Here is a 72,089-nt window from a genome sequence, read left to right as displayed (position 1 = left end):
ACCATGATGAACAAAATAACACAAAATTATGAAGCACAAGAGAAAATGTGTATTCAGGAGACAAGTTAGACATGAGATGCATGAGTCTGCTGCCAGTGTAATACAGTATAATATTTTACAGTTAATATTTTTTAAATCAGTAGAAGGAATACATTCTAAAGTAATGAGAAATAGTATAATACACAATCCAGTAACATAGTCATTTATTATCATTATCAAGTATTATGTACTGTATATGATTGTATATGCTATACTTTTATATGATTGTCAGCACAGTATGATTGTTTACACCGGCATCACCACAAACATGAGAATAATGTTTTGAGCTATGATGTTACAATGGCTATAATGTCACTAGGCAATAGGAATTGTTAGCTCCATTATAATCTCATGGGATTACCATCACATATTGGATCCATCTTTGACTGAAATGTCATTACATGGTACATGACTATATATATTTACAAAGCTACTCATTCAAGAGGTAGCAAAAATATATGAGAATATGCTGTTATTCCTTCCCTTTATCAATCCTTTTCTTACCAGTGGTCTTATATTTTTCTAATATCAATTTGTTTATATGTCAGGAAAGAGAGAGAGGATAAAAATTGCAAAATAAGAAATAGCAGATGTAAATTCTCTGTGATCTTGTAATCAGAATGACAACGATGTTTACATCTAAGGGTAAAGAGCAGTGTACAAGAAATCCCGTCATCCCCTCAGCATGGCCATATTGCCAAATTGAAGCTGTTAAAGAATTTCAAAGTAAAATCTTTTATCTATTGCCAGGGGAAACGACAAAAAAGGAAAATGATGAAAAACGTGTTGATTTTTTTTGTTGTTTTGATTGGTTTTTGGTACTCTCTCCTTATGAGTAAAGCTATTCTAGGAAAGGAGATATATTTCATATATATCTTAAATTCAGTTTAATATAGAAGTTTAAATATTTCAAAATCAGTGGCCTAGGGCAGAAAAATAATTATCAATTTTCTATGACCATTGTCAACCAAAATTTTTCATTGCGAAGAGTAGATATAAATTTTTCTGATATATAGATCTTTATATAATTTTTATATAAATTTTTATATATTTATATCTTTATACAATTTATATATATTTGTATATATCATTTATATATGATATATCAGAAAAATTTACATCTTTATAGAATTTATATATATTTTATAATATTTATAAAATTTATATATACAATTTGGTTAAAAATAAAATGCACAATATGAATTTTCAAGTATTTATGACAATCTCTAAAGTAAGCAATTTGCTGGCTTTTCCAGAAAATTTATTCTTCTGTAAATTTTGCAAGGGCTAGGATACTATAGACACTACTCTGATAATTTTGAGTTAGTACTCAAAAATTATATATGTATATGTAAATAAATATATGTAAATATATTTACATATTTTATATATTTAATTATCTGATGAAAAAATTCATTCCCAATTAATAGCAATGTTTCCACTTCAATTTAGTTATAAATTACTCAGTAAAATACTTAAATATGGCCAGACATGGTGGCTCATGCCTGTAATCCCAGCACTTTGGGGGTCCAAGGAGGGTGGATCACAAGGTCAGGAGATTGAGACCATCCTGGCTAACACGGTGAAACCCCTACTACTAAAAATACAGAAAATTAGCTGAGCGTGGTGGCATGCACCTGTAGTCCCAGCTACTCAAGAGGCTGAGGCAGGAGAATGGCATGAACCTGGGATGGGGAGCTTCAGTGAGCCGAGATCACACCACTGCACTCCAGCCTGGGTGAAAGAGCGAGACTGTGTGGCAAAGAAAAAAAAAAGAAAAACAAAAAGCAGAAAACAAAAAACTTAAATATATTGACAAACTTTCAAATTAAATTAGTTAAATATATTACTTGCAAAATTTCAATTTTCTTTGGTACAGAGTTAGGAATCCAGAGAAGATTAGCGTTTACAGAATTTCTTTTATGTAAAAACCAGGTTTGTCTGGAGCACATATTCAATGGAATGGTTTTATGTATCAGTAGAATATATAATAATATAAGATTCTGTGGTAGAAGCGTGATCTCTTCTACTAGATGGAAACTAGTGTAATATGCATGGAGAGAACAATGTTTTCAAAGTAAAGATAACTACAATAATGGAGAATTAAATGGATACATGATAGAAAGATAAATTGAAAGATAAATATAAAGATTTATACATATATATGGGTCACAAGTCTTCATGAAATACTACATATCTTACAGTACTAAATTACTGTTGCAAAGATTCTTAAGTCTAGTCAGTGAAATAGAACAAGTCAGGCAAAGCAGATTAATTACTTGCATATAGATAGGCAGCAAGAATAAACAGAATCAGAAGGAACATGATAAGCCAGCCTCCGAGGCTCAGGAAAGTTGCCCTGGGAGGATGGAGTTTCATCACTGTGCCCCATGTCACAGCCCAGCTGAGGAACCTGAAGGCATTCTTCCCTGGGTTTTATAATCTGGTTGTCACTTATACTGTTGAGTTCAAGCATTGCAGAACTTCTTGTTCTAGGAGAAAACAGCATAGAGCCTGGGCTGTTCTGGATGGTTCTTCCTCATCTCAGGACATTGCATTCTTGGTACCTTGTACAGTTATTCTGAGAACTACAAATGGGAAAAGGGAGGGCTGGGTCAGCAGAGACTACCTGGGACCTTTCCTTCTACAATCCATCACCCAGTCCAACTATCTCCCCCTTAGCAGAACTGTACCATTTCATATGCCCACTGAGGTTTGTCTCCCCAGATTTGGAGGCAGAAGTTTGTCTCCTCACAGCAATGTCATACCTTGCCTGACATATCTCAGTGTACCATCCTTGATCCATAGCTATTTCATGATACCCAGGAGGACTATTGCTGTAAGCAGGATGACCAGGCCTGCCTGGAGCAGTGACCTAGCTTAGGATCCCAGTGATCTAGGTATAAAATTGGTGAAGAGCTCAAAGAATGATCGCTCCTTCAGGTCCACTGGGTGGAGCAAATGGGCCTGCTTCTGGATCTCTTCCACTTGTTTCTCTGTAATACTTGAGATGTTTATCTAGGTACATCAGGTATTGTTGGCAATAACACAAATGCCAGCCCATTCTGCTAGATAATTGAGGGTCCTTGGTTACCAGTGAGTAACTCCTGGCCAGTGAGTTCAGTAAATCTTGTTGGTGCTGAATAGCTAGTTGTAGCATCAGCTATCATCATCATGGTCAAGGTACAATTTGCATCCCATTTTTTTCCAGGGCATGCACACCTATGCCAGGTATGAGGACACTGACAGCAGAATGGAACCAGCTGTCAGTTTGTCTTGCTGACAAGGTGTTTTGGGCAACCCTCTGGTGTATTATTAATGTGGAACCCTTTCAGTTTAGAGTGCCATTTTTCACAAACAGCTGAGCACCCACAATTCCCAAAGAGCATGCCCCATCTGAGAGTCAGAAGTACTCCATAGCTCAGTATGCCTCACAATAGAACGACATATGATCTGGGGGAAACACATGTCATTCCAGTCAGAAAGAAGTCACTATAAGAGTTACAAGTTGGATTGTACAAAGCCTGTGTCTATTTTAGCCATGAGTTAGACGGCAGGGTAAAGTTGCAGGTGTATGGACCTTCTCATTTCATCAATGATGTTTAAAGTTTGTCTCGTGATTTTATGTCAATGTTCTTCATCCATGGGTTATTAGGTACTCTGCTGAGCTGAACCTGCACTGAGGGTATTACTCTAGTCAGAACTGTTGATGGCCTTTGGGACTCCTCTTTGATTAGCAATAGGCCATGGACTATTTGCACCTGAGAGTATGCTCTGCATACATGGGTAGCAGATTGAGCACTACTTCACATTGCCACCTGCTGCTCCTGACCTGCTGATCTTCACCTGTATGTTGTCATTCCAGGTACAAATGGATATTCTGAAGGCAGAAGGGTGGAGAAGATTAGTTTCCCAAACCCTGCCAAATTCCCATATTTACTGTGGTCAGGGGTGTTTCTCCTTATTAGTTGGGGTGCCAACTGTCCATGTATTACAACCCAGGCTGTCTGTCCCAGTCCTGAGGCTACTACTTCTATAGGTACCCATTGCCCTTGTTGCTTGACTCAGGCCTTCCAGCCTTGATGTCCAGTCCAGGAAGGGAGGTCACATTCTACAAAATCCTGCCATGTCTCATAACATTGCCCACCCATCTAGAGGGATCAGATGTCTCTGGTGCTACTGGAGGGACTCTAGCATCTTTATACTCCTTAGTCCCACTCCCAACCTCTGAGGGATTTCACAGAAAGGAGGCACAGTCATCACCATTGCATGTAGTTTGGTCCATTGGGTGGAATGTCTGTACTCAGTCTCAGTCCAAAGATAACCATCCACTGACCAGATGGTGACTGTTGTCCAGTGGAGTTCTTCTTTTCATTTTGTGGAGCCATAAATAACCATGCCTAAGTGTCAGTAGGGATGTCTCTGAATCATGAGTCCCAGACAGTCACAGCCGGGGCCAAAGTATCCTCCAAGAGTCACTCAGTCACTTCTGATAAAGTAGCAGTTTGTTCGTGGAACCTGCTAGTCCCTTGGGGTCCCAGCTAGGGACCATTTCTGTTTGATAATTGAGCTCTGGTGAGCATGCCCAGTTTTACTGGTAGGATTTGTAAGCACCCAAATAAGACTGAACAGTTTAGGTTTCAACATCACACATGGCACTTTGGGTGTAAGGTGGTCAGTGTGTACCAGTGCCCACCAGCAAGCAAGTTGTCATTCAAAAGGGGTATATCTGGCAGTTGCCTCAGGAAATTTATTTGTCCAAAAATCTGAGAATCCAGTACAATCCAGTGGAAATTTCCTATTGCTGGAGACTCCATTCAGCAAGCAAGGAGGTTATGGACACTTGGAAATTCCATCAGCCTAGCAGGCTCTAAAATATTCCAAAGGCAGTGCCTGGGACACTGCTTGTTGAACAGCTTCCAAGACCTAAATCTGCATAGAGACTCATTCAAAGTTGGAATCTCGTGGGTCATTTTGACTAAGGAGGGCAAAAGCACACCCTGGTGGTGTATTTGCTGTCTCCAGTACCCAAAGAGGCCTACCAATTGTTGGACCTTCTTTTTATTAGTGGATGCCTTTCAGGCCAACAGTTTTTGCTTGACCATATCCCAAGGGATGCATAGGAATTATTCCTATAGTGCTAGACCCTGGGCTTTAATTCAAATTGATAATCCAACCAGCACTAGTCAGGCTGTCAATAGCTAAGCCCAGTACATCCTCCACCTATTTTTCAGTGGGCCCTACTGTCAAGGTGTCATCAATATAATAAATCACTAAAACTTTTGTGAGGATTTCGGCTTGTAGCCACTGATGGCATATTTCAGGGGGAATTGAAGTGTCCCTGAGAAAACACAGTGAAAGTATACTGTAAGCCATTCCATGTGAAAACAAATTGGTCTTGATCTTCATTCCCCAATGGAATTGCAAATAAGGCACTAGTCAAGTCACTTAGAACATACCAATCTCTGCTACGGGTTGCAAATGTCTCAGTGGAGGTGATAATATCTGGTACCTCAGGGGCCAAGGGTGGAACCTTAGCATTCACAATGTGGTAGTCTATTGTCAGACTCAATGGGCAGAGACCTTTTCGACCAACCAAACTGGGCTGCTACATGGTGACAGGGTGGTTTGTAACATTTCTATATGTAGTAAGTTCTGAATTAGGAAAGTAATTCCTTTTCTCAATTTAGTATGCAGTATTGCTTTTGTTGAATAACCCAATAGGGCTTGGGTAGTTTAAGTGGCAGGCAGAAATTGATAAGCCCCACTCTGATGACTCTCATTTTCTAAGGCAGTGGTAATATTCTGTGCCACAAACAGCCAAAATGTCAATGCCTATAATTTGCTTAACAGTGGGAGCCACAGTCCCTGTTTAGTGCATGCACTTGGATCATAGGGATTCACTGTTCATTACAGCAAGCCATTAAACATCAGACACAGCAAAGCCATCTGTCCCTTCGGATCTCTTTTTACCAGAAAATTTGATGGTAGAAGTCATATACTTACAGAAAAATCTACAGTTACTAGGGAATATTAAGTTCATGAGATAGAAACACACAAATCCAAGACATTTATTCATTCATTCCACATACATACATGTATCACAGGCTACCGCCATGCACTGGGAGTTCAGTTATAAACAAAATAAACAAGTGCCCCTACCCTGAAGGGGCATCTGGAGGAGGGAGACTACAAACAGGTTAAATTCATAAAATATATTGTTTTAAAAATAGTTTTTAAGAGAAGTTTAAGTCTATGTTAAGTCTATGGCAAATTGAACAGATGGTACGAAGATTTCTCATATATCCCTGTCCTCACATATGCATAGCCTCCTTCCAGTTTGTTGCTGTATTTCATCCTAGAAGGGTTCTTTATAGTTGAAATTAAATAGTTGTCTTACTTCAAAAGAATAGGTCCTAAAATAGAGTGCATATGTGCCAATATGTTTCTAAAATCCCATTTACAAAATATTACATACCAGTCAGAATTCCACTGCCTTCTGTTTCCCAAAATGAGTCAATGTCTATAACAGTCTTTTTATGTTACCAATTTATTAAAATATTCACAGATTCATAATAGAATACACATTAAGTAGAAATGTCTAACTCACTGTGTTAGTTTGTAGTTACTACGTTTAGAAGTCTTTTTTTTTTTTTTTTTTTTTTTTTGTCATGCTAGGTTGCCTCTGTGCATCAATCTAAACTGATGATTTTGGTTTCCTTGGAAAACTTTCTTCCTTTATCTGTGAAACACTACTCTTGTGTGCTTTTTCTCAGTTTAGTCTTACAAATTATTTTAATTATTTTCCCCCATTTTCTTTTCTACGAACAGTTAAACATATGTAGTGTTTATTTCTTTCCCAAGCAACTTGTACTCATGAATATTTTCCTTCCTTAGCCTGTTTTTTTTAATCTATCCATCATCCATAGATCCATCTATCCACTATTATTAACACCCATCCATCCATTAGCAAATATTCATTCAGAAGCTATGTGCCAGGCACTAAGTTAGGTATCAAGGATATTGACAGAAGACAGACGTAGTTCCTTCCTAATTCTAGATAAGTGAAACATATGAACAAAAATGAAGTCTATAAAATATTTATGATAGCCTGTGGCAGAAAACAGTGTATGGAGGGTGAAGGACACTAAGAAAGAAATGATTCTCCCAGAAAGGTAAAGCATTAAGATACATAAAGAAAATGTTGTGATTCTTAACACAGGGCTTAACATAGTACACATTTGCTGAATGAATAAATAAGTAAATTTACCAAGTTTGAGGTTCAAAACTGACATTTTCTTATTTAAAATTGGGAAGGAATAATGTTAAGGTAAAAAATATTAGGGTAAAAGAGACATCACCAAAAGGACGTACTTACTAAATGAAAAATTGTTTTGCTCTAGCTGAAATTATTGGCATATATTTTATCAAGTGACCTAAATTTTTGTAAAATCTGAAATGTGTTAACTACATAGGAAATAAAAATAATATGCATTTCACAGGGAAACTTTATTCAAAGGAAACATAGAAATTATTTCTTAAATAATGACATCTCTTTTAAGGAACTCAGAATAACATAAACTAACAAAAAAAAAATTGTGTGGGAAAATGTTATTGGACTAAAAATAAACCCCTAGTTTTTTTTTTTCACTTTTTGTGAACTAGCCTCACATAAACCAACCTTGAATTTTAAATAGGGTATTAAGCATTTAAACTTGCCCAAGATCTACTATCCCGTACACAAATGCACAATTATTTTTGTCACTCTTCTATAGAGCTAGCATTCTGGACAAATTTAACAGGAATGTTTTTGAGAAGAAAAAAAAAAAAGGATAAATGTCATTCAAAGTGTAAGAAAAAGATGAAGAAAATGTTACTAATTCAAAGAAGAGTGTAAACTTGTTACTTTTAAGACAAAATTTTAAAATATTTTTGGTGATTAAGAAAATCATTGATGAATGTAAATAGGGGCAAATATGAAGTAGAAAGAGTTTTAAAAATCACTCTTTATACTCAATTTCCTTCTTTCAAATGTTCATTTATTATTCTTGATCTGTTATAACAGTTTCTTGACCAGCAGCTACTTAAGCCCAGTGTTTGATTTTCCCCATTAACCCTAAAATATTTATTGATTATCTACTTAACAATGGTTTTCCAGGGTATAAATGCTATAAACAAAAATTTAGCAATCAAAACCTTTTCTGAAATGCTAGCAACTAACATTTTAACATTTCCATAATATACAATGTATCAATTAGGGCTAGATTCTATCAAAGAAGAGGCCCAAAATAACAGTGGCTGAAAGAAGACAAATGCATCTATCTTTTATGTACAATTATTATTATTATTTTTTGAGAGGGAGTCTCGCTCTGTCACCCAGACTGGAGTGCAGTGGCACCGTCTCGACTCACTGCAAGCTCAGCCTCCCGGGTTCATGCCATTCTCCTGCCTCAGCCTCCCGAGTAGCTGGGACTACAGGCTCCCGCCACCTCGCCCGGCTAGTTTTTTGTATTTTTTAGTAGAGACGGGGTTTCACCGTGTTAGCCAGGATGGTCTCGATCTCCTGACCTCGTGATCCGCCTGTCTCGGCCTCCCAAAGTGCTGGGATTACGTGTACAATTCTTAAGGCGAGTGATCAGGTGCTGGCATAGCAGCTTTGCTACATAAAGCCCATGGATACCTGACCCCTTTCCACTTCTATGCTTTGCCATCCCTGTACGTGAACTCCAATTGTCATAGACTGAAATGAAGCTCCAGTGTTGACAGTTATGTTCCAAGTAAATTTTATGGGGGAAGAAGGAAAGAAGAAGAAAAGAAAACCTGCCGCCACACAGCATTTCTGCTTCTGTCTCTTTAGCTAGGTCTCAGGCATAAGGACATACCTAATTTAAATGAAATTGAAGAATTCAGTCTCCATCCAAGTGTACATGGGCCAAGCTAAATGCAATGACTGTTAAAGAAAGAGAATGATACTGTAGTAAGAAATACAAAACTCTTCCACGCCATATCGTGTCCAAAATGTTCTCTTGATTCCATCTCTATGTATCTTAATTCCTTTAGGTATAGAGAGTTTTCCTGGAGGGCAGCAAAGATAATGCCAAGTATGACAGCGCCAAGTTACCAATCTTGCTGTAATCCAAAGATATTCTTAAAAATTAACTTATTCCTGGTCCAGAGATCCTTCCAACTATCAAAATTGCCTGGTAGACTAGATAAGACCAAGTGATTTTGAAAACACTTGGTTAAATTACACTGCTCTCAAGCATATCTGCAAGAAATAGAAGATACTTACAGTACCTAGAATGTTCTCCAGAGTTCAGTATTTGTCCATGCTTCTATTTACTCTGCAATGATTCCCCACATGATTTCATTGATGTTCTCCATTTAAGTCTCTCAGAAACTCCACCTGAGAACTCTCACTCAGGTGGAGTTAGCAGAAATGAATATTGCTGTAGTCTCTTCCTAATTAGTAGTTTCTTCATTTTCATGTGGCTGTTATTAACATGAAATGAGGCTCTTGAATTCCAACTGAGATCTTACCTCACTTTGGATTACAAGAATAAAAACAGTTGGCAACCTATTTCTCCTTACTGTGTTTAGATCTCCTAATGTCCTTCCGAATGCTGTAGAATGCTGTGATTTGGCACACTGTGTTCCTACCAACATAAGAAATAGCATATGAACCCATTATATTGCTATACGTTAATAAACTTTGTAAAAAATGTATCTTAGGTACTCATTGCTTATTAATGTACTACAATAATGTAATCTATCATTACATATTTCCCTTCTGATCATTTTTACCAAATATAGTACAGTCATTTTGTTCCTGCTCAATCCAAATATGTTCTATATTTACTTTTCTTATTGTCCTTGCACTAGTGAGGTAGTAAAGCTGTTAAGTAAGGCAACGTAGCAAGAGTTCCTACATTCCCTCATACTCTGAGGACTTTACATAAGTTACCAAAACCTTTTTGTGTTGTGGTTTCCTCATCTGTAAAACAGAGTTTAGTAGTAGCTACATGATAGTGTCGTTATGAAGCTTAAATAAGTTGTTAAAACAGAAATACTTGATAAATCTTAGCTATTATGCACTTTACCTAGAATTATCTTGCCCTAATGGACTGATCATATATATCTTCATTTAGTTTTAATTTCTCTCCTCCCTAGTCTCATGTCATGTTTTGACAAAGCTTTGTTAAGGGACTTAGAGTGTATTTTTCATCCGGGTGGATATATATGTATCTGTTGTCTTGATGAACTTGTGAGCTCTTACAGAATAGACTTTATCTTCTTCATCTATGATTTACCAGTAATGTCTTACATTCATGATAGTTATTTAATATGTTTGTTTAATTATATTTAACATTTTAGGAAAAAGGTGTAAAAATGTAACACCTACACTATTGTTTAACTTTTTAATTCTTTCCCTAGAATCAGTCATTTGGTATGTAATATAAGAAATGATGTTTTAATAGCAAAAGCAATTACTGATATTCTCTATTGGTAGTTTTTGCCTTCTTTGCAATCGCAAATTTTTAGATACCTGTTGATTGATCAATTTATGAATATTTCATTTTAAATTATCCCAAATGTTCTGCAGCCTTTGGACAACACTTATTATTGTACAGACAGCTTGAATGTGCCTTCTCTGGAGCCTTTCCTTACTAGCCCCCAGTGAATATATTGCTTTATTCTTAGTGTTTTCAGAATGTTTTTGTCATATTTCTACCAGGATTTGTGGCACAATATTGTAGTGACATATTTACATGTTTGTCTTTTCAAAATGTGTGTTTTCAAAATGTGTCTACATTTTTATTTCATGTTCTATCATCCTATATGTTATATCTGAAAGTTTATTGATTGCATAATTGTGTGTTTAATATCCTATATTTTATTTTTCCACATTTATTCAATTATATGATGATAATTCATTGCTGACATGATGATCTCAAATACTTCATGAGTATCATGGTAGTTAAATAGAATTAAACAGTTTGTTGACTTATTATCGCAGTAAATAAATACTTGAGAGAGATGTTTAGTGAGACTTAGAGGCAGTGGAATTCTTGTGTTTCGGAGGTCAATCTCTAGAATCAGATTGTCTTTATACACTTTCTGCCCCTGACTTTAACTGACCTTGGACAGCTTACTAATTTCTCTGTGTCTTGTTAGAGATAATTGCCCATAATTCATAGAGTTGTTGATAGGATCGAATGAGTTAATCAAGGAAAAGCCCTGAGAGTTTTATGTCTGACATAGAGTAAGCACTGTTCAAGTGTTTTTCATAGGATACTAACAAGACCATTCAATAAATTGTGGCACCCCATTTTCTGAGCATTTGATTTCATGAATATTTAACCATACAGAGTTGTTTCCCTGTATTTTCTGTGTTGGTTAGAATGCATCGTTGGCACTAAAGAGAGAATTTTAATAAATATTGAGGTCATTGGAAAGAATGGATGAGGAGAGTGAGCCCAAGGATAAAAATGTGGGTCATCAGAAGAGTTGGATCTGCGGGACAAAAACTGTCTTATACACAACTACCCAGATCTGGGAGGGAATCAAAGCCAGGTGGCAGCTAATGTGGTGTTTGGAATGTGACAACAGAACTCAGTTGCAGTTGACTAGTCTCTTCCTCTTAAATAACATCATGCATTTTAATGGTTTATACTGAATGTTTAATGGCACGTTTTATAAGTTTAAACTGCCATCTTCTCAATTTCATTTGTCATTTGGATGCCAGAAGCCCAAAACTTCCTTTCATTTAATTCTCCTGAGAAGTCAACCTCATTGAAAAATACTTGTTTCTATCTTTTCACGTGAATTCACACATTAAAATTCAAAGGAATAGTTTTCTTTGCCTTCATATTAACAAGTTCCACCCCTATGTTTTCAACAACTGGATTTCATGTTAGATTTGATATTTTACTATTTCCAGATCCTAAATTTGAAAGCCTTCTTACCAATCCTGTTTTGATCACTAAGAATTTCTACTGCATTAAAATTAAAATTAAATTAAAGAAAAACTAATTGTATATTTGTTACCCAATCACATGTATTTATAGTGCTCCATAACATAAATGTTTCAGGAGATGATTGCTCTTCTTTTGCCTCTTGGTTTTCCATGCCTCAGAGAAAAGTCCTCTGCCACTTGACAATTTTGTAGTTCTTGTCAATATTTACTTGACATGAGTCTAACTCCCCTGTTGCCTACTCTACTAGCTAAGCTAGAAGATACCAGCGGCTGAACATGACTTCAACATAAAATGAGAAACATTGGAAAGTCAGTTCATCTTTATTACTCTAAAAAATATATAGATCCTCTGTTTTCTGTTCTGAAAAGTAGAGTACAAGTAGTCTAGATTATTCTGAGGATTTTATGAGCATCTTCTGTAAGAGAGCCTCATATAACATAAGTTTATAAAAATAAAATTTAGCTAGTCTACTTCGGCCTGGACTCGATGACAGAATGAATGATAAATTAACCCCTTATTTAATTCGTACTGCTGTGCCCTCCCTAAAGGAAATTCCTTGGGTTCAGGCATCCAGAGGTAACCTCTACTTTGGATGACGTGTTTAGTGGTTTGAAAGTCCTCAGGCACGTTCTGTAGGAGTCCCAGATTCTGTTTGCCTGGGGTCTTCTTGCCAGCTCAGTAGTCCTCTTGGCCACATACTGTCAAGCTGGCCTTAGCCATCGTCTACTATATCCGGTTGGCTCACAGGAAATCATGCAGCCTTGCTGAGCCAAAAGAGGGGAAAACTGGCTGCCTCACCATAGAACTGTTCTCTCAGTCTAAATCCCTCTTTTACTTCTCTTTTATTCCATTTCTTCCTGCTTAAATACAACAGAGGGTAAAACAGCAATATCTAACTATAAAATGAGATAAACAATGCCAAACTTTCTTTACAGTAGGTAGTCCCAATTTCTACAAGAGCTTCCTGTGGATTCTCTTTCCTTCAGGTTTCCTACCATCTGGTGTTTAGCTCATCTCCTTTTGCTGTGTCTTCTCCATCACGTTGGTATTTCCAAGATCTCAAAAGAAAGAAAGTGAAGTTCTTAGGACTCACTGTCCATGAATATCCAAAAATTCCTTCAATTTTCCTAGGTGACTGCTCACATAGGCTTTGGGGATGAGTGTGTTGATGTCTGCACAGTGAATTGGGTCACCTCTTAACAAACCCCGAAAGGGGTGCCTTTCTTTCCTTCCTCTTTCAAATGTGAGAATGTACTTAGCAGCTATTGTTTTCAACTTAGAAGACCAGAGCTGAATTTCTGAGATGTCAGAAAACGTTCCTTCAATATTTTGTTGCTATTTCTGAAGGAATTTCCCGCAAGAACATACATTAGAACAGAGAAATGTGTGATAATACCTCATGAAGTCTTCTGGAAAAAGTGGCAACTCTGCTAATGGGTGAGAGTGACCCTGGCCGTGACTCACACATGCAAATAATTATAATACTACTAACTATAAAGAAGATGATGATGATACCTCACATTTACAGGTCTCATTATTTTCCAGTAACTCTTCTAAGAACTTTGAAGCTGCTAACACGTTCAATCCCCACAGTAACCCTAAAAGAAAGTACCATTTAACTTATTTGAAAGTTGAAGAAACTGAAACACAGAGAAGTTAAATAACTTCCTTAAAATATCACAGATGAGAAGCAGTAGAACCAGTCTTTGAACCTGTGAAGTCTCGTTTCAAAGCCTCCCATATTAGCTAATACCTCTTCCTAAATAAAATATAATTAAATCATGATATTTTATATTGACTAATATGTTCACCTTTAAATGAAATAATAACTATTATTTATCATGGATAAAAGTATATTTTTTCCAGGTATTTATTTTAGTTAAAATATTTAGATAATATTTGATAGTTTTCTTTAAAACTCTATATACCATGACCTCACAAAATTAAATCTTAATAATGGAAAATGGTTGATAAGCTGTTGCAGCATTTTAGGCAAACTTCAATAATGGTTATTAAAAATATTAATTTCAGTGTGAATATTTTAAAATTATAAGATTAAGTGTACAGATTTCATCCTCTTTTGACGTTTGTCATGTATATTTATTTAATTCTGTTACTAATGTTGGTCCTGTACCCTGCTAATACAGTTTATTCTTTTGTTTCCATTCAATAATTTTAAAAGTCTCATATTATTTTCAGTATATTTTCAGATGGCAAATCCTTAACACAAAAACACTTTTTAATTTATTCCACAGTTTATTTTTGCACTCTAATATTCTTATCCAGAAATACAGTGTATGCACAATCAATCACTGTGGTAGCAAGTGGAAGGTTAATCACTGGGAAATTCTTTGAAATAAATATTTCATTGAATACAAATATTCTAGATTAATAAAGCTAATAGTATCCCCTAGCCCCAAAATGTCCTTAAAGAAATACATATCTATATTGAAATACAGTTAATCCTTTATTATATTTTCTTTAGGTATTCAATTTTATTTAAAATCATAATTTATTATAGAAGATTAAGAAAAATCATCTAAAAAAGAGAAATTTATTAAAATGTTTCCTGAGATGGAAACAATATATTTTTTAGCTTTCTTTTTTTTTTTTTAAAGACTTCAGCAGGTAAATGCAAAGTAATTTTCCTAGCTGGTAAAATTCATCCCCTAGGAATATTTACTAGCGTAAATGTCAATATTGCATGGTTCATTTATTGAAAGCCAAACTACTTGAGTGACTTTGGATGTGTTATTACAGTTAATGATTCTTATTAAAAACAACAAAAGAATGCATCAATCAGGAGGTATAAAGAAAGGAAAAATAACTTTGAAACACTGGTTTTCTTCATAAATCAGATCTGTTGAAATCTGAGGAGTCTTATGCTAACATCATCTTGGTTATCTATTGCTTTGTAACACACTACCCTGAAAGCACCTCGCTTAACCATTTCATTTCACTAACGACTTTATGTGTCATAAACTTGGGATGGACTTGGTTGTTAGGCTGGATGCGTAGCCTCTGATGGATGTAGCTTCAGTTGGGGTGTCTAACAGAGGATCTAGTGGCCAGTCTGGCTCCTCCATGGTCTTGGTTTTTTATTTCATTTTCTGCAAAGCAAATCATCTGCTTAGGCTTTTCTTGTGGTTTAGGCTTCTCAGAGTTTGGCAACCTCAGGATATTTAGACTTCTTACAAGGTGGATCATGGTCCCCAGACATCCAGGTGAAATCTGCCAATCCTTTGAATTCCTAAATGCAGAGATGGCATCATATCCCTTCTATCACATTCTATTTGTCAAAGCAGTCCAAATTCAGCACAGATTCATGAGGAGGAGAGAAAAAAATAGACCCCTACCTCTTCGTGACAATAAAATCAAGTGATTTGTGGCAATCTTTAATTTGGATATGTATTTGTTAAAAAGACACTCTTGAAATATTCTTTTACTTCCTAGTTTTGCTTGCTCTATTTCAAACCAGTGCTGCATTAGTTAACATGTGGCTCACCATACACTTTCTAATGAGAAGGCTTCAAAAAGCTCAATCCCCAAATGCCAGTACAAACACTAGCCTGGCAAAAAGTCACCTGAATTCCTCCCTCCAATATACAGAACCCGAGCTGCATGGACTTGTTTTCCCAACACAGAAAACATTATAGTAAACAAGGGATTTGAGTTTAGATATTTACCCAGCTTCTCTGCATCCTGAGCTCTTTTTTTTTGCCTGGATCCTCTGCCAGGAGATCGGCTGCTTTTCTTACACTTTGGCTCTTCACCTCCCCTAAGCTAATATGCACTCCCTGGCAAATTATAAGCATTCAGAACTGGAGCAGAGACTGTGTCTTGAGGGTAAAATTAACTCTACCAACTGAATAGTTTCCCTTGTTCATCGAAATGTTGAGTTGGAGGCTTTAAAAAATGTCTATGTGCATCAACGTGGTTACTAGTTGAAAGCAGAAATAAATGCTAGATAAAAAGTTTTTACATGTGAGAGACCTGAAACACGCTATAATTTTATGCACCACTTCGTGTGTGGTCATTTCCTGCTTTGTTCTTTTGTTGCAGTATTTAACATGCTTTATCTCTCATTTTTTAGTTCATATATGTTGGAAATACTTACTGAGGGTTATTATAAACTATGATGTTCTTTTATTGTTGAAGTATACCCTCCTTTAGAATCGATGGGTTTCACTCAAGATCCATGATCCACCTAAGATTTATAGTAAAATGATAAAGTGTACAAATGAATATCATAACATGTCATCCTTCAGCTGGTTCTTGAAAGCTACAAGAGACAGAATATGGTTATAAATACATGTAAATATATAATCTCCATTGTTTTTATATATAATGATACTATACATTACAATATTCTGAAGAAAATGGCATTCTTCACGATTTAATTCACTTAACCAGTGAATGCTTTTCTATCCTTTGGCGTTGGAGTGCTGTGCCTTTCATGGATGTTGTCAGCCTATGCTAATTGAAATGTTTATAAAATGCTGATTCTGAAATATTGCAGCTTAACAGTTCAATAGTTCTTTAATGGGCCCTCTGTTTTATTAATGAAATGATTTATAGAAATATTTAATCTCACTGATTTACCATTAGCATTAATGAGTCTAGTTATTAAGCACTGTATTTCCAAAGGCTATGAAAACAGCCCTGGCAAATGTGTAGTATTTTGCGATGAGTTATTTGTGCTGAGATAGAATCAATGCTGTGGGAAGCTTATTCCTCAAGTAGAACAGCATTATTTATGAACATGTAACTTGATGACTCTTTTTATAATTTTCATACCATTGCTTTTTTATTTATAAGAAATTTAATATCAATTATGAAAACCATCCCACAGCATTTTAAAGACATTTAGATGATATATAAATATATTTTTCATATTAATTAAACTATGCTATGACAGTAAACCATTTAAAAATACTTAAACTGATCCTTGAGGAATACAGAAGTTTATTCTTTGGAGAAACCACATTTGTATTTCCTATTGTCTCCGGTACATATTTAAGATAACTATTATTATTTATCTAGAGAATCTTCTTTAAATAACAAACTGAATCCCACAAATTATTTGTGTCCACTTATGACAATATTTTATTTTTATATATTTAAAGATTTCACATTTTATGGACAGAATTTAGTTATATATCTTAAGTGTATTTACGTGACAAATTTTCAACATGTGATGTCACACTTTAGGGTCCCTCTCCTCCCCTTCTTTCCCCTCCCTTCCTCTCTTTTTTTGTCTTTTAAAGGAAATAAATATAGTGGTTCAGAGGATGGGTTTTAGAGGTAAAGTAGCTTGAATTTGGATACTTACACTTTGCTAGCTACGTGACTTTAGGCAAGTCCTTTTGGATTTCTGAATCTCTGCTTCTTCTACAGACAAAAAAAAAAAAGGGGGGGGGATAAAAGCAAAATTGTGTACCTTGTAGGTTTTATATAAAAACAATAAAATATTGCATGAAGAGAATTTAGAGCACTGCCAAGTTTATAAATACATTTAATAAACATTAGCTATCATCATAATAAATAAGTATGGTCTAAAATCAAAACAGGAGGGGAGAACTAAGAAAAAGATCATTTTAATGTATCCAGAATGAATGGAAATGTAATGCTGGATAACCCCTAAAACTTTTTTCTAAAGTAGATATTTCTATGATTACATTCTGAAACAAAGTTCTAACCTCTCTTCTATATTTTAACCTGTGGTAATCATGCTTAAAACTTTAAATATGTCTTAAATTAGCTCATTTTGGGAGGCATAAAGATGATGACCTATAAACTATCGAGTAGGATTGAAAGTTGTAGAGCATTCAGAACACTATAATGGTTTCCAGTACACCCACTCCAAAGGTCACAGATTCCCCAATCTCTGGCTGTCTTTAAACTACCTTGTACTGAAAGCAACTGATTCTTGTAACGACTTGTCACAACTCTCAGTGAGAAACCATCAAGTGAGAATTAAAAGAAACCAATCTCTTGCTGACTAATTTATTCATGGATATTTCGAACCTAGAAGGACCATATAGAATTAGATAATGTAGTACAAACACTACTTTATAAAAGGGGGAGTAAAAACCTAAGAAGCTAATTTATTTGCCAAATATGGCAAAGGAAATATGTAGCAGAAATAGCTTTAATACTAGTTTTCTAAGCTAGTTTTCTACCCTTTCCATAGTAAAACTTACAGTGTATTATTTTTATGAAATTGACTGTTCCATATGAACAGGAAGACAAAGTGGCATTACAAGAATAAAATAAGTGTTATTATCTGCTATTTTGGACAATTCTTTATTGTAGCTCTTATGATAGCATGCACCTTTGCATATAAACATACTTCAGCAGCTGGAACCCAGAAGCAATGCTTCAAATGGAAGCATTTTACATTTGGTCTCTTGCTTTATGTCTCAGTCTGCTTTTATCAATCAAAAGATAAAAATAATTTATAAGAGAAAAAACACTACATTAACATCAAAATGTCAATTCTTTGGGAATGAAATGAACTATATGTAAATTTTTAAAATACTGAACTAATAAAAATAGCTAAGCTAAGACACTTAGTATTAGGATGAAAAATGTCAAATTCATATTTTTTGTTGGAGAAGATATATTTATTTGTGGTTATTTCATAATTTCATTATTTATTTGTGGTAACTTTGCATATAAATAGGACTTTAAAATAGATATATCCGTTTGTTGGTTGGTGAATTTCAAGGAAGATATAATGTATATGCATACAACACAATTGTCAAGACAATTCCAGACTTTATTTTTTTCTATAACATTAAGGTCAACTTGAGATTCTTACTGCATTTGAGCTTTTAAAACATTTTTTGATTGCCTTGTTAGTGGTCAGAAGACTCCAGAGAAACACAAGAGTCAGACTCTTTAGAATTATATCTGTTATTCTAATTTCTTGCTGTGAGACCTTGAGCAAGTTAACTAATTCACCTAAACCTCAGTCTTCTCATTTCTAAAATGGGAATTATATGGAATCTACCCTTAGAATTGTGGAGATCAAATATGACAGTGTATAAAAATGTAAGTTCTCAATATATATTACATATTATTGTTGTCATTATTAACTTAAATGTGTAAACACACATTATTTCAACTAGAATTTTACAATGAATTGGTTGAGTTCAGGAGAGAAGCAGCACCGGCTTCCAGTTGTCCTCTCCCAGTGGAGTCAGAGGGACAATGCTTAATTCAGTAAGTGTGTAACTATATGCAAAAATATTGACAACCAGGGAAGGTCAATCTGATAACCTGGAACTTTGGTGTCTAGATTTATTATTGGGCATTGCTCAATAGACCAATAATATATGCTTATACAGATACATACTTATGTCATTCAAAAAAGCCATATACCTAGTATCATCGGGTGTGTGTGTGTGTGTGTGTGTGTATACACATATGCACTGGTGTATAACTGGTATATACATATATATAAATGCATTGGTGTATATATTATATATGTATCTGTGTGTGTGTATGTGTGTGTGTATGCATTTTTGGTTTTTTTGAGTCAGAGTCTTACTGTGCCACCCAGCCTGGAGTGCAGTACCTCTATCTCAGCTCAACACAACCTCTGCCTCCAGGGTTCAAGTCATTCTCCTCCCTCAGCTTCCCGAGTAGCTGAGATTACAGGCATGTGCCACCATGCCCAGCTAACTTTGTGTGTGTGTATGTGTGGATTTTTAGTAGAGATGGGGTTTCATCATGTTGGGCAGGCTGTTCTCGAACTCTTGACCTCAAGCAATCCACCTGCCTCGGCCTCCCAAAGTGCTGAGATTACAGGTGTGAGCCACCATGCCCAGTCTATGTTGTTTTTTGACTTCTCATCTTATTTAGTTGACAGAGAATGTTATATGGATGAATATAGGGATTTCTATAATTCTGAGAAATTTTAAATCTGTAAGAAAATCAGATACTAATAGAAAAGCATTTGGAGAAATCATCACCATTCTAGCATAATTAAAAGAACTGATATATATTTACACACAACTGGCATCCATTTAAATTCTGATTTTCCATTTTATGTCAGATAAGCATAATTTTATGATCAAATGGAGATTAAAAAGAATTATCATATTGTTATGAGATCTCTGGGAGGGGGGGATTTCGATTTTTCTGGCCAGAAACCTCTGTGGCGCAGCACCTTTGCCTGAGTTTTTGTCCTGCAGCTAGGAATAATGAGGTAGGCAGACAAGTGAAGGGTGAAGAAGGAGTGTTTTTTTTTTTTTTGAAACGGAGTCTTGCTGTGTCACCTAGGCTGCAATGCAGTGGTGTGATCTCGGCTCACTGCAACCTCCGCCTCCCAAGTTCAACAAATTCTCCTGACTCAGCCTCCCAAGTAGCTGGGATTGCAGGCATGTGCTACCACGCCCAGATAATTTTTGTGTTTTTAGTAGAGACCGGGTTTCATCATGTTGACCAGGCTGGTCTTGAACTCCTGAACTCAAGTGATCCACCCATCTCAGCCTCCCAAAGTCCTGGGATTACAGGCGTGAGCCCTTGAGCCCAGCCACAAGAAGAGTTTTATTTAGTGTTAGAACAGCTCAGAGGGCTGGGTGACTCCTCTCTGGTCGTCCGGTCGAGTGTTCAGCTCTTAGCAGAGGCGTCCCTGGAGAGGGTGGCTCTTCTCTGCTGGCAAGTCATTTTTACGTCTCTGCAGGTTTCTGAAGCTCTCAGCAGAGAGGGTAGCTCCTCTGTGCCGGCTCCTCTCTGCCGGCAGGTCGTCTCTGCAGTTCTCAGCAGAGAGGATACTCCTCAGATACTCCTCTCTGCAGCTGGTCATCCCAGCTATCAGCAGAGAAGGTATTGCTCTCTGCAGCGGGTCGTCCCTGCCAAAGACAACTCTCTCTCTGCCCCCTTCAGCCTCTGGCAGTCCTCCGCCCTTGTCTGGCTGAGCCCACGGCTTTTACAAGCCTCAGAAAGGAGGAAGTGCCTGTGGATTGGCCCATGGGCAGGAATGGGCAGGCCCGGAAGAGGCAGAAGGAGTCCCCACTCTGGTCCAGGACTGGCAGTCCGGCCCTCAGTCTTCAGGCCCTCACTGCCTACTGCTCCCATTCATGACCCCAGGGCTTGGCCATCCCTCCCCTCCATCTGATTGGAGCAGGTGCCAGGAGCAGAGTGGCCAGGCAGTGGGAGCAGACACCCCTAAACCTTCAGAGACTGGGGGTGGGGGGTTGGTCCTTCCTGGGGACCCGAGGGTGCAGGCTGCTGAGACGCCCAGGTCCTGTGCCTGGGAGGGCAGCCGCAGTTGCACCCAGCAACTTGGAAGGGGCAGGGCTCCCACTTGTCTCCAGCTCCTGCCTGTTTCATGGAGCGGGAGGCCCAGGTCCACAACTGCAGGTGGGGAGGGTGCAGCTAGCTGCACCCTGGAGGGCTGATCCTGCCTGTTCCTGGCTCACCCAAGAGCACAGGGAGGCTTGGATCCATAGCTGCAGTTTGGACAACTGTAGCCCGTCCCAGGGGCTCCTGCTTGTGTTGTTGAGCAGGAGGCCTGGAATTGCAGGGGCGGTTTGGGCCGCTGCAGTGGCACAGGGAGCTCTCTTCAGAAGTGGCAGGGCTCCCACTGGCTCCATGGAGTGTGCAACCCCAGCCACGCTTCCCCGCTGTAGCCGACATGATGACAGCAGCCACTGCCATCAATATGTGTCGGAACAAATCCATCAAATGAATAACCTACTGGGTAAACCCTTCAGGCCATTACCTTCTGAATGGATCAGCTGCAGCCATCTTCAGGCTTTGTTTTTATCTGCTCAGGACTTATAGTCGCAAGGGAGAGGAAGTCTGATTATTCAATATTGCTTGTGTGCCCATTTTTCAGCCAGGAGAGGGCAAAAAATTTTGAAGGTAGCACCAATAATTCTATATCTATCATGAGAGAGTTAGCTCACTGAAAGAAAATTGAGGCATATTTAGCACAGATGGAGAGAGAATGTAATGCCATACATATAGTGTACTTCACTGTAGCAAATGACGTTATTTTAAACCAAAATTATTAAGTTTACTTGAGGGTTGGGCCCTCATCTCAACTTATGTATCTCAAACTTGAAATATTTTTATGCAAACATTACTCTACTAAGTATTTTGTACATTATAAATCATGCACGAAAACATAAATAGGATGAGGTAGAAAAATGGAAATAGAAATTCTAATATTTTTTTCCTGTACTATCATGGGTGATTGTCCTGTATTGGAGACTAGTATAAACGAGTGAATATACAGTACATCAAGTGATCCTACATAAATACTATTTCTTCTTTCCATAAAAGGTGGAGAGGCAGGGCACAGTGGCTCACGCCTGTAATCCCAGCACTTTTGGGAGGCCAAGGCGAGTGGATCACCTGAGGTCAGGAGTTTGAGACCAGCCTGGCCAACATTCTGAAGCCCCGTTTCTACTAAACATACAAAAATTAGCCAGGTGTGGTGGTGCGTGTCTATAGTCCCAGCTACTCAGGAGTCTGAGACAAGAGAATCGCTTGAACCCGGGAGGCAGAGGTTGCAGTGAGCCGAGATTGCATCACTGCACTCTAGCCTCTGGGTGACAGAGGGAGACCCTGTCTCTCCAAAAAAAAAAAAAAGAAAAAAGAAAAAAGAAAAAAAAAGGAAGGTGGATAGCAGCAAGCAGTCACAAACTGGAGATCTGCCTGAAGAACAAATATTTTTCATTGTAATTTTATGATAGATACGTGTGTTATGACGACGGAATGCCCATTAAGCTGCTGTATCTTTGTTATATGAAAAAGTCCCTACTAGAGCAGTTTGTCCTCAGACCTGGCAGCTGCTTTTCAGCACATTTATTATGATTCCCCTAGTAATTCCCCAAAACATTACTTAAGTGAGTAAGAATTTTTCCTTTCCCAGAATGCAGAATCATTTGGTGTAGCTTCTGCCTCCTCTAACTAACTTTCTTTTGGGTTATTATCATTTCTGCAAGTCACCACCATTAAAATAAGTAATGTGCTCTTTCTTTTAGATGGAGGAATTGAGCAGTACCTGTGTATCATATAATCACTCCAGCTTAGCATTTCTTTGCTATTTTTATTGTTGATTAGCACGAGGATCTTCCTTTTGAAATGTGAAGTAGAAATTTCAAACAGCTTCATGTCTTGGAAATTCTCAGTACTCTGACTGCTGAATAACCTGTTTTACATAAAAAGTGAAACACTGTCCTTGCTACTGGTGATTAGTGAACACTTAAGTGAACAATCTTAGATTTTGCAGGTTTTGAACTGTTGTTAATAGCTGTTGAGCTTTGATGTGGTAATTCATAAAAGAGTCAAAATGCATTTTGGTAAATCTACTTTTAATATGTCCAGAGATATATGATTTTGTAATATAATAGCCCATGAATAAACATCCAGAAATTAATGTTAAAAATTTCTATAAATTCCAAATGTTAAGCTCTTGTTTTTTTAAAAAAATCAGTAGAATATTCAGGTATTACAATATTTTAAATTACGTAAAGAATACATGAAAAGACCAAGAAAGCATATGTTTTTCTTTATTAAATAGATATACAGCAAATGGACATATGCTTTTTAGCACTTACAACAAATAAACAAGTTTCGTGAACATATTACGCAGAAGACTAATATTTTTACTATTTTTTAACCTATACAAATAATACTTTCTCATGGTTCACTAAAATATATTAACAAAGCTTTGTCAGTAAAGACTTCCTTGCATACTTCTAAAATGACTTACTAAATTGTATATCACATGCTATGAAATTTTTCCATAAAGTAAGTTTCGAGAGAAAAAAACACAAAATTCAAAATGTTTTTTGCTTAAAAATAACTATTTAACATGTACTAAAATAATACAAACCTACTACCCTGCTTCAGCAAGGCTGTGTAATAAGCTCTTCAGACTGCTTTGTTACATCACTGACAATCCAAAACAACAGTGATAAGATCAAATAAAATCAATGTACACGTTGCTATTCTTCTATTTTTCGGTGTGCATTTTATAGTTGCTACCACTCTTTCTTTATAATCCTCAGACAAGGGATTGAGTTGTTATTAAAAGGATTTTTGCAACTTCCCTGAGATGAAATAGGTGGCCTACAGATGCATGACAATTATAGCAGTATGAGCATGAGGGGACTTCACAATGTTGAGTGTATTCCAATGACAATCTTTTAAGGAATTTCCTGTGACTCTTTTCTGGAAAAAAAAAATACAATAAGAAAAATGGACAAGAGTTTTATAGCTTTTATGTATAACCTTTAAAGAGTGAATAGTAAAGATTTTTAAACTGAATTAATAATGCAAAATAATCTGTGACAATTTAAATCTATTTTCCCAGAAGTTTTCCTTAAACTAATTAAATGCCTGATTTTATCATATAATTTATCTCAATGATCAATAATCTCTGATTTACTGTCTTTTTTCCCTGCTAGAATATTAGCTTACACAGGGCAGATTTTATCTCTAATACAACATCACATACACCCAATACCAAACTGCCCAGGGATAATTACATAGATAGAGATTGAGTAAATTAATGTATTAGAGTTATATGTAAAGAGTATTTGTATATAAATTTGAGTGTACGAGCACCTGTTTTTTTTTGTTGTTGTTGTTTCTGTTTTTCACTAGACCAATTCTTTTGGAAAATTATGCTTTGGTTTTTTTTGGGTACGATTTGCTGCTCTCTTTTTGCTTAAAAACATGAAAAGCATGTTTGAAACTGGCAGCAGTAAAAGCTGTTCTTACTTTGCTTGATCAGTGGAAAAGAAGGGTTTTCCACTATTTTCTTTTCCACTGTTTCCTTTTGATGACGCTGTGGCTCCTTATTCCAAACAGTTGTGTTTGTAGCAAACTAGAAAAACAAAAACCAACAACAAACAAAGACACCTAGTACTGCTACAAAACTTTGATCAATAATATTATCCTAATCACACAGAAAAGGTTTTCCATAATGTATTCAGAAAACTTCTAGCCTCTTGTAAACTGTGGCTTAAATTTTAAATACAAATTTTCTTACTTTAGTTTAAAATTGTAGTATTAAATAAATAAATGCTTAAGGGATGAGAGGAGTTGTAAATTAGGTAGCACTATTAGAGTGCATTGAAAAATTCTTTCTGACTACCCTGAATAAAATGATTTCATACCATTTTCTACAATATTTAAGGATCTTTAAGTATTTTTTAATTTTAAAGTGTTTTCACTAATTTTCAATGATTCTCTATTCCAGGCTAACCTTATTGTAAAATATGACACAAAGTAAGTGCACCCCAAAATTAATTAAATTCATCGTTTTGAGAATAAATGACAAGATGAATTTAAAAATGTATAATCAAATAAAGTGTCTTTAAATTAGTATTCTACTTAGATTATCTAATTCTTATTATTATAGTATATTAAAGAGACTTTCATAATCTCAAGTGATTTGTTCTCCATTTGTATTATTGAGCTTTCGTATCTATCAGTAATATAATTTCCTTTATAATTAGAACAAGTTATGTGAAACAAGGAAAAAACTCTTCCACATAGTAATGAGATGAGGTACAAATTTATATTTTATTTTTGGTATGTTTAGGTTTAGTTTGTTGGCCTAATAGTTTCTTTGAAAGTAGTTTTATTCTTTAGCATTCTGGTGACCTATAACAGATAAAGTAACATGAGTGAAGTAGTTTCCAAAATTTAATATGTCAGAAACTTTTCATTTAAATACTGAAATTCAAAAGTAATTTATTTCAAAGCTTATTCTTACCATCTCTTTTTCTTAATTTAGGTTAATGTTGATGCCTCTACAGACTTTGGTTCAACAGAAATAATTTGAACAGAATGCCATAATCCTATTAAAAAAGGATTGATATTTTATTTGATCCCCAAACAATAATTTCATAGACATAATTGCAATGAACCACTCCTATGCTATTACAGCATTAAAGTGAATTTTATGCCATTAACTCAAGTAAAATAGTTCACTGGGTTATAAAAAAAAAAAAGGGCTTAAAGATTTGTATAAAACACAGAAGATTGTTCATACATGGCCATAGAGTTTTAATGAACAAGATCTCAGAGATTGTATAGTATATAATATATATATATTTTTATTTCTGACCTTGCATATAATTTACTGGACAAGGTTGAAATAAATAAACTAACATGTTGACTTCAAGCATCAGGTAGAAATGAGGTATGATACAGTAACTGAAATTTGTCTTATAGAAAGTGCTAACATTAGGCCAATGCTAAAATAACACTAGAAGGTTAATGCTTTGTCAATATTGGACTTCAACTTACTGTTGAAGACTCCATCTGGAAAGTTGTTTGAGGTCAATTTGGGTATATGCAAACACTTCCATCAAAGCATAATCTCATTGATTGTAAGAACAATATAATAATTACTGTACATCCCTAAATTGCTTCCATAATATGTATCCCATAGATACTCAACAGATGTATTTTTGAGAGATTTATAATACAAATAACCAACATTATAACACTATTATGTAAATGATTCAAAAAGATGGTCTCTGTGTATTGACATCTAATTTGCTAATTTATTTACTATAAGCTAAGATCAGTTATTTCAAAAGCCCAACAACACTAAATTCAAACTTTTAAATATTCAAAGATTTTCAAAATAGCCCTTTTTAGCCATTAGAGCCTGTCTGCTTTGCATGCTTCTAAAGCCAACATTTGCCAGCCATGCCTCATGTAAGCCTTGTAGAGGACACCAACACACTGCTGCTGCTGCCCTTTGTGGTTCTCTAACAGAGTCTCCACAGTGCTACTGAGAGACAGCATCTAGACAGGTAAACTCCATCTCCAGCATCTTTTTCCCTTGGACTTTCCTTCCTTGCCTTCCTCCTCTTATGAGTAGCAACTCTGCTGTATAGCCCCTAGACAGCCTCCTGCTGTGAGGGATTCCTCCATCGGCCTACATATAAACTTGTTCACACCTCCCTCACTCAATAAAGTTTGTGTGTGCTACTGCCATTTCTTGACCTCTTGGTCATAGCTTTTTTTTTTTCTGATCAGTTCCTGAATCTTTCCAACCCTTTATACACTTTTATATACATTATTTTATTCCTTGAAAAGTTTATACTATGTTACGTTATCTTAAAACAATTCTAGTATTGTACCTTTTAAGGTTTGAAAATTAAATGACTTTAAAAGGTAAAATGTTCAGAAGAGTTTCTTACGTATGTGTGTGCTTAATAAAGGTAACCTATATTATTATTATTAAGCAAATCCCCAAATATCCTAAAGTGATACTACCCCAATTCCAGGTTTTCTCAGACCCTGACCACAGCAGGAGACTTAAAGAGAGTTAACGTGGGTAGAAATGGGGAAGTAAGTCTCCCCACGGGCAGTATCTACCATGGGGACTAGCTTGGGCAAAGGGCAAGTTTAATAACCAAAAAACCCAAGTGATTTACCCAAGGAGGTGATATTATAGTAATTTTTACACCACCATGTGTTCTGTATGTTAGGTACATTATGGGTTAATTGGGTATCAACAATAATCTTGATACTTCTAAGTGAATTGGAAATCACATTTGGATCTATTTCTGACTTAAAATTTTTCCATATATGAAGTATTAATAATATAAACAAAAGTTTTATATATAAAATTGATCCCACTTTCAATGAATTCCTGAAATTATAATCTAAACATCATAAAACTAGATGCTTTGCATCTATTACAGGAATTCCTGATAACCGATGTAAAATGTATCTGATTTCTCAAATTGTTTCTCTTCAAACAAATCAATTGTTTTTAAGTATATTTAGATTGAAAATTAATAAATGTGTGACTATGATTTTATTACATAGGTGGTAATCAATACATTTTCATTGTAGGTAGGTCTTACAAATATAGTTATGTGTAGATTTTGAAAATCAAATGGACCTATTTTGTCTACTAACTCTATATAAGTAATCATTTAATACTTATTTTATACCTTTTAAAATTGTTATAATCAAATACTAAATAATATTATTTCTCTTTTAAACTGAAACATTAAATAAGAATATCTGCCAAGCCTCTCTTGTTATGTTCAATTTCAACATACAGTCACCATCGTGTTTAGTTATCTGTTTTTTCTTTTCCACTGAAAATGTTGTTATACATATTTTATACCTGTTGTTCTTCCTTGGATGACTTCCATTTCTTCATTAAGACATCACCATTTTCAGGCAAAATGAACACAGCAATAATGCCAACTCATCTAGGACCTGGATACTGAGTTTCAAAAATCGAAGACCCTGTCATTTGCCTTGACGGAGACTCAATAATAGCTATCACTCACATTAAGACTTTTATCCTCCTATAGACCAACTCCTGAAGGTTTGAAAATCTAGAATAATGTAGTTTTACTTTTGGTAGCGTATTAATGCCTGTATAGTAGTGGAACAAGGACAACAATTTAGATTATTTGAATTTTTAAGGTATTTAAAGCTCAAATATTTCTATTTCGTTTTAGTGAACAATATTCTCCCTAAAAACTATTGAAATGAACAATCTTGAAACTAATGAAGATAGCTTTGAAATAAATGGAAACATGTCCCTGTAAACATGGAGACAAAACAATTGATACGGTATAAAAATGAATTAGTAGCCTTTGGGTCTGTATTGCACTCTCATTATGACATATATTCATAAATTAGGTAAGGGTATTGCTATAACATTTTACTGAATATTTTTATTAGTAAAGTAAAAATGTGATTTTCTTCAGTGCATTAGTTTTTTGGGGGCTACTGTGACAAAGTACCACAAATAAGGGGTTCAGGATTTTATCATTATTTTTTTCCTGTTGTAATTCAGGAAGTCAGAAGCCTGGAATCAAGATGTCAGCAGGTTGGCTCTGGAGGCTCTGAAAGAAAATCTGTTCCATAACTCTCTCCTAGCTTCTTATGGTAACAAGCAATCCTTGGCATTGATTGGTTTGTAACTGCATTACACCCATCTCTGCTTCCATTATCACGTGACCTTCTTTCTAACGGTCTCTATGTGTGTATCATCTTCCTAAAAGGACACTAGTCCATGGATTTATGGCCCACTCTTATCCAGGGTGGCTTCATTTTAACTGATTATGTTTCTGAAACACCAGGGGTTTGAGCTGTGTTCTACTGCTCATCACACTGAAAGTCAATCAATGACACAATGAGTATTGCCAGGGAGGAAGGTTTTAATAAGGTGCTGCGGTGGAATAAGGCATGGAAGATCTGTCTGAAATCAGTCACCCTGATGGACTAAAATTAAGGGTTTGTATAGTAGGGAAGAAATGTATCCATGTGATGGAAAACAAGAACTAGGGAAGAGGAGCTGGTCAACCGAAAGCAGGCGTTTGGCTAGACAATCATAATGCATGAGGGGTCTAGCATCTCCTTGTCCAGATATGGTGACCTGGTAAGTTTCAGTTCCTTGATACTATCTGGGAGGCTTGATAGTTAGTTTCCTGAGAAAGGAACTCTGGTAAGATAATTGTAACTTTTTCAAGTTTTAAGACTGTGTTAATTTCTGTGTTTATTCAAAAGAAACCATAAATATCATATCTATAGAACAATTCAGCCAGATTAAATTACATCTGCAAATACTAGATTTTATTTCCAAATAGGATCACATCCTGAGATCTTACCTGGACATGAAATTTTGAGGGACATTATTCAACTTATTACACTCATGATTTATATCAAAAAGCTTTGCAACTATTGATGGTATAATGCATGTGAAAATTGGTGCTCAATTAACTGTTATTTTGTATTCTCAGATGTACCAGTAATTCACTCAATTTTAGTGCACTGGTGTTTCTATTTACAAAACTTGGATGATAACGATGATAACTTCCGTATATATTACAGGTTTTAATTAGAGTCATGCAAAATATGAATTCATAAACATTTTGGATTAAGGAGGTTTATAATCTAATAATACCATCAGAATAAGAACTATTCTAACTCCTTCTAGTAATCTGTTATGTGACCTTGGGCAAGTCATCTGCCTATTTAAAATTTGTGTGACTCATACATTAAAGTCAAGGGACTGAACTAGAATCAAAAATCAAAAATCTGTAGCCCTTGGATCCATTATTTGCATGCATATTTTATTTTACCAGAAAAATATATAAAACAATAAACTTCATTGCTTTTAGGCAAGACATATACTTTCCAGTTAATCACAGTTCTTATCCCATCTTAAAAAGTCAGATTGGCTATTTCATATTTAAAACCTTGGTGACTTCCTGAAGGCATCTGAATTTGTGGTCCTAGAGTTTTCTAACTATATAGTCTCTTGAATCTCAAGTCATAGATTACTTTCAGAATGATAAAGTCACATTTTGTGACTAGTTTATCTCATTTGAAAATGGTATAAATTATTTTGACTCTTTAAAGGATAGCTACTTAATAAGTATAAAATACTATTATGCTGCAATCTCTTTGTTACTGCTTGAAGTACCACTATGTATTAAGTGGACATTTGCATTTAGCTTTTCATTATGACTTCTAGATTATTTCTTTGAGAGGTTAAAACTAATTCAGCTCCTATCAGTGGATATGAGTAGTCACAATTGCTTTTGCCCAAGGACACTCATGTAAATCAAATGTTAATTTCATCTCTGTGAGGTGCCATTAAAACAGCAATAAGCTGTCTGCCCACATTTTAGCTTTGTGAAGACAACATGCATTTAAATACTCTTTTTTATATCCTTGGCCTTCTGCTCACTAGAGAAATTTCTATTCAGGAGCACTTTTACTGCCAATGTCTGTCCATCTACTCTCTCTTCAAGGTAATATCTAGTACTGGGAAGTCTTAATTGGTGCTGAAACAGAGCAGTAGATGGATACACATGTATATATATTCTAAATGCTAATATATTGAATATTCTACTTACACATAGGTTTTACAAATAAAGTTAATCTGAGATGTAGACCTCTTTTTTAAGGAGAAAATGATTCTTGCATGCCACAAAAGATAAGAGTCTAGTGGAAAAAGATAAATGTTTATAAAACTGTTTATTAAATTATAGTTGTGTTAAGTGTAACAATATAATTATTATTCATGAGAAGACCTTTTCCATGAACAGGCTTAACAATAAAATTCATTTTAAAAGGGTACTAACTTTTTAAACATTAATTAAATAGAATGCACAAGTCCAATAAATGGATGAAGAATACTAGGGAGTCATCGTCAATATCCCAGACCTCTCAGTTTCACTGAGCCTCTTGAGTGACTGTATCCTTGGAAGTGTTGCTAAAGCTTGACGGTATAAGAAACTGGGTAATAAGAATCAAGAGGATCTGTCTGTTTTCATTTTTCACTGAAGAAAATTAATTTATGTCTGTAACTTAATAACATAATCCAGAAACTTCAGTATTTCTAACGCAGTGTCCAGCATTCAACACAATCATCAGGCATGAAAGAAGGGAGACGAAAATACCTTTAAAATGGGAAAAAAAGGCAAATATTTAAAACAGATCCATAGAAAATATAGATATGTACATTACACAACAGTGGAATTGAAACAAAAACATTGAATATATTCAACAAAATATAAAACAAGGTGAAATATATAAGAGAATTGGGAAAATAAAATATTGCATCTCATTGCTCTATATATTGGCTTTGTAACAAAATAGACAAAGGAAAAAAGATGTTTGGTGACCAGAACTTATGTCTGTAGAAGTTACCCAACTCGATAAGGAAGAAAGAGATAGGAACTAAAGAAAAGAAAAGAAAAGCTATAGAATTTATGGACAAAAGTACACACACCTGTGCACACATATGCAGACACAGACACATAAAACACTCTTGATAAGGCCGGGCGTGGTGGCTCATACCTGTAATCTCAGCACTTTGGGAGGCCGAGGAGGGCAGATCATGAGGTCAGGAGATCGAGACCACCCTGGCTAACACGGTGAAACCCCGTCTCTACTGAATATACAAAAAAAATTAGCTGGGAGTGGTGGCGGACGCCTGCAGTCCCAGCTACTTGGGAGGCTGAGGCAGGAGAATGGCATGAATCCGGGAGGCGGAGCTTGCAGTGAGCCGAGATCGTGCCACTGCACTCCAGCCTGGGCGACTGAGAGAGACTCCATCTCAGAAGAAAAAAAAAAAAAAAAAGATAAAAAGAAAATAATAGTCATTTAAATTCAACAATATAGAATATGGAAGATACCTCAAATGAAGTTAGATTTATCCCTGAAAAACAGTATTAGTGTACCATTTGAGAAATCAATCTAATTCTTTGCATTCACATAATTAAAGTGAAAAATTATGTGATTATCTTATTAGATACAGAAGATTCATTTAACAATATTCAATACTCACTCATGATAAAACAAGCAAAAGTTTCTAGAGGCATAGATAGGATAACAAACATCCTACTCTATGATGTTTCTCCCGAGATTGTGATAGAGACAAGAATGCCTATGGACCCCAATTCTATTTAATAATATTCTGGAGATCTTGGTAACATAGCAGGGAGGGATGACACTAAAGGTCGAGATATTAATAGACTAGGAGGCTCTAAGAGAGATATTTCTAAAAATCCTAATTGGATTAAATAATTCTCTTGTTCAAAACCTTTCAGGCTGGACAAAAATTAGACTGCTGTACAAGGCCCCTCATTATCTGGTAATTATTTACCTTTCTTGACCAATTCCCTCCAATTAAAATTTCATCTTCTAAGATTTAGCCATGCTTGCTGAGGAGGAAGTTAAAGCAACTGGAGTGTAATACACTTCTGTGATTATTTATCGCCAGTGGAAAGTAAAGAAGGCGGACGAACCAGTCTAATAATCTTGTCAACGTGATTACTGAACCTCCATGTAAATGGTTAAATAATTTGTATAAACAGGAGAAATCTATTAAATGTTCTTAACAAGATATCCCTGTTTAAACATTGCTTATAGTATCTAAAACCCCAAATCTAGGATATAAGCCTGTTCCCTCCAAAAGTTTCTATAAACTTTACTATAAAATGAAGAGTTTTCTAAAACTAACTCCTCCTCATGATGTAAGTTAGTAATTTATGTAAAGTAGCGACTTTGTCCCCAGTAAGCCAGAGAGCACATGTCCACTGCAGGGATGGAGAATTTTTGGGGCTGCCATCAATGTTTGCCTCTCTGATGGCTTATGTCCTTGAAAGTATTAAGCCTGATAATGGACAAGATCTCTGATTTATATGATAATGATCTTACAAACCAATCCATTATGTTAGTTTACAGCTCTTCATTTATTCATTTCAGGTGATGTTAATGTTAATAACGTTGAAGAGATATTATTGACACAGAATACAGGAATTTTGCTATTGTGTCATGGATCTTTAATCTTAAAAATGTGGAGATAACTGGTAAAGTAAAAAAAATGGTTAAGGTAACTTCAAGTGGTGTTAAATAGCAGCAGATAATTAAATAGAAAGAGTTCTATGGCAAGGAATATGTTAGCTAGAAAGGACAGTTAATGGACATTTTAAATGATAACTTCCCAGCAGAGATTTCAATAATATGTGTGTGAGAACTTAAAATCTAAATGAGGGATGGGAGAGGCGAGAATTACAGATAGAGGGAAAAGCAGGACTAAAAGACTCGGGATAAGAAGAATGCTATTTTATAGAATAATAGTAAAACCACTAGTATTGGAGAACAGAAACCAAGAGTGAGAGCAGAAGGAGGTGGATTCAGGCACACAGGTAGCAGCCAAAGCATACAGGGGGCAAAGAGTTTAAGTTTAATTGTAGATGCGATACAAAGCTAATGGAAGGTTTTCATTTTATATTATTTTTAATGATCTGGCTTTTGTATAAAGTGTCAATTATAAGGCAACAAGATAGAATATTCTACGCTAAAAACAAAAAACAAACAAAACAGAAATTTTTTTTTAACCAAGAATATTTGGATGAAGATGGCACATTGTGTTCATAATAGAGATACGTTTTAAAGGAAAGTTGGCAGTTTTCTGGTGAATTGTATATAGACATGAAGAGAGAGAGAGCTCAAGGGAAATTTCTAAGTTTTGGACTGAGCAATTGAGTAAATGGTAAAACTATTAACTAAAATGAGTAGGTTGAAATAGAAACAAGTTCTAGAGATGAAGTTAAAGGGAAAGTCAAAACTTCTTGATTTACGTATTAAACTTGAGTTGCCTAATTGACATACGTAAGAGACCTTGAGTAGGAATTTGTATATTTATATCTGGAGCTCAGGGGAGACTTCTGATGTGAAGTTTCTCATTTGGGAGTCATTATACATACATACATACATACATACATACATACATACATATATATATAAAATGAAGACAAGGGATCTCTGAATTTGGCAAACTGAATACTGGTGACTTTGCAAAGAGTGATTTTAGAAGAATACTGGGGAAAATGCCTAACTGGAATGCAATCAAGAGAAAATGGGAGGTAAGACTGGGAAGGTAGCATTATATAATCCTTTAAGGAGTTTTGCAATGAAGAACTGCAGAGAAATGAGATATTAGCTAGGGAGAGCACTTGTATTGTGTGTATATATTAATGGAAATGATTCAGCACAGTGGAATATTAGCAGATTAAAGAAGGTGAACATTAGGTGAATGAAGAACTTCCTGTTTCAACTAATAGGAGTTAGAGTCAGGATATAAATAAAGTACACTTGGAAAGAGAAAAAGTCACTCAAAGAGAAAAAAAGTTGACATAATAAAAGACATAGATACATACTCATGGGTAAAAAGATAAAGTTGATATCTTCTAATGACCTATTTTTGCCGAGATAATTATTAAACATAGTCATCTTTTGAGATAAACAAGGAGACTGGACTATTGAAAGCTTAATAACAGAAGAAAATTGGCAAAACATGTTTTGCTTAGTCAGAATATTTCTTAGATAATTCTACTAGTATTGCCACCTGGTACTGCAGAATAATTTGAGAGTTATGAGGATAAAATAATAAAGTGGGAAAGGTCATTTTACTTTCACGTTCTCATATCTTACATTATATTTAAGAGCAAGAGTTTAGGAAGGAAATCAGAGAAAAATCTGGTTAAATCAAAATTGTCTTTTGCCAGCAGAGTGCATTGAGGAACAGAGGAGTAAGGAAATGTAGTGTGCATGTAGGGGAAGGATTATGAGGTTGAAATGAAACATAATCAAGATAAGGAAGAAATAAGAACATGAAGTTACTGGGCAAATCGAAGAAAACATATCGTCATTAGATTAGAAATACTGATGATGTCAAAGATCAGATGCATTAGGGACACTAAATGATCTAAAACAATAAGATGCTGTGATGAAAGAGTGGGATAATTGTAATAAAAATTTTGGATTAGAGATGATAAAATCTGGAGCAATGATTCTCAAACAGGAAACTGCTAGCATTTTGGAGTGGAAAATCCTTCACTGTGTGTAATTCACCAGCACATTGTGGAATGTTTCGATTCTCTAGTCCTGACTTACTAAATGCCACAACTATCACTCCATTCCAATCACATATTTCCAGACTTCTCTTGAAGTACTCTCCACGTGAAAACCACTGGCGTAGGGCAGCACAGTGGACCCTCATGGATACAGTGAAGAGTTTTTGGAACTACTTTAAGGATGCTATGAACTCTTTTACGTCTGTGTTTATTAACTGTTAACTTTACAAAGTTAAGAACCATTTCCTTCTGTTTGTCTAGCACAATGTCGAGCACACAGAAATCACTCAAAATGTATTTGGAGTAAATATATATAGAATGATGGAATCTATTTGTTCTTCTTTACTTTTAAGTTTGATTGTATAGTTCACAAATACTTTTTTTGTGAATGATTTTATTTCCTAATGAGAAATTTAATAACTTTATACTTTTCTCTTTGAATGTTAAAGAGAAGCTCTTTCATTTTTACCTAGCTTGGGTTTTGAAGTATATTTGCCTTAATCCACACACTATGTTTGAATGCCTTTAGATGAACACATTTTTTTTTTTTTACGTAAGTCTCTACCATTCTCTCTTTCTTTACATTAGTCCTGTTTCGTTCATTTTTGTTACTTGCATGACCTTTGTAGTTAGTTGAGTTTAGAATTCTTAATATAAGCTCATAATTTTAGTGTAGATGATACTTGTATTAGGCTTAACCAAAAAGAATATCTGCACATAGTATAAACAAAATAATTATTGATTGTGAATAATCCATATGATTTCTCTCATTTTCTTACAAGTAAAGAAAGCTCTGATCGAAAGTACTTGAATTCCAGATCCATAGGGGTATGTGCCTTCAGTTTAAGAAAATTTTGTGCCATGGTACATGATACTTAAATACTTGGCATATTTATTTTTAAAGTAAAACTTTTAACTTATAGAATAAAACCCTCAGTTAAAGACTTCAACAAATTAAATATGCATTAGATATGTTCTATTAACTCCTGTTTCTTCTAATAAAAGCATATTTTTAAATTTCTTAAACATACTAAAAATTCTATCATTTGGAATAACTTGTATTTTCAATGTCTATAGCATTTACCTCTTTCCAGTGTGTTTTATTCTACTAGACAATAACCAGGTTCTTTCTTGTTGATTTCCACTCTGTATAAAATATTACATATGTAAAATGATTAGAGGGAAAAGGAAACATTTGGTCTGCATAATTCAATATATACTGCTATATAGTCATGTCTCGCAGTTGGTTTATCCAACTAATAGGCTATTTTTTGCAACCCCATCCTAACAATGCTTCATAAAATACAATTGACAAGGTAAAATGAGGTGAAAGGTGAAAAGAACAAATTGAAGAAGGCATTAAGCTTTAACTTGACTTCACAAATTTTTTTTAACTCAATGCTTTCAAAGACATGATTTTTAAGTGCTTTTGATATGGTTAAAGAGTTATGTTTCCAACCTAGCTTTTTAATATATGAAAAAGTTATTTTTAATGTCATAAATTATTCTCTAATTAATTGATGGAAAAAATGAACAAAGTGATTTAAACCAATATAAGCTTTTATAAAATTTTATTAATTATTGCAATAACTTTCAAGTAAAATAAAATTACCCATCCAGTAAGCAATGAATTTATACTTAGCATCACCATGAGTTCACAGGTATTAAATTAGCCACAAAGGAACTCTTGGGAGGAATCCAAACTTAATAAGAATGGACAAGAATGCAATTTTAAAAGGAACATGAAGTCAAATGTATGGCATATAACTCTGATTCAGTCCACGATAATGTGTCACTATTTCTCTGCTATTTTTATAGATAGTTATTATATTTTTGCCTCTATTCTTAGTCCTCTTTCTTTCTCAAAGAAAGCTGAATTTCAGGAGAACTGAACTAGTTTTTTTTTTTCTTTGTAAAACCAAACTATTTTTAGACCTCAAATATTTCTATCATTAAATCCATGTGACAAAGCATGTTTTGAAAGGGAGCGTGGCTTCTAAAATGGTTTTCACACTGTGAGTATGTGAGTATTTCTTTAATTCCAGAATAATACAACAATCAGGTCTCAAAAATCTCTGTAAGTGGCTGCCTGCCAACTTTCAGCACATAGCCCCTTAAAGTCCCTTGATAGTTAGGGCTTGCTGCCTGCCATATAACACTGAAGCTCTTGGCAAAACTCTCCCAATTTATGGGGCTTTGGGAGTCACAGCCTTGAGCTCTGTTGCAGCAATAGTTGAGCATCTGTCATGCCAGAAAGCCCAGAGTTTCCGCTGGCAACAGTGTGTCCCTGCCCAGGCAAGCATTGCAGAGTGCAGGAGAGCCAGAAGACTCCCAGAAGGCTGGAGGCACAGTTTCCATTTGCCAGGCTGCCAACATCAACTGCTTGATGTTTAGCCATGACTGCAAATATATCTTATGAAAATCTTTGACAATCTGCATTTGAAACACCTTTGTACCATCAAGTAAAATGTATGTATTAATTTTACATATATATTAGCCAGAAATATTAACCTTACTAAGGGTTAAGTTTGAAGATTAAGCAGTCCTACTCTCGAGCATAGACGGACATTGATACTACATTATTACTATTACATTAGTTACCATTACTGAGTATGCCCCAGATCTCAGACACCATGTTAAATGATTTACATACATCACATTTTGTATGACAACACAAATCCAATTTAAAAGTTGTGAAATTCACACGAAGTCACTTTAAGACACTTGCTCAGTGTCAAGTCTTGTAGATGGAAGAGCTGGAATCTGAATGTAGGTTTTTCTGATACCAAAGGCTCCATGCTATTCTGTTTTTCTCATGCCTTTGCAATTTTTTTTAACTTTTATTTTAGGTTCGGGAGTACATGTGAAGGTTTGTTACCTAGGTAAATTTGCAATTTTCCTTCTCATTCTCAGGACCCATTAGAGTGGAAAGGACTTAAACTTATAAGACTTTCTATACTTTTCTGAAATTCTGGGTCTGGGATTTTTAAGGAACCTGGTCTAGAATCAAAATGAGCTCTGAACAAATCTTTAATAATTTTTTTAAACGCAAAGTTTGAGGCTTGTATTACTCAAGATTATTTTCTTCGACACTTTCGCTGAAGTTCTGCTTAAGTTTGGATAAGTTTGCCAATGCCTACACATCATAGTATGTGTTAAGATTAGACATTAGAAAAATCAATTACTTAAAGAGATTTAGAAGAAAAAAGGCCAATTTAATATATCTGACCAGTGGCTTTAACGATTGACATAAAAAACCATTTGGAATCAACATTATCTATGCATAATACTATTTACCCATGAAAAATATTTACTCACTCAAATATGTGCTATATTAACCATAGGTATAGCCCATGAATGTAGGTCATGGTATAGCCATGAATGTATATTGTTATATAATTTTTATTAATAGGCGTGTCAATTGTCATGTATGTTAAGACAGATACATAGCTGAGAAGCCCTGTTGTTACACAGACACATGGGCAGACTCGTACCATTACCCAGGAATATTTCTGATTTTCTAATCTAGAATACAAAGAAAATATATTTTCAAGAAATTTCATTTTACTGTGGAAGAACTTATTTTTAGGATACTATAGTTCATCATTTGATCACATGTTTGGTTGTCTATTTTGTAGAATAATCTTTAATCATGTATTGAATTGTATGTAAAAATGTAATAAAGAAAATGCACAGGATACAAAGTTAAATAAAAAGTGCTATCACCTGTAAACCTCCCCAAAATAAATATACATCTTTTTAGACACAAATGACATTCACAATATGTAGCTTATGGAGAAGAAAAAACAAAGCTGTAAGTAATATTTGCCTCTTTCAAGCCCTGAAATAGATAAGAATTCTATATTCTACTATCCTCAATAGTAAATTGTTAATGAAATAAAGGCAGGAAATTACAAAATAAGGGCAAAAATGCTTTATGTGGAGGACGATTTGTCCAATCTCTTCATTTTTTGTTGACAAATTGAGAGATCATGAGATATACCACTGAAAAGAGAGAAAGAAAGAAAGAAAGAAAGAGAGAAAGAAAGAAAGAAAGAAAGAAAGAAAGAAAGAAAGAAAGAAAGAAAAAGAAAAAACAAATAAGACATCAAACAGTGTAAGTCAGAAAAATCTTCCTCTTCTTTGCTCCTCCATGCCGTATCCAATCATTTCTAAGTCATGTGGTTTTTACCACATTTCCACATCTGCTTAAAATTCTCCCTCCCCTCCAGTTAATATGTCCTTGCCTGAAGCATCACTTCTCTGGGGGAAGCTATGCCTACTGCCTCAGGGTGCATCAGGCTTCCTCTTAGATATTCTCAAAGAGCTCTGATACTTTCTTTCGGAGCCCTTATCTGAGTCTGTTATTGGATGTTTACTGATGTGATTATATGATTATTTCCTTCATTTTTCTGGGAGAATAGGGACCGTGTCTATTTATTTATCTCCATTTTGTTCATATCTTCAACATGTCGTCTGACACAATGTTGTCAATCTTCTTTGATTGATTGAACAAAATTAATACATGATTTAAAATTTAAATTGGATAACTGTTAAAAGTAAAAGAAAATAATTTTAGGAATATGAGATAGTTCATATTGTTATAGACTTGAATATAATTGTTCTCTCCAAAATATTATCACTCTAATTTTTTTATTGTATAAATTTACAGTATACAACATGATGTTTTTATATACTGATACATGGTTAAATGATGATTACAGGTAAGTAACTTAACATATTCATCATCTCACATAGGTACTTTTTGTGTCCATGTGGTAAGAACGCCTAAACTTGCTCTGTTAGAAAATATCCTGGACACAATACGATACTATTAACGATGGTTCTCATGCTATATTTTAGATCTCTAGATTTTTTCTTCTTACATAACTGAGACTTTCTACACTTTGACCTATATCTCCCTATTCCACCTCCCTTTCCCATCTTTGGCAACTGCCATTTTATTCTATGTTTCTATGTATTCTATTTTTGTTTTCTTAAAAAATATTCCACATATAAAAGGGAGCACACAGTATTCTTTCTCTTTGGCTATTACACTTAACATAACACTTATCCTTTAAGATTCAGAATAAATACTATCAATATTATTACTTCATGCAATATTTTTCCAGGAACCAGTGAGAGACACATAGAGAAGACTTGAACCTAACATGAAGCTTGAAGCTAAGCCACCCAGAAAACACAACAGTTAGGAAAGTAACCACTTGTGATCACAAAGTCAGTGAAATATTGGGGCTCCTTATTAAACAACATTATCTGGGAAATTACTAATAGAGCTATTTACTCTTTAATCCAATTACATCACCGAGGGGTCAAAGTTATCGGATTTGATTTTGTAGTAATACTGGTACATGTGATTAACTGCCCATATTTAATGGAATTATAGAAATATTTTGCTGTATATAATGGGGTGTGTTCTGGTATTATTTTTGAATGATTAAAACAAATAGAAAAACTGGAAATTTTTTGGAAGGTGGATAAATGACTTTGTTTGTCGCCCAATACATCTTCAAAACTAATTTTCCAACCCATCTTCTAAGTGTGAGAGTCAAAAAGAAATAACTGTATTTGCAAGATTTCATAGTTTATTTTTAATGATAAGTGATTTAATGAGAGACATATTCAGAATTACTAGTTACTATATTTGAAATCATTTCATGTCACATATTATCCAAGATTCTTTAGAATTTAGGTTTTATATGTTATAAATTTTGCATGACAGACTTTTCCTTTAACTAATTCAGCTGTTTCCCTACGTAAAAGGTAAATTGAACCTAAGACAAAAAGGTCCTGTATAAAAATAGTTTCCATCAAATATAACTAGGACAAAGATTCTGATTTCTATTGATAGCAAAAATGTTTATGCAAAGTAACATCTGGATTCTTTGTAGGTGTTGAGTTGCCATGATATTATGGAAACGCATAGGGCCACATTAGTGTGGCTGAGATGCTAGTGCAGGGAGAAGGGAAGTGAGTACATATCGTACACTCTGACTTAATCGGAATGGGGAGTTCTCTTCCACTTTTCATTGCCTCACTAACTAGGAGCCTGTTGCCATCAGCACTTGAAAGAATATAAGCTTGTGCTAAAGATCTTTCACCCCAGACATTTATGACTTGTCTACACTGGCATAACTGGGGTTTTTTTTTTTTTTTTTTTTTTTTTGAGATGGAGTCTTGCTCTGTCACCCAGGCTGGAGTGCAGTGACGTGATCTTGGCTCACTGCAACCTCCGCCTCCTGGGTTCACGCCATTCTTCTGCCTCAGCCTCCCAAGTAGCCGGAACTACAGGCACCCACCACCATGCCCGGCTAATTTTTTGTATTTTTAGTAAGGCAGGGTTTCACCGTGTTAGTCAGGATGGTCTCGATCTCCTGACCTCGTGATCTGCCCTCCTCAGCCTCCCAAAGTGCTGGGATTATAGGCGTGAGCCACTGCGCTCGGTCTACACTGGCATAAATTTTTATTCTTCCATTGATTTCTCATAGGGCTCTCATATCAGCAGTTTGATTACTGGCCACTGTATTGTGCCTTATATCAGTCATATTAATATTTGTTACAAACAGTGGGCAGACTTGAAAAGAGATTAGCACTCTTTTAATCATAATGTATGTGAGGGTATGATAGTCTGAGTTTCCCCTATTATCATCAATCTGAGATAGAGGAAAGATTGAAGTAACATTAGCATGTCCTTGCATAATCATAGCTCAGTTGCTAGAAAAAGATTTTTAAATTCAAATTGATTGTGTCCCCTTAGCAATTGGGGAATGAGAAAATCAAAATATCAAAAGAGGAAGACTGGAGTAATTGTGGTTGACATTTCTTATGCTCATCTGCAAGAGGGATACAGCACAGTGCTTTCATTTCTTGAATGAAGCAGGTGTGTGAGGGAAGTGCCTGATGGTGGTGGTGGATGGGGGGAAGTGGGAAGGAGAAACAGAGAAATTGAAAAATATGAGTCTTTCTATATTTTCCCATAGAAAGGGCTGTGTTCACCAGAGTACAATATTTTATTCATCTATCTAACTATCTTCCAAAGTGAATTTGCTGGTCAAATTTACTATGGCTCTTTTAATACAAAAATTTTGGTTTTCCTACGACCAGAGTTGTCCCTTGATACCAACATTAAGAAATAGGATATATTGTAATAGAATATAGCATACTAGAAAATAAACTAATAATATCTTAAATACCTAAAAAAAGTACTCTTAGGCAGCAAATAAATTTTTTAAAAATAATGAAATTATAAGATTCACTTTTATAATGTAATTTTACATTATATTATAAAAGTAGAAAAGTATTTTTAAGAGCAAAAAAACCAAAAAACCAATGCATAATTTGCCTAAATCAAAAATATTTATATACTCAACTTATATTTGCCAGTCTGTAAGCTGAGTATTTGAGTTTCAAATTGAATCACATACATTGTACAGTAACAATGGTGCACTGCCTTGATGTTGTATTATTATCCAGGAATAAATTCTTGTGCCCTTCTTTCCACTATTTCTCCTGTGATTTTCCAATTTGTTCTGGAAGAACAACTGGGCCTCCCCCTTGTATTTCCAGAATGTATGATATAAATTATTGGGAAGTATACACTGAAAACATGACTTTAGTAATATCTAGTTTAATACCGAATACCTTTTTTAAAAATTATTTATTTATTTATTTATTTATTTATTTATTTATTTATTTTGAGACAGAGTCTCGCTCTGTCACCCAGGCTGGAGTGCAGTGGCGCGATCTCAGCTCCCTGCATCCTATGCCTCCCGGGTTCACGCCTTTCTCCTGCTTGAGCCTCCTGAATAGCTGGGACTACAGGCACCCGCCACCACGCCTGGCTAATTTTTTGTATTTTTAGTAGAGACGGATTTCACCGTGTTAGCCAGGATGGTCTCAATCTCCTGACCTTGTGATCCACCCGCCCCGGCCTCCCAAAGTGCTGGGATTGCAGGCATGAGCCACCGCGCCCGGCCAATATCTAATACTCTTAATGGAGCCAAAACAGAGACACACACACACAGATAACAAACAATATGAAAAAGTAAATTTACTTAAAATGAAAGGTACATGTATAGAGAACATCTTTGAATGGGTTTTTAAGACACAATGTTTTCTTTTCTTTCACCAAATCTATTTTCAAACCAATTTTCATAATATAAATTGCATTTACCAAAACATGAGCCTTTCACATATGCATAGAATTTTCTCAAAAATTTAACTTGTTTCTGTTATTTGTTATATTAATTTCAGAGTGTATTTAAATCTATAAATTATTTATGAAGCCTAGACATGATTTTTATATTATATGAATATGTGAAACATGCAAATTTGTTTTTTAACCTGTCATTCTCCTTTAAAAAGAAACAAAAACACATACACAGAAAATTCCTTTACGTTTTGTTAAGTTTTCACTTCCATTTTTTTACTAACTTTACATAATACATTTTCACTGTTTTCGAGGACTGTTGGCAATGACAAGTGCTATGTCATGGGCAGATCACTTGTAAATGGATCTTGACATAATTTCTTCAACTGCATCCATATATCTTTTCATTTCACTTAAAAATATTCTCGCAATGCCAACTATGTGCTAGAATATGCCAGATGTCATATATGCAGTCATAAACAAGACAGCTTTGGTTTTCTACCCTTGCAAAGTTAGCTTCTAATTTGTATGGAAGACATGAAAAAATTATACATAAAATATAAAGGTTATGATGGAAAAAGTACACATTGTTATAAGAAAACGTAATAATGGTAACTCATCTAGTCTTCAAGTAATTTGAAGTTTTAAACTGACACCTGAAATATATGCTAGTATAAATATTTTAACTTAAGACATGTTTATTCTATTCACTTAGCATGTCCTAGCACTCAGTATAATATATAACTGATGTATAGTGGTCAGTCAAAAAGCCATAGAGAATAAATAATAGATGAGTGAAAGGGCCTGGCAACCAAAGAGATTTCGTGGTGAGATAGATGCAAGGTGTTAAAGTATGTCCCTGGCTGACACAGAGAATGGACTCCCCATAGCTACCTAGGATGACTGAAGTTAAGAAAGACCAGGCAGGCATAGCTGGGTGAGGGAGGAGTCACATACTGTATGTTATCAGAAAGATGTTGTATAAAAGTGTTACAAGACCTTCTTTTCTACAATCAAGCCAAACCAGTTCCTGTTGTGGGTGCCGAGATAAACTGTGGCCAACACCCGCCTACCCCACTGGTTATTTGAAGGAAACATCTGACAGAGACCTCTGGTTTGGGGCTTGTAAACCATCCAAACAGGGCTTGCCTATTTTGACCAACCAGAACCAAACAAGTTTGAATCTTTGATTTGCATAAATGGACTTGATTGAGAACCTGAATAAGAACTTTCCACCTTTAAGCCAGATCTTTCCTTTTTTCTACAGAGAACATACTTTCACTTGTACTGAAGGCTGTGTCTCTTCAATCAGCAGATTTTTTTCTTAGAAAATAGTTATATTTTTGCTCCCACTGAACTCATTAATCTTTGATTAACAAAGTTTGCAGAGAGAAGAGAAAATATAAAAGCTTAAATGTGAGCAGTTATAGAGAAAATAAGTTAATCATGACTAGGTGAACAATGAAGAGACGAAGTTGGAGTTTTAGATAAAGGCCAGATTCTCAAATATTTTTGAGTCCCTGAAACCAATTGAAATATTTTTTAAGAAAGATTTGCATAATTAAATCATCAAATTGAATTTCAGAAAAATCACTCAGGCTACTCTGTAGAGAATAGCTTGGTGGGGCCAAATCCGGTAGAAGAGAGAATTTAAGACTGTAGAGGTCATCTAGCTGGGATAAATGAGCTCATCTAGCTGATAGAAGATGATATCTCAGACTAGTATTACAGTTGGATTTTTAAGAAATGTGAACATGTCCCTAAAGAACGCAGAGACATGAAAAACTTAGTTATGAGTTTAATGTGTTGAATGTGGAAAAGGTTCATGTCAAGGAGGATTCTCATGTGCTAAGGGAACTAAGATAACAAACAGTAGTATTTTAGAGAAAAATAGACCTGTGCAAAAAGAATCTGAGATGTCTGTGTAGTATTCACATTAAAGTGTCTAGTTGACAAATGGAAATTAGGGTACAAAAAGGTTATCAGTTTTCTCCACTAGAAAATTCATGTATTTCCAAGATGTGAAGGGTAGAGTTTATCTAGGGATTTGAATGTCCAATTTACAGGAAGGTAATTAACTATTTTAGATGAGAAGTCATTTCTGAGATTTTGATCTCAAAAAGACTGTGGAGTTTAGCCTGTTGGTACAGTAGTGGCCGAAGAGTCAAATAAAGGAATCTAAAACACAAAGCTAAGGAAATGGAAGCTGGAGGAAGTGGGAAAAAAAGATGAACATAATGTACTCCTGGTCAAAAACAGCATTTAGGAATAATTGACTCAATAATACAGAGGAAGCATTGCTGTTATTCTAGGTTATATAAGAATGAGTGTATGGGTTTAAAATTTTTTACTTGAAAAATGGTGAGTAAATGCATAATTCTATATCAGTATCTCTAGAGAACTCAGCTGGTGCAGTGCGTGTCACTTAATTTCTTGGATGTACCAGAATGCAAAATAAATCTTGTTGCCTTGTTTATCTTTTATTTACAAATAGCAAAATAGGGAAGTGGATTCCTAAACGTATAAAGCCAAAACGGTTAAAAAACACCAAAGGAGGTGAGAAATGAAGGATGCCTAGTATCTTTTCATAGACTAATTTGACACCTAGGCCAACCATTTTGAGACCAAGTAGAGGGCTGCTTGAATGTAGAAATTGTTCTTTCAAGGTAAATAAAAAGTCATGCATATTCTTTTACCTATGATCCATAGTCATCATAAGTATTTCCTTTTTTGGTATAATTCTGGACCAACAAGAAAATTAAAGATTGTTTGGCTTTCTTAGCTTGATCAAACACAGACTTATTTTTACTTAGACAACAATAAATTCTAGCAGATTACCTATTCAAGAGAAAAATCAATTTTGTGATTCATAAGTTTAAGAAAGTTATCACTGATATAAGGAACTAAAAATATATATCCTGCAATTAACTTAAATAAGGTATATTTCACCCTCTGACCCATCTTGCTTTTGATAAGTAGGCATGATCAGTTTCAATGAATACTGTTGTCATCTCTATCTGGTCATTGTTCTTTGCAAGGTATTTCTTGCTAGAAAGATAATTTTTATCTCCTTTAGAAAAGCAGGAGTTACAGGATAAATGCTTATGTTTTGAAGTTTCAGGCAACTGAATATTTCATAGACATTTACTTGATTTTCTTCTAAACTAGCAAAAGTTTAGGAATGTAAATGTCTATTTTGCTAGGAAGACAATTTATTATTTTGATGAGAAATATATTATAAAAGTTAATTACTATAAAAATGTATTATAGCTTCCAAAATTAAAGTAGATACATTAAAGACCAACCTAGCATCGTCAAAAGCAGAGTGAGTTGTACAAATTCACAGTTTATTGGAGAAGGAGGGAATAGTTTTATTACAATGTCCATGGGGATCTGAGCTTACTGTGCTCAGATTATTCCTCATTACCACTTTCAGCATACCACAGGAGCTTTCCAACTCTTATATGGAATAGGCTACAAAAATAAAGTTAGAGATAGGCCCACATATACTACTTTTACATGCACTTAGTCAAGAAGCAGTCTATACTTTTTGGCCATCTGTATGACTTATTTTGAGAAATGTCTATTCAGATCCTTTGCCCACTTTTTAGTAGATTATTTGAGTTTTTTGCTGGTGAGTTGTTTGGGTTTCTTGCATATTCTGTGTTCTATTGTAATGCCTCAAGCTTTGCTCTTTTTGTTTAGAATTACTTTAGCTATTCAAGGTTTTTTGTGGTTCCATATAAATTTTAAGATTTTTTGTATTTCCATGAAAAATGTAATTGTTATTTTGATAGGAATTGCACTAAATCTGTATATTGCTTTGGGTAGTGTTACTATTTTAACAATATTAATTCTTCAAATTCATGAGCATGAAATATATTTCCATTGTTGTATCATCTTTAGTGTATTTCATCAGTGTTCTATAGATTTTTTGGATAGATTTTTCATTTCTTTGATTAAATTGATTCTTTGGTATTTTATATTCCTTGTAGCTGTTGTAAGTGGGACTACTTTTTAATTTTTTTCAGAATGTTTGCTACTGGCATATATAAATGCTACTGATTTTTGTATGTTGATTTTTTATCCTACAACTTTACTGAATTTATTGATCAGTTCTAATAGTTTTCTGGTGGAATCTCTAGGATTTTCTAAGTATAAGATCATGTCAACTGCAAACAAGGTTAATTTGACTTATTTTCCAACGTGTATGCCTTTTATTTCTTTCTGCTACCTAGTTGCTCTGTAGGGACTTCCTGTATTATGTTAAATATGAGTGGAGAAAGTGAGTATCCTTGCTTTGTTCCAGATCTTAAAGGAAAGGCCTTCAAGTTTTCTCCTGTTCAGTTTGATGTTAGTTGTGGGTTTGTCATATATGGCTGTTATTATTTTGAGGTATGTTCCTTCTATATCCAGTTTGATGAGGTTTTTTTCATCATAAAAGGATGTTGAATTTTATGAATGCATTTTAAGTATCTATTGAAATAATCATTTGTTTGTTTTGGTTCTGTAAATGCAATGTATTATGTTTATTGATTTGTGTATGTTGAACCATTCATGAAACCGTAGGATTAATCCCACTTGATCATGGTGAATGGTTTTTTTAATGTTTTGTTGAATTTGGGCTGCTAGTATTTTCTTGAAGATATTTGCATCTATATTCATCAGGGATACTGTCCTGTAGTTTTTGTATCTTTGTTTGGTTTTTGGTTTCAAGGTATTGCTGATCTCATAGAATGAGTTTGGAAGTATTCCCTCCTCTTCAATTTTATAAAATTTTGAGTATACTTGGTATTAGTTCTACTTTAAATGTTTGGTAGAATGCAGCAGTGAAGCCATTGGGTCCGGGGCTTTTTAAAAGTTACAGTTTTGGTCTTATTAGTCATTTGGCTTGTTGTGATTTTCTACTTAGTGGTTCAATTTTGGTAGTTGTATATGTACAGGAATTTAGTCATTTTTCCCTAAGTTTGCATAGAGTTGTTTGTAATATTTAATGATTATTTGCATTTCTGTGGTCTCAGTTGCTATGCCTCCTTTTTGTTACTGATTTTATTTATTTAGATCTTGTCTCTTTTTTCCTAGTCTAGCTAAATATTTGTTGATTTTGTTCATCTTTTCAATAAAAAATCTTTTCATTTAATTGATCTGATGTGTTATTCTTTTGGCCTCAATTTTATTTATTTCTGCTCCTACCTTTATTATTGTGTTCCTTGTACTAATTCGGGGTTTGATTTGTTCTTACTTTTCTGATTCTTTGAGGGGCATGACTAGGTTGTTATTTAAACCTTTCTGCTTTTTTGATATTGGCATTTATTGCTATAAACCTCCCTCTTGGTATTGCTTTGCTGTATCTCATATATTTTGGTATTCTGTAGTTTTATTTTTATTTGTTTCAAGAAATTCTTACATTTGGTTCTTAATTTCTTCACTGATCCATTTTCCGTCCATGAGCATGTTATTTAATTTCCATGTGTTTGTGTAGTTTCTGATCTTCCTCTATTATTGACTTCTAGTTTTTTTTTTTTTTTTTCCATTGTGGTTAGAAAATATTTTTTATATGACTTCTACATTTTTGAATTTGTATGGACTTGTTTCGGTGCCTCAGCTATTATCTATTCTGGGAAATGTTTCATGTGCTGATGATAAAAATGTTTATTCAGCAGCAGCTGAGTGAAATGTTCTTTAAATGCCAATTATGCCTATTAGATCTAGTGTGTAGCTTGTGTCTGAAGTTGATTTTTTTTGTCTGAATAATCTGTGTGTTACTTAGAGTGTGGTGTTAAAGTCCCCTACTATTACTGTATTGCAGTCTGCCTTTGCCTTTAGGTCTATTAATGCTGCTGTTTATATGTAGAGCTCTAGTGTTGGGTGCATAGATATTTATAATCATTATTGACTCAAGTTGAATTGACCTCTTTATGATGATATTGTGACCTTCCTTGTATCGTTTTTACAGTATTTGATATATAGTCTATTTTATCTAATATAAGCATAACTACTCTTGCTGTTTTGTGGTTTATGTTTGCATAGACTGTATTTTTCTGCTCCTTCACAGCATAAAGACACACATAAAGGGGTCTATGTGTGTCTTTATAGGTGAAGTGGGGTTCTTGTAGGCAGTATATGGTTGAGTCTTGTTTCTTTATCCATTCAGCCACCCTACATTTTTAATTGAGTTATCACATCTATTTACATTCAGTGTTATTACTGATAACAAACTTACTATTGCCATTTTGTTGTTTACTTTCTGGTTGTTTTGTAACTCTTCCCTTCCTTTTTTTCTTTCTGTCTGTCTATGTGTTTTAATTCATTCATTGCTATGTTTTAATTCATTCATTGCTTTTTATTTTTAATGAATCTACTATAGGTTTTTGTGTTGTGGTTACCATGTGGCTTACAAAAAATATTTTATAAATTTAGCAAGCTACTTTAAAGAGATGACAATTTATCATAAAGAATAGAGACAAATAGAAAAATGGAAATAAAATTCTACATATTATCTCCACCCCCAACACATTTATTTTGACATTTACTTGTCTCAATTTACATATTTTATATTACTTATCTCTTAATAGGCAGCTGTATCCATTATTGTTTATGATAGACTTGTTTTTGGACTTCTCATGCTAGAGTTATAAGTGATTTTCACACCGTATTAGAGAGTTCTTTGTTTATCCATGTACTTTCTTTTACCAATGGATATTATATCTTCAAATTTTTTTTTCATCATTAGTGTTTTGTTTTTTTTTTTTCTCCCAGACTGAAGAGCTCAATTTAGTATTTCTTGTAAGATGGGTCTGGTAGTGGTAAATTCTCTCACCTTTTCTTTGTCTTGGAAAAACTTTATCTCTCCTTCATATTTGAAGGATAACTTTGCTAGATACGTTGTTTTGGGATGATAAATTTCTTTCTTTCAGTAGTTTGAAAAAGTCATTCCACTGGCTCCTGGACTGTATGATTTTATTGAGAAGTCTGTTGCCTGATGATTTGGAGCCCCTTTATATTTTATTTGCTTATTTGCTTTTGCCACTTATCTCTTTGTCCTTGAGATTTGAGAGTTTGATAATTTTACGCCTTTATATAGTCTTATTTGGGTTCAAACTGTTTGGTGTTCTCTGACCTTCCTTTGCTGGATATGCATATCTTTCTTATGTTTTGGAAAGTTTTCTGTTATTATTTTCTAGAATAAACTGTCTACCCCTTGCTTTTTCTAAACTCCCTCTTGCACACCAATAACTCTTTAATTTGGTCTTTTGAGGTAATTTTCTTTATCTTGTAGGCAATCTACTATACATTTTTTTTGTGTTGTGGTTACCATGTGACTTACAAAAAACATAGGCTCATTTTATTCTTTTGCGTGTGGATATCCAGTTTTCCCAACAGCATGTATTGAAGAGAAAATCTAGGGGCATATTTCTATTAAATATTGCACTAAATCTATAACTCACTCTAGGTAGTATAGACATTTTAACAATAGTAATTCTTCTAATCCATGAACATAGGATACCTTTCAGATCCATGAACCCAGGATACCTTTCAAATCCATGAACCCAGAGTGTGTCTGTATACATACACATATTAAAATATACTTAATATATTTAATCAATGTTTTGTAGTTCTCAATGTATGGAATTTTCACCATCTTGGTTAAATTTATTCCTAAGTATTTTATTTTTTGATGTTATTTTAAATTGGATTATTTTCTTCATATTTTTTAGTTAGTTCATGGTTTGTATATACAAACCCTGCTGACTTTTATATTTTATTTTGTATTCTGCAGCTGTATTGGATTTATTGATTAGCTGATTTTATTACCATACCTAGTATGCATCAAAATATTACTATGTATACCATGGATATGTACAATTATTATTTGTCAGTTAAAAAGATCCTAAAAATAATCAATGGAGCATTTCTGGTTTTCTAGGTATAAAAACATGTAATCTGAAAACACAGACAATTTTATTTCTTCTTTATTGATTGGAATGCCTTTATTACCTTTTCTTACCTGTTTGCTCTGGCTACAATTCCAAGTACTATGTTGAGTGGAAAGTTAAGAAATGGCATCCTCGTTTTCTTCCTGTTCTTAGAAGAAAATATGTCGACTTTTTGCAGTTGAGTATAATGTTAGCTGTGGGCTTGTCGTATATGGCTCTTTTTATGTTTAAATTTCTTAAGTACCTAATTTGTTGAGAGTTTTTTTTATCACAAACTGATGTCAAATTTTGTAAAACATGTTTTATTTCCATCTATTGAGATAATTATGATTTTTATCCTTTGCTCTTAATGTGATATATTACATTTATTTATTTGTATAATCCTTAAATCACAGGAATAAATTATACTTGATTGTGGTGCGTGGTTCTTTAAATATGCTATTGAAATTGTTTTACCAGTATTTTGTTAAGAATTTTTACATCTATATTCAAAGGAATATCAGCATGTAAATTTTTTTCTTTCAGTGACCCTGTGTTGGTATCAGGATAATGCTAGCCTTGTAAAATGAGTTTAGAAGTGCTTCTTCATTCAATTTTTTGGAAGGTTTTAAAACAATTTTTCTTCTTTAAATGTTGGTAGAGTTCACCAGTGAAGCCATATGATCCTGGGATTTTCTGTGCCAGAAGGTTTTATTTTTTATTACTGATTAAATCTCCTTACTAATTTTTGGGTCTGTTCAAAATTCCTATTTCTTCATTTTTCTGTCTTGGTAATTTGTATGTTTCTACGAACTTATCCATATCTTCTAGGTTATGCAGCTTGTTGGCATATAACTGTTTATATTAGTTCTGTAGGATCCCTTGTATTTCTGTGTTATGATTTGTAGAGTCTCCTCTTTCATTTATAATTTTATTTATTTTGTCTTATTTTAAGGTAGCTTAATCAATTTTGTTGACTTTAAAAAAGAACTCTTAGTTTCACTTATTTTTTTTCTATTGATTCTCTAATTTTTTATTTATTTTTGCCCTAATCATTTCTCTCTTTTGCTAACTTTGGCTTACCATATTCTATTTCTATTTCTTTGAGGTATAAAGTTAGGTTAATTGTTTAAGATTTTTCTTTTTCTTTATGCAAGCATTTATTTCTATAAGGTTCTCTCTTTAAGCTGCTTTTGTTGCATTCTACAAGATTTGGTATGTTTTGTTTCCATTTTCATTTGTCTCAAGATTTTTTTATTTCCCTGTTGACTCCTAGTTTCACCCAGTGGTTGTTCAGAAATGTGTTATTTAAAATACACATATTTATAATTTTTTAAATCATTCCTTGTTACTGATTTCTAGTTTCACATAATTGTGGCAGAAAGATACTTGATATAATTTCAGTCTTTCTAAATTTATTAAGATTTTTAACAGTCTATATTAAGGCAATATCAACTTTACTTCAATTGCATACAAATACTCTTTACGCTTCTCTCCTACTTCTCCATATTTTGTTATTGATATCAATTTTGCATCTCATTATATTTAACATTATCAAATTATTGCAGCTATAGTTACTTGAATGCTTTTGTCTTTTAACTTTTACACTACAGCTAAAGGTGATATATGCACCCTTATCACAGTATTATAATATTCTAGATTTGACTATATACTTACCTTAACCAATAAGTCTTATACTTTCATATTGCTAACTAGCATCCCTTTATTTCAACTTGAAGATGTCCCTTTAGTCTGTCTTTCTCTCTTTCTTTCTTTCTCTCTTTCTTTCTTTCTTTCTTTCTTTCTTTCTTTCTTTCTTTCTTTCTTTCTCTCTCTCTCTCTCTCTCTCTCTCTCTCTCTTTCTTTCTTTCTTTCTTTCTTTCTTCTCTCTCTCTCTCTCTCTCTCTCTCTCTCTCTCTCTCTCTCTTTCTTTCTTTCTTTCTTGACGCAGAGTCTCGCTGTGTCACCCAGGCTGGAGTGCAGTGGCATGATCTCGGCTCACTTCAAGCTCCCCTCTGGGGTTCACGCCATATTCTTGCGTCAGCTTCCCAAGTAGCTGGGACTACAGTAACCCGCCACCACGCCCAGCTAATTTTTTGTATTTTCAGTAGAGATAGGGTTTCACCATGTTAGCCAGGATGGTCTTGATCTCTTGACGTCGTGATCTGCCTGCCTCGGCCTCCCAAAGTGTTGGGATTACAGGCGTGAGCCACTGCACTCGGCCTAGTATTTCTTATAAAGCACATCAGTGATGATGAACACCCTCAGCTTTTGTTTGCTTGGCAAGTCTTTATCTCTCCTTGATTCCTGATGGACATCTTTGCCAGGAAATATGTTCTTTGTTTGCAGGTTTAAAAAAAAATTAAGTTTGTTAATTTGTCTGTATTATCACACTCTCTCCTGGCCTGCAATGTTTCCACTAAAAAGTCTGCTTATATTCTTATGGGTGTTTCTTTGCAGGTGATTTACCTATTTTCTCTTGCTGTTTTCAATATGTTGTCTTTGTCCATTGACTTTTGACAATTTAATTGTAAGGTGTCTCAGTGAAGACTCTTTAAGTTCAATCTATTTGAAGTTTTGGGAACTACATGGAACTTGATACCCATTTCTTTTTCCAGATTTTGGTAATTTTTTATTTTGTTCTTCTTTAAATAAGCCTCTACCCCTTTTACTTTATCTGTTTCCTCTAGAAATCTTATGATGCGTATATTGGTTACTTGATAGTGTCTCATATGTCTCATAGTCTGTCTTCATTGTTTTTTATTATTGTTTCTTTTTGTTCCTCTGACTAGTTAATTTTGAATGATCTGTCTTTAAATTTGCTGATTCTTTCTTCTGCTTAATTAATAGTTTTTAGTCCACTTATTGAATTCTTCAGCTCCAGAATTTCTATATGGTTCTTTTTTATAATTTATATCTCTTTGTTGAATCTCTCCTTTTGTCCATATATTGTTGTCTTGATTTCTTTTGGTTGTCCTTTTGCATCCTCATAGCACAATGAGCTTCTTTAAGACCATTATTTTCATTCATTTTTCAGGTAATTTGTAGATCTCTATTTCTGTGAGGTGAGCCACTGGGGCTTCACTTTGGTCCTTCTTAAACTTTTAATGTTAATGTTCCTTGAAGACTTACATTACTGTTTTGGCAATCCAAGAAGTAGTCATTTCTTCCAGTTTTTACAGATTGACTTTGAGAAAGAAACACTATTCTCTGTTAGTCCAGCTAGAGATTTGGAGAATCTCTTAGGTTTTTTATGTGGATGTACCCACTATACTATTCTTGTTCCTTTTTCGGATGAACGTTCTAAGATTATGTGCCTTCTCTTGATCCCACTAGTCCAGACTGGGTGCCTCAAGTCTCCTGTTTATTTTTCTTAGGGACATGACCTGAGCACTCTAGGTTGTGCACCTTCTCCAAATCCAAGAGAGTCTAACTGGCTGCTGATATCTGTGTGCTATCTTCAGAGGCTAGCATGTGCTACCTGTGTGGGAGTGCACACCATCTGCAGGAGAGGGTGGGGCACTAGCCATAGGTGGAGGAAACTGCTGAGGGCATATGTCAGCTGGTTGAGTAGGTTCGCAGGTGAGATGGGCCATGGAGTTTATGGGAATAACTCTGGATGGATCTGAAGGTCAGTTGTATGTGAGGAGGATATTTGTTTAGATCTGTGCACCAGCTGCCATTAAGTCCCCTGCCTATTCTCATCTCCTAGCTTCTCCCAGGAGATTCAGTTATTCTGAATCCATCAGTGTTTTGGGTGGGGTGAGACAGAAGTAGGCCTCCTAGGCATTGCTCATCAAGGATAGGGAAACCAAGTCCTCACTTCACTCTAAATTTTCCCCATGAGATAAATTATGGGTTGAGGGGCTCTCTCTTGCCAGTGAGCTGTACTGCTTTGGGAAAAAAATGACATAGATGATGTGACACTGTTTTTATTCTCTCCCATATATCTATTATGTTTTTGTCTTGCTTTTTTCTCCACTGAGGTGTTGCTGCCTCTCAGTTGGACTCCTGAGCTCCCATGAAGGTATTCTTGTCTGTGAGTGGTTGTTAAAATTGATGTTTATTGGAGGTTTGAAGGCTGGAATCTTCTATTTCATCATCTTCTTGATATCTGTCAGACACGTTATTTAACAATATTACATACTGGCAATTTTCTCCTTTTGCTTTTCACTAAAGGAAATCATGATGTCAAAACTGTATGGCTGATGGTAGGAATTTCCAGCTTGTGGCCTGGCATGTAAGAAGCTTGGAAGGCGCTACTTTATTCTGATAAGTAAAAAGCTGAAAAAACTGAAAACTCAACACCATTTTTTGTAGTTGTCAAAATGGTGAGGTCACAAGGTAAATTGCCCCGAAAACTGGAGAGAATGACAGGTGAATACAAAGAATTAGAATTTATTGAAAAAAATCCCTGCAGGAACCAGTGCCAGGGTAGAGAAACTGTAATTATAAATGTAACTGAGGAATTACTCAAGACTTAGTATGGACAAGTCTGAGAAGTTAAAACTGCAGGGGGCCTAGTAATAAGAGAGTCCCCATACTTTGTGAGTGTTACCTCCTGGAACTCTCAGATTCTAATAGTAAATATTGAAGAAAAATCCTCTTGTGCTTCTGGCAGGGGTAGGTGAGATGTAACTATTTTGAAATAACAAAGTACTTTTTTTTTCTTTCTTTTTTTTTCTCAGAGACTGATTGACCGAGGAGAAAGAAAATATCTAATTCTGTCTACTTGAAGATTTCAACATGGGACAAAGGAAATACCCAACTTTGACACACTCAAGATATTCTGTCCCACTTGAAGTAGAAAAGGACTAAGAAGTTCATAGTCCAGAGCCACAGGTTCACTAAAATACTGACATCTAATTATCAAAGGATATAATACTTCTTTCGCCTTTACCTCCCAACCTTTAACATCACATTACTGAAGGCCTATTATTTACAACAGCTCTTTTTACCCAACAGATCATGCCTAGCTATCAATAAAATGTTTCAAGACATACTAAAAGTCAAAAAGCAACGTTTGAAGATAAAAAGCAAAGATCTGAATCAGATTCAGTTATGGCAGGGGTACTAGAATTTTGTAACCAGGAATTTGAAACAATTATGATTAATGTGTGAAGGGTTCTAATGGAGAAAATAGACAGTATGCAAGAACAGATAGGCATTGTAAACAGGAAAATTAAAACTCTAAGAAAGAAAAAAAAATAAGGAAGATTAAAACAACAAAAAAAATTAACATTAGCAGGTATGAGGAATGCCCTTAATGGGCTTATTTGAAAACTAGACAGTTAGAAAAAAAACTTCCAGGCTTGGGGATATCTCTATAGAAACCTCCAAAACTAAAAACCAAGTATAAGATTGAATGAAAAAAAAAAAAGAACAGAACACTCAAGGACTATGGGGCAAATACAAAAGATGTAACATATGTGTAATGAGAATAGGAGAAGAAAAAAACAAGAAATAAAAGCCAAATTAGCAATATTTGAAAAATAATGACTGAGAATTTCTCCAAAGTAATGCCAGACATTAACCCACAGATCTAGGAAGCTCAAAGAGTACTAAGCAGGATAAATGCCAAAAATCTACATGCAGGCATATCATGTTCAAGCGATAGAAAATAAAAGATAATGAAGAAGCCAGAAAGAAGCCAGAGGAACAAACCATGTTATCTGCAGAGAAAGAAATACAAGAATTACATCCAAGAAAGAAGAGAGTGGAGTGAAATATTCTGTTAAAAGAAACAAATTGCCAACCTGCAATTCTCTATCCTATGGAATTGTCCTTCAAAAGTGAAGAAAAAATAAACACATTCTCAAACAAAAATTGTTGGAAATTTGTAGCCAGTAGACCTGCATTACAAATGTTAAAAGTAAAAAGAGTTCTCTAGAGAAGAGAAAAAAATATAGGTTAGAAACTCAGATCTACATAAAGAAAGAAAGGGAATCACTGTTAGAATAATAAATGCAAAATAAAACTTGTATTTTTCTTAATTTAACACATAATAGTTTATTCAAAATAATAACAGCAACAATGTATTCAATTATGTATTTTTATATATATGTATGCTTATGTATAAGTTAATTCAATGGAAGAAATAATGCAAGGTTCAAGAGGGAGAAATTAGGATTACTTTATTGTTATAAACTAGTCACACTGCCTTTGAAGTGGTATAGTGTTATTTAAAAGTAGACTTGGGTTAGTTGTAAAAGTGTCACAAACTCTGGAACCACCACTAAAAGAGGTAAGAAAAATGTGCTCAGAAAGGAGAGAAAATTGCATCATATAAAATGCTAAAATAAAAAAAAAAAAAAGAAACAGGTAGAAAAAAATTGGAGGATAAAAATAGTAATAAGAAACAGGGCAACAAATAGATCAAAATAACAAATGTTATGTGCAATTATTTTAATAATCATTTTGAAAAAAAAGACAAGATCTCCCTATGTTACCCAGACTAGAGTGCAGTGGTGATTCACAGGCATGAACCCGCTACTAATCAGCATGGGAATTTTGACCTGCTCCGTTTCTGACTTGGGCCGATTCATCCCTCCTTAGGCAAACTGGTGGCATCCTGTTCCCGGGTCACCATATTGATGCGGAGCATAGTGCAGATATTCCATCAGCATAGCTCGCCACAGTCCAGAACTCCTGGGCTCAAGCTATCCTCCCATCTCAGTCTCTCGAGTAGCTGGGACTACAGGCATGTACCACTATGCTCAGCTCAATAATCGTTTTGAACATCAACGGTCTCAATACAGCAATTAAAAGACAGATTGTCAGAGTGAATCAAAAAATAATCCCTAACCATGTATTATGTACAAGAAACCTACTTTAAATGTATAGAGTCATATAGATTAAAAGTAAATGCCAGGGGAGAGACAGACCATGCTAATATTAATCAAAGGTAAGTGAGAGTAGTTATATTAATTTCAGGCAGAACAGATTTCAAAGCAAGGAAAGTTATCAGAAATAAAGAGAGGCATTACATAATGATAAAGGGATTGATTCTCCAAGAAGATACAACAATCTCTACTACATTTGCACCTAAAAACATGGTGTCAAAATACATGAGGCAAAATTAATAGAACATCAAGGATTAATTCACTATTGTAGTTGAAGACTTCAACATCCTTCTTTCAGAAATGAATAGATCCTGCACACATATAATTAGTAAGAACAGTTAACCTCAGTAAAATCATCAGTCAACTAGATATAATTAACATCTATCAACTATTTCACAGAATATACATTTTTCTCCAGCTCAAGTAGAATATTCACCAAGACAGAATACATTCAATCATAAAACTCATCTTAACACACTCTGAATTATAGAAATTATATAATACCTGCTGTTAGATTACAATAAAAATTAAACTAGAAACCAGTAACAGAAAGAGAGTTGGAAAATGCCAAAATATATACAGATTAAACAAGACACTTCTAAATGACACATGGGTTAAGAAAAAATCCTCAAGAAGAATTTTAAAATATTTTGTATTAAATAAAAATTAAAGCACAAATGATCAAATTTTATGTGATGTAATGGAAGGAGTGCTTAGAAGGAAATTTATAGTGTTGAACATATAAGAGAAAAATAACCTGAAAATAATAATCTAAACTTCCACATTAGGAAACCAGAAAAAGAATAACAAATTAAATCTATAATGATTAGGGAAAAAAAAGAAACATAAATTAGAGCAGAAATTAGTGAAATTGAAAACAATAAAGCAATAGAGAAAAGTTAATGAAATCAAAAAATAACTCTATGAAAAGATCAATAAAATTGATAAGCTTCTTGTCAGGAAAAAAGACAGAGGACACAGTTTACTAATATAACAAATCAAAGAGGAGTTATCACCATGCATCTCATGGACATTCAAAGGATAATAAAGAAATAGTCTCAACAATTCTATGTCCACAAATTTGGTAACCTAGATAAAATGGACCAATTCTTTGAAAAACATAATCTGCCCAAATGCACACACCAAAAGTAGACAATCGGAATAGGTGTATCACTATTGATGAAAATGAGTCAATAATTAGTAATCTTCCCAAACAGAAAATACCAGGCTTAGATGGGTTCATGGGTATATTCTACCAAATATTAAAGGAATAAATGATATCATTTTTTAACAGTCTCTTCCAGGATATAGAAGCAAAGAGAATAGTTCCTAACTCTATAAATAGATGAGCATTACTGTAATACCAAAACCAGATACATTACAGAAGAAGAAAACTAGAGACCAACATCTCCCATGAACTTAGAAGCAAAAATCATATCAAAATGGAAATAAATGGAATCAAATACTATATAAAAATAATTACACACCATGACCAAGTGAACTTTATTCAAGGTTTGCAAAGCAGTTTCAATATTTGAAAATCAATTAATGACATCCATTACATCAATAATTTTAAAAAATGATATGATCATATCAATAGATACAGAAAAAGTATTTGATGAAATCCAACAGCATTTCATGTTTAAAACTGTCAGTACACTAGGAGTGAGGAGAAAGCCTTCTCAATATGATAAAAATATCTTCAAAAAACCTTATGGCTAATAGTGTACTTAATGGTGAGAAACTCAAAATTTTCCCACTAAGATAATGTACAAGGCATGGATGTCCCCTCTCATCACTGCTTTTCAATGTTGCACTGGACCTTGCTAAGGAATAAGAAAAGGAAATACACAGGTAGGTAAAAGACCCAGAGTAGCTAACACGGTGTTGAAGGAGAACAAAGTTGGAGGATTGACACTACTTAACTTCAATCAAGACTTGCTATGAAGCTACAGTAATAAAGACATTGTGGTTTTAGTGAAGGAATAGAGAAGGAGATCAATGGAACAAAATAGAGGGCCCAGAAATAGGCCCACACAAATATAGTCAACTGATCTTTGAAAAAGGAACAAAGGAAATAAAATGGTGGAAAGAGTCTTTTCTACAAATGATATTGAAACTGGAAATACACACACACACACACACACACACACACACACACAGACATTATAGCCATAGATTTTATACCTTTCAGAAAACTAAACTCAATATGGATTAGAGACCTAAATGTAAAATGCAAACTATAAAACTTTTAAGTGGTAATATAGGAGAAAATCTACATGATGTTGGGTTTACCAATGACATTTTAGATGTAACACCAAAGGCTCTCAACACAAGAAAGAATTGATACATTGGATTTCATTAAAATGAAAAATTTTTGCTCGTGTAATACACTGGCAAGAGAATAGAAAACTAAACCAGATACCAGGAGATGGGATTTCCAAAAGACATATTTTTTCACAAAGGACTGTTATCCAAAATATTTATAAGAAACTCTTAAAATTCAACTGTTTTAAGATAAGCTAAGATAAGAAAACAATCTTATTTAAAGATGACCAAAGACATTAATAAGCACCTCATCAAAGAACACATATAGATGGTTAATAAGCATATACAAAGATGACCCACATCATATGTTATCAGAGAAATACAAGTTAAAGCAACAATGGGATACCTCTACATCCCTATTAAAATGGCCAGAATCCAGAACACTGATGGTATGATTCAGCTGTGTCCCCACCCAAATCTAATCTTGAATTGTAGCTCCCATAATTCCTATGTGCCATGGGAGGGACCTGGTGGGAGGTAATTGAATCATGGAGGAGGATCTTTCCCGCGGTGCTTTCATGATAATGAATATTATCAGATCTCATGAGATCTGATAATTTTATAAATGGGAGTTCCCCTGCACATGCCCTCTTGCTTGTCACGATGTAAGATGTGACTTTGCTTCTCATTCACCTCAGCCATGATTGTGAGGCCTCTCCAACCACGTGAAACTGTGAGTGAATTAAAACTCTTTCCTTTATAAATTACCCAGGCTTGGGTATGTCTTTATTAGCAACCTGTGAACAGACTAACACAGCTGACAACATCAAATACTGGTACAAATGTGGAACAACAAGAACTCTCATTCATTGCTGGTGGGAATGTAAAATAGTACAACCACTTTGGAGGAGAGTTCCAGAATTTAGTTTAAAATTAAGTGTATTCTTACTATATGATCCAGCAGTTGCATTCCTTGGTATTTACCCAAATGAACTGAAAACTTATGTTCACACTAAAACCTAAACACAGATATTATTAGCCACTTTAGTTATAACTGCTAGAATTTGGGAGAAACCAAGATGTTTTTAGTAGGTGAATGGGAAAATCAACTATAATATATCTCAACAGTGGAATGTTATTTAGCACTAAAAGAAAATGAGCTGTCAACCAATGAAAAGACATGGAAGAAACTTAAATATTTGTCACTAAGTGGAGGATGCTAATCTGAAAAGACTACATGTCCTATGATTCCAATAATATAACATTCTGGAAAAAGCAAAACTATGGAGACAGTAAAAAATTAGTGATTTCCAGGTGTTAGAGGAGAGAAAGGAATTTACAGCTGAAGCACAGAGAGTTTTTAAGACAGTGAAATGATTCTGTATGATACTATAATGTTGGATACATGTCATTATATATTTATCCAGACCTATAAAATGTGCATCACCAAAACTGAACCCTGATGTAAACCATGGATTTTTGGTAATTATAGGTAAATGTAGGTGCAATAATAATAACATATGTACCACTCTGATGGGGAATATTGATAATTGTGGAGGCTACACATGTGTCAGGGCTAGAAGTCATATGCGAACTCTCCCTTCCATCTAACTTTGTTGTGAACTTAAAGTCTGTTAAAAAAAAAAACGAGTAGATAAACGAATTGCTCTTCAACATGACAGCCTCTAACAACATCTGACTTTTAGATTTAAACTAAAAAGTAAGCTATAAATTTCGGTTGGACAATGTTGTCATGGAAAGTGTTAAACTGAAAACACTCTTTTATTAAGCTATGTATGCACGCTTGAATCACTAGGTTTTTCTTTCATAGTTATTTTCCAATAAAGACGCAACACGTATATTAAGAGAATCTACAATGATGGTTGGAAATTCAGAATACATTTTCACAAAGGCAAAAAGAAGGATTTCAGATGTAGATTATATTCTCCATCTAATCCACAATATCTGTTCAATAGTCATTGAACTGTATTAGCAAGTAAAAATAGGACTCTATTTCTCCGGACGTTAAAGGTGTTTTGGCAGAAGTTTGTACATAGAAGAGGAAGATTTTATGTCCTCATTGCTACTTTTACAAATTTCTAATTTGAAAACTATTTATAAAATGATGTAGTAAATAATTCACTAAATAATTAGTTTGATTTGATTATTGAATGCATTAGCTAACCTTGAGTGTAGAAATTTCCCCCAGATGCAACTATTACGGTAGACTGTATTTCCAAAGCTGAAAAATAATATCCACTGTGTCTGCTTTAGCAATGTGACTTGCTTTCTCCTTGTCAAAAAATGCTACTTATTATCACTGTCATTGAATGTGGTCTGTCTAGGATGACCAAAGTTCCTGATTTGCCCAGAATGTACTTTTTTGGTAGTGAAAGTCCTGTATCCAAGAAAATCTCTTAGCTCCAGGCAAAGAGTGATTATCAGTGAACCTGTCCATCTTCCTTCCCACCCACCCCACTCCCCAGCTTTCAGTAACAGCATGTGGCAAAAGTAAGCTTTATTATTTGTGAGGATGGACTTCATGTTACTTTTGCCTTTACTGTTTAGAATGCTCCTTCTTAGATCTAGTTTCTATGCTGTGAAGAAACCCAAGAAGCCACATTTGGAGGCCTAATATCAGTCTAGGCATTCTCTGGAATCTTGACAACAGGAGAAGGAGGAGTGGGAGGAAGGTCCCAGGCTGACAACCTCAGATGAGCTTCTAGTCCACAGCTAGACTAACTGACAGCATTTGAATTGAGGCCCTTTTGGAAATTCCAACCATACTGTGCCCCAGATGATACCACATGAAGTTAAAGAACACCCTGGTTCATCCACAGAATCATGAGAGATAATTAATGGTTGTTGTCTTAATCTTCCAACTTGTGAGATGGTTTATTATGCAGCAATAAATAATTGAAACAATGAGTCACAAAAGGTCAGCAAGTACTCAGAAGTAAATATCTAAATATTAAATACTGTGCATGGTGGAAAAAAATGTTGGACTTGCAATCACTTTGCAGATTTAAAGCTTCAGATCCTTATTTGCTAGCTGAGATCTTTTGAACAAATTACTTTCATTTCTTCCTCAATAAACTGGAGATAACAGTACTTTACAAAATTTTAGGAATTGCCAAGCAAGATGATGCATATGAAAAAAACTTTAAACCACAAAGTGCCACATGACTACAAGACTAAGTTGCTACATCAGTCATAAAGGAGCATCATGTTACCCTGTTATTGAACTGTAAATATAAGAAAATGTCTGTTTAGAATATGAATCTTATTAAAGAGGGGCAGTTTAGAGAAAGGTTAGTTGCAATTTATTTCCTAATAAAATCTTTCAACTTCTATTCCAATAGGGAAGGAAAACACCACATTCAGTTTTTAGCTTATCCAAGTACACTAAGCTACTTTGTACAATATGAAGAAATACCCTTTCATGTTCACCAAGACCTCATAAAATTATGTTAGACTCATGTGACTCTTCCACATTACATCTTACTATGGATTTTTCATTTTTCCCTTTAAAGTTTTAAAGTATACTTTGCTTTCACCATTAAATTTTCATTAGTTTCCTATTTTTGTTCGGTTTCTCTGTGATATGGGTAACGTAAAGAGGATAATTCAGATTAAGTATCACACGGCTTCTAGAGTTTATGATGATACAGAAAGAAAGTGATTCCCTTGGCTGAAGGGCCTTTGAGTGAAAGAGGGAGTGTTATGTATTAAAAAGATATGAATATGAGATACGAGATCAGTTTTTTGGTTTATTTGTTTGTCTATTTTTTGCCAGGGAATTTTTTTTATTTTTCTATTTGATTGGTAAGCAGAAATATCTAATCATAAACATTTTAATTAAAAATTTAATAAGCTTTTGGAAAGAAGCAACCATCTAACTGCCACAACTTCCTATGAAAATAAAGATAAAAACAAATCAAAAGAAAGCCATAGTGGTGTGTCAGAGTGCATTTCAGAGCATGGAAAAAGTAAGGCTGAGATTTTGCAAGACAAAAATATTTTTATGATTTTCATGGTTGGTATAATGCTGGGACATTTTTTAACTTGTTATTAATGACCTATTAAATTTTACTGCTGAAGTTGGAGAGAGGAAAATTACACACATGGGGTCTTTAACAGGATTTGTGTCTAACAGCTTTGACACTATCCTACTGATTTTTGTCCCTGCCCTGATGGGTAGCCTTGAGTAGTGTCTGTTGTCTGGAGTCTAATGTCACAGCAATTAAATTCCCACAGGAAGCAGCAGTTTTAGAAGATGTGATTAGACTGGAGACACTGATGCTTGTTTTGATTTTGAAAATGCATCATCGATCATGGCTACTGATTTCAGCAGCAGCTCTAGCTGAGGGGAGGTGTGGGCTAAGTGTCTGGCTTTATATTTAACTGTGGGGAAAATGAAGTCTTCCCTTGCCTGTCAAGTCTTTACTCTGATATGTGGCCAATGCCTTTAGCAGATAATCCCAAAGATGTCAAATAACCTTTATTTCCCAGAGGTCGTGTTGATCTTTTTCTTCTCATTCTGACCTCAGAACAGACCTATTCATTTTACATCTGACATCAGACTATGAGAAAATAGAGTAAGTTTTAGCTTTTTCCAGGACTTACTGGAATGTTTGTTGTTGTTGCTGTTAATATGCACCTCCCAACCCTTTTAATGTGTTTCTTGTTCGTGCGCATTTGAGCGTGCTCTGGGTGTGTATCATTATCCATAGTTTAAGACATATCAAAGAAATTAAATCCACAAATTTTTAGAAACAAAGAAAACTATGATTAACACTAGATAGTTTCTTAGTGTGACAAGATATTCTAAATACCATGGTTTGATCATTACATTGTATGCATGTATCAAAGTATCATTTGTACCCCATAAATATGTACAATTATTATCTATCAATTAAAAAGGAATTCTAGGAGTGCATTTTCTTGACTTTGTTGTAAACATTTTCTAATTTTCATATTATCTGTTTTTAAGATTCCAGAGAATGGCTAAACTGATATTGGTATAAAAGCAAAAGAAAAAGCAAGATGTGATGGGAAAGAGAAAAACTGTTGGGTAATCAGTCCCACATATGTTCCCCTACAAAAATAAAATCAGCAAGCTTGTAGTTAATAGGCAAGACTTTCTCCAGCTACCATTTTGAAGCAGATTCCTCTCTCCCACTGCTTCAGTCTCCAAAATTGCATAAAGTATTGTTCAATGGGCCTATATATTTGAATATGAATTTAAATGAGTCAAATTATGACATTGAATGAAACAAACCACTGTATATACAGCTGTCTTTACAAATAGAACATCATATACTGAAATTCAATGGGAAGATTAACATATACTTTTATGTACATGCACATAAAGTAAACTGTGGAACTAAGTGATTACCTGACAAATAATAGAATTAAAGTTAACCTCTACTATTGAAAATACCCCAGCTTTCCCCTAAAAAAACATCAAAAATAATGTTTTACCCCAACTGCCAAATAATCCTGTTTTATTGATGTTTGCCTCAATATTGTTTCAATATTATTTTAAAAATGAAAATTCAAAGTTACAATTTCATTTTAAGTTTGTTTATGAAAACAGACATTATGAAATAAATAACATTAGGGATTCTTATATATTTTAGATATTAACTTCTTATCAGATATATGGTTTGAAAATATTTTATCCCATTCTGCAGGTTGTCTCTTTACTCTGTTGATTGTTTCTTTTGGTGTGCCAAAAGCTTTTATTTTTATTTTTTTGAAGCAGAATCTTGCTCTGTCACTCAGGCTGCAGAACAGTGGTCCAATCTTGGCTCACTGTAACCTCTGCCTCCTGGGTTCAAGCAATTTTCCTGCCTCAGCCTCCCAAGTAACTGGGACTATAGGTATGTACCATCACGCCCAGCTAATTTTTGTATTTTTAGTAGAGATGGGGTTTTGCCATGTTGGCCAGTCTGGCCTCAAACTCCTGGCCTCAAGTGATCCTCCCACCTTAACCTACCAAAATGCTAGGATTACAGACGTGAGCCACCGTGCCCAGCCAAAAAGTTCTTTGTTTAATGCAGTTCCATTTATCTGTTTTTGCTTTTGCTCCCCATGTTTTTGTGGTCATGTCTGAAAAATCATTGCCCAGACCAATGTTAAGATAGATACACACACACACAAACACACATAGGCACACACAATGAAATACTATTCAGCCTTTAAAAAGAAAAATATCTTGTCATGTGCCTCAACATCAATAAACCCCAAGGATATTACACGAAGTGAAATAAACCAGACACAGAAAGACAAATACCACGTAATCTCACTTACATGTGGGATCTAAAGTAATCTAACTCATAGGTGCAAAGAGCTGAATGGTAGTTGCCAGAGTTTGGGGGAATGAGAAAATGGGGTAGAAAGTGTTTGAAGTTATATTTAGACAGCATGAATAAGTTACAGAAGTGATTATATATAACCCCGTCTCTACTAAGTTAATAGTGATTATAGTTAATAGTAAAGTTATATTTTTGAAAACCGCTAAGTAGATTCTACATGTTCTCACTACCAGAAAATAGCTACGTGAAGGGAGTGATATGATAATTTACTTGATCTAATCATTTCACAGCAAGAAACTGTATCAAAACACATTATATATCATAAACATATACAATTTTTTTTATCAAATATACCTTACTAAAGTTGAGGAAAAACAATTAAAACTGAATGCATTTGATGTATTCTACACATACACTTAAGAATACTGGAGAAAAGTAGCAGTTTAAAAGTTCAGCTCTTCGTAAAATATTTTAAATGTACCTATCTATCTCTCTAGATATATATTTATGTATTCATATAAATAATATACATACAAATAAAAATATATTTGCACTGATATGTTATATAATATTGAGTATATAAAATTGCACTTATTTATAAATATATATAAAATTCTTCCTTATGTAAAAACTGCCTATCAAAAAAAGAGAATAATATATCTACAAATGATAATACATATAGTGTTTCAGCATGTGCATTCTTCATCTACACAGATATGGGTTCAATAGCTGGCTCCACCATTGAGTTTTGTAATTGTAGGAAATATACCTAATCTTGTTAATCTTAAATTGCCTTAATTGTAAATGGGGATTACAATAACACTTAACTCTCAGGATTGTCGTGAGGATGTAATTAGGTAGCAGAAATGAATTGCTTTACTTGATTGAATGATACGTAGTAGGAATTCAGTAAATATTAGCAACTGCTAGTCTAGCTGTCGAAGTGTAATATTTAAGAAATCATAACTTTAAATGTTACCCTGCTGTAGGAACTAATCCTTGGTCAGTTGTTTAGATTTCTCTTGGGAGCCAACTAGGAATCAGCAATATGCTGGGTGCTTAGGACACTAATTAAATTAAGGAAAATTCTCAACAAAGAGTTTGGAATGGGACACAAGAGAAGAATGATACACACATACACACAAGACAGCAATGGAGAGCTTGGCTAGCGTATGTAGCAGCATCAAAGAGGAGCACTTTAAGTGCTAAGGGTCCCTCACCCTTTCTAGAGGAATTGATGACAAACTACATCACAAAGGATAAGGAGACGTGAATTAGGGTGTCTGACTTGGAAGAATGTTCAAAACTGAGGGGCATGAGCAAATGCAGAGAGGTAAGAAATAACTCAGTAGGGGGTCTATAGCTAAACAATGAAGAGCAAAACTGATAAGATCTGGAGTCAGGCAAAGGTCAGTCACTGAGGACCTTGAATGTCCTGTTAAGATTCTCTGACTTTATTTTCTGGATGATGGGTAGCAGGTAAGCAGCAAAGAGATGTAGTCAAACTCTGCAGTTTAAATACATAATTCTAGCAACAATGGAATGGCTGAATTTACAAGAGTCTCTGAGACCAATTTAAGTTGGCTCCTTAATCCTCATAGCAGAACACGATTTGGGTTAAGAACCTGAGGGTTAAATTATTACACCAGGCCCATTCTTTTTAAGGGAGCAGATAGGAATGTCCCTTTTTCCCACAGCACACACACACACTTTGACTACTTTTTCTACTTATCAGATGCTATTTCTACTTCACCTCAAACCATGTTAGTAGTTAACCGGTTTGATAATACTGCTGCAGGAAAATGAAGCCTTTAGAAAAAAATCTCAGACTGTTGAAGTGGGTTGATATTGCTGTGTTCAAATCTGAGTCAATTCTAGAAAATATTGCTCATGATCATGTTACATATGCACACAAATATACACAGATAAATTGGCAAGAAATTTATAAAACATGAAAGTCCTAACTAGAGAAGAAAGAGGCTAAGGATTTTGTGCCATAAGAAATAAGAGAAGAATTAAAAGAATTAGGATAAAGTGAACTGATAATGAAAGAGATCTTTAAGGTTGCTCTCATACTATAAATGAGACTCATTCATCAATATGACTCATTCATTCATATTTTGATATGTGACCAGGAAGTTTTGTTGAGTGTAATATCAAATTTCTATCAATGCTAAATATTTATTTTTTGCAACCACTTAGTACACATTAGTATCCATGATGTTTGTAAGATATAACAATGAACAGAATGATTTGAAATAAGAGACATGTCTTTAATGATCTCAAGGTTAATGATCTCAGAATTATGTGAGAACTTTACTCCTGGGTATAACAGATTAAGAAGTCAGGACATAAAATACATATATAATATCAGATATACAATCCTGAAATAGTGACAAAGTGAATTGTGTGATATTATTGAATATTTTATCCTGTCATTATAAAGATATAATACTACAGGCATCAACAATATAAAAGTCATCATTACATGAAGATTAGATCATGCCAGACTCACTAATTTTGTTGAGTGCCATCTGATATACAATATTGAAAACTATATACAACATCAATATTGAAAACTATAATACACATGCAAACAGTCACACACACACACGCGCACACACACATGCGCACACACACACATACACATTCTTTGAGAACATCTGCTGTAAATGTTTTTAAAAATACCAACTAAAGTGCAAATAAATAGTGAGTTGGGAGTACATAAGATGATAGTTTCATAGACTAATAGGAAAGAAATGGAAAAAAGTAATGTCTGCCTTCAGGTGTGAAGAGAATTTAGTAATAAGAATTTTGAGTGTTTAAAGAAGCAGCTAGTGGTTTTGGGAAAATGAATGATTAAGGCACCTGGTTAAAATAGGTTACATATCAGTGAAGGTATTCCAGAGTCTCCTGGAATTGTTGAACCCAGAAATACACCTTACTCTCTTTCTCCCTATATATATACCAACCCTTGGTATCAGTGGGGGTTGATTCCAAGATTCCCCATGGATACCAAAATCCAGTGATGCTCAAGCCTCTTATTTAAGATGGTGCAGTATGTGCATATAGGTTCCACATATCTCTAATGCAGTGTAAATGTGTAAATGCTAGAAAAATAGTTGTGATACTGTATTGTTATTTTATAGTTTGTACTGTATTTTATTTTTATTTTTTATATTTTGAATATTTTTGATTTTTGATGGATTGAATCTGTGGATGTGAAACCTGTGGATACAGATGTATTTATATAGAGAGATCTATATATACATATATACACACACATATATACATATACTCTACATGTACATATATGTACATGTAGTCATTCATCGCATAATGCTCTGGCTAAGGACAAACAGCATGTACCAGAATGGTCCCTTAAAATTATGATCCTGACCCTGTGTAGGCCTAAACTAATGTGTGTGTTTGTGTCTTACTTTTTAACACAAAAGTATAAACAATAAAAAATTTAAAAATAGAGAAAAATTTATAGAATGAAGGTATAAAGAAATAAACAATTTTTGTACAGCTGTACAATGTGTTTATATTTTAAGCAATTATAACTAGTCAAAAAGTTAAAAAATTTTAAAGTTATAAAGTAAAACTGTTAGAGTAAGCTAAGGTTAATTATTATTGAAGGGAGAAAAATGTTTTAAAGAAATTTGGTGTTGTGTATGTGTGAGGTGTTAAAGTCTACAGCAGCGTACTGTAATGGTCTAGGTCTCCACGTTCATTCACCACTCACTCAGTGACTCACGCAGGGAAGCAGTCAGTCCTGCAAGCTCCATAGATGCTGAGTACCCTATACAGATGTGCCATTTAAAAAATAGTTTCTGCCTCTTCTTACTATATATTTTCTATGTTTAGATAAGTTCAGATACACTAATGCATACATTTATGTGTTGATTACCTCCAGTATTTAGTACAGTAACATGTTGCACAAGTTCCTAGCCTAGGAGCAATAAGTTATACCATACAGGCTTGGTGTTTAGTAAACGATATCATCTAGGTTTGTGTAAATATATTCTATGATGTTTACACAATAAGAATATTGCCTAAGAAGGCATTTCTCCGAATGTATCTCCATTTTTAAGACAGACATCACAGTACTCAAATGACAGTTGCTTTTTTTTCAAATAGCAGGTATTTTTAATGAGTACATCTGATAAACAACAACAAAATTAATAAAAGTCTTTTTAACAGAGGACTTCCTAATAGAATGAAGAGAAATAAAGGTATATTAAAATTACCAGATAATTTCTCTTGAAAAAAGAACATTAATATTATTTGTAAACAGCAGTAAACATATCTTCAAGCTTAGGAAAGTCATATTAAAAAGCAGGGAAGTATTTATTAATAAATAAAATTATTGAAAAGAATATAACTGTTGGCATAGGATGATGTCATTATGTTGACGATTAACTTTTGCAAAAGCAACATTGTTTTATCTTTTTGGGAATTTGAAGACGATAGAACTAAATACATCATTTGAAATAAAATATCAATGGTTGATAAGAGATCTACTCTGCCTCCTGTTTTATTGTGTATGGATTTTTTGTATTATTTTCTTTTGTTTTTAATTGGTATTTTAGTTGATACTAATTTCCATTTAAATGCAATAATGTTTATATAATATTGGCCATAATATGCATCAAACACAACCAAAAAGAAAACAAGAAGAGTGAGAGAAGACAGAGTAAAATAAAATAAAATACAGAGATGATATTTTTTCAGTAAATAACATTTAATTGTGATGCACATGTTTTCATGTAGGTACTGTATCACAGAAAAAAATACTGTAAGCTTAAATACAATCTCAAGATTGTCAGGAGAACTGATTAATTTTGCTCTCATTCCCATTTTCTCAACAATCTTTGTCTTCAGAGTGGATAAATGCAGTGTCACTCTGGGTTCGCTTGGCAATCTTAAAATTGTCACGAGAATGGATTGGGTGCCGTTTCCTCTTCTTGTTACAATCTTTGTCATGAGCTCTCACAGACCTTTTAATGCTTGATATGCTCTCATTCTCATTACATATTCTCATTCCCATAACAAAGATTATAATGAAAGAAGAAAATGTCACAAAATTAATCCATTCTCATAACAGTCTGTAACGAGGGCAGAAAATTGAGCAAAATTAATCCGTTCTCATAACAATCTGAA

This window comes from Chlorocebus sabaeus, chromosome 23 (genome assembly GCF_047675955.1).
Source record: "Chlorocebus sabaeus isolate Y175 chromosome 23, mChlSab1.0.hap1, whole genome shotgun sequence".
Classification (NCBI taxonomy): Eukaryota; Metazoa; Chordata; class Mammalia; order Primates; family Cercopithecidae; genus Chlorocebus; species Chlorocebus sabaeus.
Note: the sequence above shows the minus strand (reverse complement) of the source record.